The sequence below is a fragment of the Cervus canadensis genome, chromosome 13, assembly GCF_019320065.1.
Source record: "Cervus canadensis isolate Bull #8, Minnesota chromosome 13, ASM1932006v1, whole genome shotgun sequence".
Lineage (NCBI taxonomy): Eukaryota > Metazoa > Chordata > Mammalia > Artiodactyla > Cervidae > Cervus > Cervus canadensis.
The window spans coordinates 50163367-50235455 of record NC_057398.1 but is presented as its reverse complement, the minus strand read 5'-3'; the positions used below and the strand labels follow the sequence as shown (position 1 = coordinate 50235455).

The following is a 72089-nucleotide window of genomic DNA, read 5'->3' as shown; positions in this document are numbered from 1 at the left end:
TGGTGCAACGCCCATGTCATTACCATCCCTATAATTTTTCACTGGCTTTTGGATAAACTTCCATTTTCTTGCTCCAACTTTAATTTGGAGCAACTTTCATTTCAATTTCATTTTTGAGGTACTAAGTCTCAGCAACATTACAGTTTTTAGTTCTCAGATGTTTCATTCATTTCATCATTCATTTATTCATTCCACAAATATTGATTGAAAGTCAGGCTGTGTTTAGTTGCCCAGTTGTGTTGTTCTTTGCCACCCCATGGACTGTAGCCCACTGGGCACCTCTGTCCATGGGGATTCTCCAGGCAAGAATACTATCCCTTCTCCAGGGGATCTTCCTGGCCCAGGAATCAAACGGGGTCTTCTGCATTGGAGACAGATTCTTTCCCAGTTGAGCAAACAGGGAAACAATAGTGGCCAACACATCCATTTTCCCTGTCCTCCAAAGCCAGGGAAACAAATCTATTTTAACCAGAGTGTAAGTGCCACAAGATCAGGAATTGACTATTTTGCTCACTGCTGTATTCCTACTGCTGGTAACAGTGCCTGGCAAGCAATAGATAATCAACAAATAGGTGTTGGATTCAGAAACACTTTTAACAGTGAAGTAAAAGAAGTTGAAGCTTAAGCCCCTTGCTTGCACTGGTCCCTTCCAAGGCTCTGGGAGGGACCCTACTATGTGCTTTTGTGGTTATATGTTTTTATTAAAGCTACCAAAGAAAGATATTTTACCTACTTAAGACCTATTTCTACTCCAACTTGCCCTCCATTACCTTTCCCTCCAGTCAAGGGATATTGGAGTGGCCACAGGCATTTGGGGATTGAGCTAAGAGGAAGCTGTGCTGGGAATACATTTAGTATGGGGGGTAGGGGAAACAGTTCTTTGGTATGCTGTCATTTAAGTGTGAAGTTATGGCTAGCTGTCCTAGTATCGGAACATCTTCGAGGAACACTCCCACCAACCACTTTGAAGACTTGCCCAGCATGTCACAAAGGAGCAGAGTCTGATGTGGTGTCACAAAAACGACCATGCCCTAGGCTCTTGGCACTGGAACTTGTATGTGGTAGAGAAAGAAAGTCTTCCATAAAGAGGGCTTCTAAAATTTTTTCCGGCCCCTCAAAATGTGGATCTGCCCTTGGCTAGATGAAAAGGTGAATCTAAGTTCTCTTAGGTTGAGAAATAATCAGCTCCTTCTTTACTTGTCTTTAGTTCTTATGGACAATAGAGTTAAGTTCGCACCTTATTTTTGGTCCTAGGGAAGACATCAAACCCTGCTAGTAAATGGCTCGTCTTCCTAAATGATGCTCTTGTGAGACTTCTCACTAAAGGGCAGCTAGCTTCCAATCACACCTCTAGAGCTGATATAGCCATCAAGTTCTAATTCCCTATACATAACAGCCAAATAAATATTGTCACCGCCAAGTTCTTTGTACCAGTTGGTTTATAAGCAGAATCATTACACCTTAGCTAATGGTTTTATTATTAGATTTCTGGTGGTGGTCATTCATTTGTTTGTTCATTCATTCATTCAATAAATGTATTGAATCTTTACTATGAGTCAGGCATTGGAGGGTAACACATTAAACAAGACACAGTCCCCTTCTTCAAAGAGCTTTTAGGCTCATGGAGAAGTGAGACATTTAAATAGGCAATGACAATCCAAGATTCGTACTAAGATGGGGGCGGTGATGAGCACAGCATTTTCAAAGCACTTGGGTGGAGCACCTAACTCTGGAGGCGAGTCAGGGAAAAGCTTGGAAAAGCTGAGTCAACCCCTTGGCAGGGATGTGGAAGCTCCGGGTGGGGGTTGGGGGAGGGTGAACTGGATCAAAAGTTCCCAAGTCAGGCTGATCATCACATCACCTGGGGCAGCTTCGAGACGTCCAGGCCCACCCCAGACCTGGTGACTCAGAATTTCAGTGGGGTGAACCTCAGGAATCTGTCTTTTTAACAACACCACAACCTGGCAGTGTTTTTGATCAGACAGATCTGGTGAAGTGAATGATCTTTGGGACGGTAGGGAGGCATAAAGAGGCCTGCAAGGACAGGGAAGGTCCTGTGGTGGAGATTGCATGAGATGGAGGAGCTGAGGATGGAGGCAAGCAGAGGGAACACCAGGCAAGGAAACAAAAGCCTCCTAGATGGACTGCTTGAACAGATCACAGGCCCTTTTAGAAGTCACTCAGGGTAGCTGGCAGTTCGTAAGGCTGCCAGCTAACTCAGACTGTGAAAGCCGTTTCACACCCTGACAGAGGGCACGGAGCCAGGTGTGTTTTGCAGGGAACAGGTGTGTGAGTACCTGTGTATGAGCAGGAAGGAGAAGCCTCAGGCTGCCCTATGACCCTGCAGGGAGACACGCCCTCCCCCAAAGTTTGGCCCTAGTCTCGCCTCCAATTCTTCTAGTTTAAGATAGTTCCTTGTGTCATTTACCTTAAGACAAAACCAAAAACATTACTTAGATTTAATTCATATTTTGGCTTGGCCAAAAATTTCCTTTGGTTTTAAAGTAAAAATAAAAGATACATTTTTCATCTTCACCAAGAACCTTTATGAACAACCTGTTCACCGTTTTGTTCCACTACCTTCTGCCATTTTTCAGGCAACTTCATAATTTCGTCTTCCCAAAACTTTTTATCTCTTTGAGCAAAAAATTGTTCCAGCTGCCTTTTACAGTCTTCCAGGGAATTGAAATTTTTTCCATTAAGAGAATTTTGTAAAGACTGAAATAAATGGAAATCCAAGGGTGCAATGTCTGGTGAACATGGTGGAGGAATCAGAACTTCCCAGCCAAGAAGTAACAGTTTTGCCGGGTCATCAAAGAAATGTGTGATCTTGCGTTATCCTGATGGAAAGTTATGCATTTTCTATTGACAAATTACAGATGCTTTTTGTCTAGTACTGCTTTCAGTTGGTCTAGTTGGGGAGCAGGGTGAAAAGCAAAAGTGGCAGTGGTTCATTTCACTTGCCCCCCAACCTCTTCCATTCCACATTATTGTACAGTATCCACTTTTCATCGCCCATCACAATTTGATTTAAAAACAGAACATTGTCATTTCATTTCAGTAGAGAATTGCATGTGGGAAAAGGGTCAAGGTTTTTTGTGCTTAGATTAAAGTGGAACCCAAACATCGAAGCAACTAACATAACCAAGCTGGTGCAAATGATTCTCACGGCTTGATTTGAATATTTTTAATACGTTGGCTCTCACATGGTATAAAGTTGACTGTTTTCAATTAATATCTTGATTTGATCTCGATCAACTTCAATTGCTCTACCTGACTATGGAGCATCATCCAGAGAAAAATCTCCATATATAATTTTGTAATCTCCATATGAAGCTATGTAAACCACTTCTGACACGTTCAATCAATCACAGCACCTTCTCCATACACTGCACAAATCTTTTTTTGCATTTCAGTTGCATTTTTACCTTCCTTCAAATAATAAAGCATAATATGCCAAAAATGTTGCTTTCTTTCTTCCATCTTCTGTTATTAAAATGGCTACACAAAAATTCACCAATTTTAATTTTTTTTTTAAATGCACACTGATATGAGAGCTGTCACAACACATTCTAACAAAGTTGTTTTGAATGAAGTTAAAGATAACTAAGCTTTTTCTACTAGGAGGCTGCCCAGGTGGCACGAGTGGTAAAGAATCTTCCTGCCAATGCAGGAGACCCAATAGCGTGGGTTCGATCCCTGGGTTGGGAAGATCCCCTGGAGTAGGAAATGGCACCCCACTCCAGTATTCTTGTCTGGAAAATTCCATGGGCAGAAGAGCCTGGCGGGCTACAGTCCATGGGGCTACAAAGAGCCGGACACAACTGAGCACCACCAAGTAAGCGCTACTAGAGCCTCTTACAGAAAAAAACAAACGAACATTTTGGCCAATCCGATACCATAAAATTCATTCTTTTAATATATAATTCAGTGGTTTTTAGTATATTCACAAAGCTGTGCCACCATCACCATTATCTAATTTCAGAACATTTTCACCACTCCTGAAAGAAACTTGAACCCATTAGGAGTCACTTCTCATCCCCCTCTTCCTCTTCCTCTTGCCTCTCTCCCCATCCCCTAGCCATGTCCAGTCTGGTTTCTCTCTATAAATGTGTCTGTATATTCCATATATAAGTGTAGTCATATGATATGTGGCCTTTTCATAGCATGTTTTCAAGGCTCATCCATGTTGAAGTATGTATTGCTACTTCATTCCTTTTGATGTCTCAAGAATATTCCATTGGATAGGTTTTGTTTATCCATTAATCAGTTGCCAGACATTTGGATTGTTTCTATCTTTTGCATGTTAGGAATAATGCAGCTATGAACATTGTGTATCAGTGTTTGTGTAAACAAGGGGTTTTAGTTCTCTTGGGTATATACGTAGGAGCAGAATTTATGGGTCATGTGGTAACTATGTGTTTAACTTTTTGAGGAACTGCCACACTATTTTCCAAAGCAACTGCCCCATTTTATATTCGCATCAGCAGTGTAGCAGTTCTGACTTCTTCACATCCTCCTCAATACTTGTTTTTTACCTTGTTTTCATTATAGCTTCATCCAAAGGTGGAGTGGCACCTCACTGTGTTGATTTGCATCTCTATTATGACCAATGATATTGAGCGTCTTTTCATGTGCTTATCAGCCATGTGTATATTTTCTTTGGAGAAATGTCTATTCAAATCCTGTGCCCATTTTTCAGTTGTCTTTTATTGTCAAGTTGTAAGACTTTCTTATATATTCTAGATACAAATCCCTTATCAGATATATGGCCCATTCTGTGGCTGTCTTTTCACTTTCTTGATGGCATCCTTTTGAAAGACAAAAGTTTTTACTTTTGATGAATTTATCTATTTTTTCTTTTGTTACTTGTGCTTGTGCATATTTAAGAAATCATTGCATAATCCAAGAAAATGAAAACTTGTTTCTATATCTTCTAAGAGTTTTATAGTTTAGCTCTTATATTTAGATTATGATCCACTTTGGATTAATTTTTATATGGTGTGATATAGGGGGTCAACTTCATTCTTTTCATGAGGATATCCAGTTGTCCTATACCATTTGTTCAAAATACTGTTTATTCCCTCTTGAATTTTTGGGATCCGTTTTGAAATCAATTAAACCATATGTGACGGCAAAGGCAATGGTACCCCACTCCAGTACTCTTGCCTGGAAAATCCCATGGACAGAGGAGCCTGGTAGGCTGCCATCTATGGGGTCGCACAGAGTCAGATACGACTGAAGTGACTTAGCAGCAGCAGCAGCAACCATATGTGAAGGTGTATTTCTGGACCCTCAGTTCTATTCCATTGGTCTATATCTCTATTCTTATGCCAGTACTCCATTTTCTTGACCTTTGTAGTAAACTTTGGAAATCAGGAAGTAGGAGTCCTCCAACTTTGTTCTTTTGCAAGATGGTTTTGGCTATTCTGGGTCCCTTGGATTTCCATATGAATTTTAGGACCAGCTTGTTAATTTCTGCAAAAAAGGCAGTTGCAATTTTAATACGGATGTCACAGCAGTCATTTGTCCTTGAAGTAGTTTCATGAGATAACTAACAGGTCAGTGAGGGGCACAGGTATTTATTATCTACTTGACAAAAATTGGAACCAAAACAGTGCATTTAAGAAACTCCTCACTTTGACAATGCTACCTTCAATAGTAGAACGGATACCTCCTAACCCCCATGATGCCTATCTCCTTCTCTGTTGTTCTCTGTTAATCTTCAGATATTTACTTAGCACTTGCTCTGTGCCAGGCACAGTTCTAGGTACTCAAAAATTTAAGAGTCAAGCTTAAGAGAGAACCCCTTGAAGTTTGCAGTCAAACCAATTGTTACTTTTGATACAGAGAGGTGATGTCCAAGCAATTTTCATGCTCTGTACCATACAGAAAATCCCAACTAAATTTTCTTTTAACCTAAAAATTTACCGTTATTTTCCTGATTGCAAAATTAAATGTGCTCACTTCAGATAAGAAAGGGAGTGGGTCTTGAAATTTCTTAAGCTCCTGGGGACTTTGCTAGTCTCCTGGGGTCTAAGTAATCTTATGATTTAAAGGTGAAACATTGTAAAAGTTAAAGAAAAACCAGCTGCATTTTTGCAAGCAAATAGAAGATGATATCAGTTTGTGGCCTGGGATTATATGTGGGAGCCCCCAAAATTACAATTTAAAGCCTTACCCATGGAGTGGACTCACTGCCTGGGAACCTTTCCCAGTTGGAACTCCAGGTTGCTGTCATTTGGGACTTTCCAGTGCTGTTCAAGTCTGGATGTAATTGTTGACCCAATTTGGTGATGTATATACTATTACCTGTCTCTATTGTTTCTATTTCTTTTGGTGCTTCTAATGCAAAGAAATAGAGGAAAACAATAGGATGGAAAAGACTAGAGATCTCTTCAAGAAAATCAGAGATACCAAGGGAACATTTCATGCAAAGATGGGCACAATAAAGGACAGAAATAGTATGGACCTAACAGAAGCAGAAGATATTAAGAAGAGGTGGCAAGAACACACAGAACTATACAAAAAAGATCTTCATGACCCAGATAATCACGATGGTGTGATCATTCACCTAGAGCCAGACATCCTGGAATGTGAAGTCAAGTGGGCCTTAGGAAGCATCACTACAAACAAAGCTAACGGAGGTGATGGAATTCCAGTTGAGCTATTTCAAATCCTGAAAGATGATGCTGTGAAGGTGCTGCACTCAACATGCCAGCAAATTTGGAAAACTCAGCAGTGGCCACAGGACTGGAAAAGGTCAGTTTTCATTCCAATCCTGAAGAAAGGCAATCCCAAAGAATGCTCAAATTACTGCACAATTTCACTCATCTCACATGCTAGTAAAGTAATGCTCAAAATTCTCCAAGCCAGGCTTCAACAGTATGTGAACCGAGAATTTCCAGATGTTCATGCTGGTTTTAGAAAAGGCAGAGGAACTAGAGATCAAATTGCCAACATCCACTGGATCATCGCAAAAGCAAGAGAGTTCCAGAAAAACATCTATTTCTGCTTTATAGACTATGCCAAAGCCTTTGACTGTGTGGATCACAACAAACTGTGGAAAACTTTGAAAGAGATGGGAATACCAGACCACCTGACCTGCCTCTTGAGAAATCTGTATGCAGGTCAGGAAGCAACAGTTAGAACTGGACACGGAACAACAGACTGGTTCCAAATAGGAAAAGGAGTACATCAAGGCTGTATATTGTCACCGTGCTTATTTAACTTCTATGCAGAATACATCATGAGAAATGCCGGGCTGGATGAAGCACAAGCTGGAATCAAGATTGCCAGAACACATATCAATAACCTCAGATATGCAGATGACACCACCCTTATGGCAGAGAGTGAAGAACTAAAGAGCCTCTTGATGAAAGTGAAAGAGGAGAGTGAAAAAGTTGGCTTAAAACTCAACATTCAGAAAACTAGGATCTTGGCATCTGGTCCCATCACTTCATGGTAAATAGATGGGGAAACAGTGGAAACAGTGATAGACTGTTTTTTGGGGGGCTCCAAAATCACTGCAGATGGTGATTGCAGCCATGAAATTAAAAGACACTTATTCCTTGGAAGGAAAGTTATGACCAACCTAGACAACATATTAAAAAGCAGAGACGTTACTTAGCCAACAAAGGTCCTTCTAAGTCAAAGCTATGGTTTTTCCAGCAGTCATGTATGGATGTGAGAGTTGGACTATAAAGAACACTGAGCACCAAAGAATTGATGCTTTTGAACTGTGGTGTTGGAGAAGACTCTTGAGAGTCCCTTGGACTGCAAGGAGATCAAACCAGTCAATCTTAAAGGAAATCAACTCCGAATATTCATTGGAAAGACTGATGCTGAAGCTGAAGCTCCAATACTTTGACGACCTGAGGCAAAGAGCCTACTCATTGGAAAAGACCCTGATGTTGGGAAAGACTGAGGGCAGGAGAAGAAGGGGATGACAGAGGATAAGTTGGCTGGATGGCATCACTGACTCAATGAACATGGGTTTAAGCAAACTCAGAAACAGTGAAGGATACGGAAGCCTGGCGTGCTGCAGTCCATGGGATCATAAAGAGTCAGACACAACTTAGCAACTCAACAGCAATAATCAGCAATTAAAACCTAGTGCAAAGGCCAGAGGACCTCCTCGGGAGCATATGAGGAGACGCTCACCTAGGCCTGGAGGACAGGGAAAGCAGAGGATCAGGTCCAAGACTTAATCACAAGAGTGGCAGAGCACTAAAGATGGTCAAGCTCCCAGCCTGGGTAGGACAGAGCCCCAACCGGGAAAGAATGGAAACTCTATACATGTAATGTGAATATCTGAGTTGATATATCCCCATAAATTTAAATTTTCAGGTTACTTGAACCCTCTGAGCTTGCAGAAATGGCCTGCCTCTCCCTATGAAGGGCTGGCCCTGCCCCCTTGCTTACAGAAGATGCAGGGGACTCTCCCCGGCAGGATACAAACCTGCTGTAGAATCTGCCACTACCTGCCCTCCTGACCACTAAGCCAATACCCAAGGTACAGTCACAGCGTAACATGGACAGAGACAAGCTGGACCTGATGAGGAAGGAAAGGGCTCCTACTCCGAGAAGCAGCCAAACCTCCCAATACATAGCGGGAGCTGCTGGGAGAGGACACAGGGGATTAACTACATCCAGAAGGCCTGGGATCAACAGGGCAACACAGGAAGTTGCAAAAGAGACTGATTTTCAATTTGGGAGCAGTCTTTCAGGACATAGGATTTAATACCCTGGCAAGATTCCAGAGTGACAGTGTGAACAAGCTGCTAAAAAAGAAAACAAAACAAAACAAAAAAACAGTTTTTTCTTTTAACTTTTCATTTTATATTCTAGTGTAGTTGATTAACAATGTTGTGATAGTTTCACTATTCTCCCCTAAACTCTCCTCCCATCCTGGCTGTCAAATACTATTGCGCTGAGTTCCCAGTGTTATACAGTAGGTCCTTGTTGGTTAGCTAGGATGCTTCTTCTTTTTTTTTTTTTCCTTTTTGGTCACATGGCATGGGGGAATCTTAGTTCCCCAACCGGGGATCAAATCCATGCCCCCTGCAGTGGAAGCACAGAGGCTTAACTGCTGGACCACCAGGGCGGTCACTAGGATAGTTCTTGCTACTGCTAAATCACTTCAGTCGTATCCGACTCTGCGCAGCCCCATAGACGGCAGACCATCAGGCTCCCCTGTCCCTGGGATTTTCCAGGCAAGAACACTGGATAGTTCTTAGAAGCATGGAAAAAATGATGGCCCACACTAAGTGAGGTAGAAATGCCAGGATGGCCATGGCAGATGATGGAAGAAGGAAATAAAAAGGCTCAGAGAAGGTGGAACTCTAGAATTGCTATGCTATGTGCAACAGAAAAGCCTGCCAGGTGTCTGTGTCCCACCAGAAGGCCTGGAGCACAGCTCAAAGTGTAAGAAGTGCCCGGTGAGTGGAAGGGGGGTACCAGTGCCATTAAGAGTCTAAGGCCAGGGCTAACGGTGGGAGATGCCGTTACAGAACCAGGCTTACTCATGATAACGGGGATGATAGCCCTGAAACAACAGGGGCCAGATGTGGTATATCACCCTCAGTAACCAGGTGGATGCGATTATCGTAATGAGCAGCAAGGCTGGAGTAGCAGCCAGGGGACCCCGGCCCTCAGAGAGTTGTGGAGCTGTTTGATAGAACACAGCAACGGTAACGGGGCACAAGTGTTCTGCTTGTTCTGGTGATCAGTAATCCAAGGACAGAAGTCCCAATAAAAAGCCATGATCCTTTGCCCAGTTTCCAGAAAGGAACTCGTTTTTTGATCTAGAACTCAGAGGTTGAAAGACAGGTCAGGTCCTCAGTAGGAAGTACCCTGTAACACCATGGTGATGTACCTGGTAGGCATTTCCCAGGTCTTTCCCTAACAGGAACTGGGGCTGCTTATTTGGGTCATCAGATACTGAGAAAAGTGAATACTGTTTCAAGGACAGTTGAGTATGGGGTCCGAGTTGAGATCCTGAAGTATCATCATGAGGCCCCTGTTACAGTGGGTACACATAGGGGCCACTTAGTAAGTGGAGACTGGACCAGGTCTGGCCCTCAGTGTGTCCACTGGACTTGTGGGCCCACTGGGTGTTCCTTTCCCTAGTCCCTGAATATATAATTAGAATGCTCATATCTTGGTTTCTTGGCCTGTGGAATAAAAGTTATTTAGTGAAAAAGTCTTTGAAACTCCCTTTCTTGCACCACTCCTGCCTACAGGAGCCAAGACAGTAAATCGAAAGCAACGGCACATCCCAGAGAGGATGAGAGCAACTTACACAAAGTAATTATGAAAGTACAATAACTCAGCGTCTTAAGGGCTATACAGCTGGGGTCCCCATCACGTCTCCATTTAATCATTAGTCTACACCCTGCAAAAAGTCAGACAGATCCTGGAGGATCACAAGAGATTGCTGTAGTAGAGTAGATCTGTCTGGAGCTGCTGGACGAGCTGTGCTATCTACACTGGAGCAAACTGTCTTATCCTCGGGTCCATAATCTGTGGCCAGTGAACCAATGAACACACTTATTTCCACCCCTGCTGGAAAGAGGATCAGAGCAGTTGGTTCACTTGGAACAGACAACATATACATTTACAATCTTGCTTCGGGGCTATGTTAATGCTCCCACTCTTGGTATAATGTCATCCCAAGAGATCTGGACTGGTTGGATATTGATGACATCATGCTAATCGGAGCCGCTGAGCCAGAAGTGACTAGCACTTTAGAGACCTCTGTAACACATGTATTCCAGAGAGTGGGAGAAAAACCTTGTGAAGATTCAGAGGTGTGGATCTTTTTGGGGGTCCAGTGGCCTGGGGCATGCTGAGATATTCCCTCTCCCCCAAAGTAAAAGATGTATTTTTGGCTCTTGGCTTTCCCACCACGAAGAAGGAAATCCAATACCTGGTAAGCCTCTTTGAGTTTTTTACAGGCAGCATGTTCCAAACCTGGGAATATCACTTCAACCCGTATACTGGGTGACACAAGCCTGTCAACTTTAAGTGCAGCCAGGGGCAGGAAAGTTCTCTGCAGAGTGTCAAGGCTGCCGTGCAGGCAGTCCTGCTGCTTGGGCCATATGATTTGGTAGACCCTGGGTTCCTAGCAGTATCAGTGCTAGAAAAAGACGTCATGTGGAATTCATGACAAGTCCCGATGGGAGAATCACAATGCCAATCCACAGGGTTCTGGAGCAAGGCCATGCCATCTGCAGTAGAGAATTAAATACCTTTCTAGAAAGCTCCTGGCAGGCTACTAGTCCCTAATAGAGACAAAACACCTACCATGGGACAACAAGTGGCCAGGCAGCCAGAACTGCTCCGGCATGAGCTGGGTTTTGCCAGAGCCATTGGAATCATAAGGTCAGGCAGTCCCAGAAGCAGTTCATCGTAAGACAGAAATGCTCCATGCAGTATCAGCCATGGGCAGGATTGATGGGTATCAGTGATCTGCTCAAGTTGGTCACACACACACACATACACACACACAGGCTGCCCATCCCTGCTACATCAGCCCCTCTCTCTCAGCTCATTCCCACGGCTCCATGTAGATCTCTGGAGAGCTAGTGATGACTGGCTAACAAAAGAGGGAAAATCCCTAGTGAGGTTCATGGATGGGTGGTCTTGATATGTGGGTGCAAGCTGAAAATGGATGGTAGCTGTACTACAGTATCATTCAGGGTGATCTCCAAAGACAATGGAAGCAAAAATCCTCTCCATGGCCAGACCTTCAGGCACTAAATCTGTCATCCAATTTGTGTGGAAAAAAATGTGGCTTTGGGGTTTGGAATAAATAAAAACTCATGGGCTGTGGTAAACGGCTTGGTCACTGGCCTTGAAAGAGAAAGAGTTGAAGATTAGGACAAGGAAGTCTGTGGTGGAGACGCTTGGATGGACATTTGGGAGCCGGCATGCAGTGTAAAGGTCGTTGTGTGTGTGAGCTCAGTCGCTCAGTCATGTCCAGCTCTCTGCGGCCCCATGGACTGTAGCCCGCCAGGCTCCTCTGTCCATGGAATTTTCCAGGCAAGAATACTGGAGCGCGTTGCTGTTTCTACTCAAGGATTGGCTAGCACAGTAATGCCTTCTTCTTCAAAGAAGTACTAAACAACCAGGTAAGCAAATGACTCAGCCAGCTGAGTCATATGTATGTCTGTCATATATACTGGGACACTGGCTGCTTGAATAGAGGAAACATATGGAGGGATAGAGACTATTACTGAGCCCAGAAGCTTGGGCTCCCCCTCACCAAAGCTGATCTAGCTACTGAGCTGCACGACCAACAACAGAGCCAGCAACAGAGACCAACTCTGAGTCTTTTTTTGCTCTCATCCCTTGAGGAAACCAACTAGCTACTTTGTGAGAAGTAACAGTTAAATTTTTTAAGTAGAAAAACTAGCAGAAAATATGATATTTATTAAGTCTGAGCAGGACTGACAATTCTCATGGCTTTAAAGCAAGAGAAGTTATCAGTGAAGAAAAGATGAACAGATTTGAATTTTTAAAATTTAAAACTTCTATGCAAATGAGGTGACAACAGACTGGGAAAATTTGCATTAAATTATGACACAAAAATGATTAATATGTTATGACTTTAATATATAACTTACTCATTATATAAGAAAAGTGCTAGGACTCTAATGGATAAATGTAGAATATGACAACTACTATTTATTGAATATTTTTCTATGCTAACATAGATTTATAAAATAAGATGGTACGGGTTGTTTTGTGTATAAAATGTTTTGTAAACTGCTTTTTTCACACAACAGCACAGACTACATTACTAACCAGTCTCTAGAACATAGTTTTCAGTAGTTGCAAAGTATTTTATTGGTGAGGAAATACACTCTATTTTACTGAAAGTTTTCTTTCTTTCTTCTTTTTTTTTTCAATTAATGTTGCAAGAATTAGATATTCCAGTTATGGAATATCTTTACTTTTTCTCCATGCAGAGCCAGTACTGCTACCCAAGTCTTCTAGAGTATTCCAATCGACCAGCATCAGATCCCACATAACATTGTATTAGACCAAGGGGCTCACTTTATAGCAAAAGAGGTACAAGTGCAGACCCATGACTGAATATATACATCATACTATCTAATCAGAGAGAGTGAAGGAGTAGGCTATTGGGGCATCAACTTGGAGGCATGATGAGCATGGCAACAAACTTTCTTAGTCTAGGAACCAAAAGGTAGAAGCATCACCCTCAATGATCCACAAAGCACAAGAGAATTTGAAGCACAAAGAGAATTTGTGCTTCCTGTCTCTGCATTGCTGGACTCTGCCGGGTTAGAGATCCTGAGTATAAAAGAAGAAATGCTTCTACTGGGGGACATAAAAAATTCTCCCTGAACTATAAGCTATGGCTGCCACTCAGGGAGTTTGGTTTTTTGATGCCAAATGACAGCACGCAAGAAGAGGAGTCACTGTCTTGGCAGGGGTGACCGACACTGATCAGTGGAGAAGGTTGGATGGCTATTACACATTTGGGGCAAAAAGAAAGAACACATGTGGCATGCAGGAGATCCATTTGGGTGACCCTTGCTACTCCCCCACCCAATTTTCATATGGGCAAATCCAGAAGTTCTGCCTGAGAAGGGAATGGTCACAGGGAACATATTCCTCAGAGACAAGGGTCTGGGTCACCCACCAGGTCAACCACCTAGACCAGCAGAAGTGGCATTTGTGCATGACTGGAGTCTAGAATGGATAACAGGGGGAAGGAGAGAAAATACATTTCAACTGCTGCCCCAAGGTGGTCTGCCATGTCAGGGGCTGTAGTTTATTCCCTTAACCTTCCTATTGTAAGTTTCCTCTTGGAAAGATGCCCCCTGGAATTCTGGAGGAGCTGCTCCCCAAACATCTACAAAGCAGTAGATCTAGCAGAGAAGGGTTGGATTATCATGGATGCTATAATGCACTGCCCATGATCCCCATCAGAGCTGATGACCTTATTCGCCCTATTGGGAGTGTGGCCAGCAGACAGGCCTCAGCTGTCAGCTATGCCCTGGAACTGCCTCTGCTGAGGAGAGTCACATGGTCCCTTCCCTACAGTTGCCCACCAAAGGGCAGTTCAATCCAACAACTGGTTGAGTCAGGGAAAGACTATCCTAGCCCCTTATCCTAACCCACCCCAGCTCTGAGAAAGGCCTGCAGGCTTCAGAACTCCACGTGAGGTTGGCTGACAGCATTGTTGAGACACATAAACCCTGCTTCTTCCACTCTCTGATGTAGGACTTGACCCCAAGGGCGTTCTTTAATAAGCTTGCTGCAGACCAGTTTGTCAAGAAGCAAGAGTTAGAACTGCACATGGAACAGCAGACTGGTTCAAAATTGAGAAAGGTGGGCGTGAAGGCTGCATGTTGTCACCCTGCTTACTGAACTTGTATGCAGAGTACACTACGCGAAACGCTGAGCTGGATGAATCACAAGCTGGAATCAGGATTGCCGGGAGAAATATCAAATATGCAGATGACACCACCCTTCTGGCAGAAAGCAAAGAGGAACTAAAGAACCTCTTGATGAAAGTGAAAGAGGAGAGTGAAAAAACTGACTTAAAACTCAACATTCAAAAAACGAAGATCATGGCATCCGGTCCCATCACTTCTTGGCAAATAGATGGGAAAACGAGGGAAACAGTGACAGATTTTATTTTCTTGGGCTCCAAAATCACTGCAGATGGTGATTGCAGCCATGAAATTAAAAGACGTTTGCTCCTTGGAAGGAAAGCTATGACAAACTTTGATAGCGTATTCCAAAAGCAGAGACTTTACTTTGCCAACAAAGGTCTGTCTAGTCAAAGCTATGATTTTTCCAGTAGTCATGTATGGATGTGAGAATTGAACCATAAAGAAGGCTGAGCACTGAGGAACTGATGCTTTTGAACTGTGGTGTTGGAAAAGGCTCTTGAGAGTCCCTTGGACTGCAAGGAGATCCAACCAGTCCATCCTAAAGGAGATCAGTCCTGGGTGTTCATTGGAAGGACTGATGCTGAAGCTGAAACTCCAATACTTTGGCCACCTGATGCGAAGAGCCAATTGATTGGATAAGACCCTGATGTTGGGAAAGATTGAAGGCAGGAGAAGGAGATGACAGAGGATGAGATGGTTTGATGATCACCAACTCAATAGACATGAATTTGAACAAGCTCTGGGAGATAGTGAAGGACAGGGAAGCCTGGAATGCTGCAGTCCATAGGGTCGCAAAGAGTAGGACAGGACTTAGCAATTGAACAACAACAATAAGACCAATCTCCAGTTCCAAGGCTGCCTCCAAGACTGCCTCCAGGGAACCCAACCTGTGACACTGATATCTGAGCAGACTTGAAAAGAAGAAAAATGGAGATCATTGTGACTAGTCCAAAAGCCCTGAAGACAGGACTCTCTGTGGTAATGAAACAGCAAAAAGACCAAAGTGGCTATGGTGGAGTGCATGAATGGGAGGATAGTGAAAGATGAGATCAGAGTGATTGTAAGAAACCAGATCATGGAGGATCTTGAGAGCCTTCATTGGGATTTGACTTTCTACTCCAAAGTGGGCACCACTGCAAGGATTTGATAATAAAAGTGCCATACTCTAACTTAAAATGTGAAAGAATCATTCAGGCTGCTGTTTTGAGAAAAGAGTGGTGGGGGACTTCACTGGTGGTCCAGTGGCTGGGACTCCATGCTCCCAATGCAGGAGTCCCCAGTTCGATCCTTGGTCAAGGAACCAGATCCCACATGCCAACTAAAGATCCCACAGGCCGCAATGAAAATGAAAGATCATGCAAGCAGCAATGAAGACCCGGTGCAGCCATATAAATTTTTAAAAAGTGGTGGAGAGTAAGGATGGTCACAGGGCAACTAGTTAGGAGTCTATTTCAATAACTTAGACCAGGCTAGTAGAGACGGTGATAAAAATTGATCTGATTTCAGATGTGTTCTGTAGGTAGAGTCAACAGGTTTTCTAAGATAGGATGTAGGAAGGGGACAAGGAAAGAAAAAAAAAGTTAAGGATGACTCTAAGTTTTTGTTCTGAACAACCTGAAGAGCAGAATGGAGGCAGGGAGAGGAGCAAACTGGGGAGTGAAAATAAAGATGTTAATTTTATTTTACGTATTCATTTTGAGATGACTATTAGACACCCAAAGATATTGTGTCATCAGTCGGAAAAATCAGCCAGTATGTCAGGGGAGAGATCAGGAAGGGAGAAATACTTTAGAATCATTAGCATACAGATATTACTGAAACTGAATGAAACCATCAGGTGAGATGAAGGGGCATAAGTGGAGAAGACCAAGGACTGAGTCGTGGGTGCTCCATCCTTAACAGGGCAGGGAAAAGGGAAGATCCAGCCAAGGAGATGGAGGAGTAACCAATGTGAAGCAGTAGGAAGATCAAGAGTGTACAGGGTCCTGGAAGCTAAGAGAAAAATGTATGTCCAAGAAGGAGGGGCCGACTGTGTCAAATTATGCCCAAAGGGTAAATATGACAGCTATGAATTAATCTTTGAATTTAGTCAATGTTGGTAACTTTGACAAAATCAGTTTCACTGAAGTGGTGGGGGCAAGAAATGGGTGGGAATGAATTTCAAAGAGAGTGCAGATAGACTACTCCTTTAAGGAGTTTTGTTACCAAGAAAAGTAAAAAAATGGTGAGGAGTAGCACAGGAAATAGTTAGGAGAAGGTACTATTATTATTGTGCCCATTTTACAGATGACAAAACTGAGGTTTAAAGCAGTTGAGGAAATTACTTAGATTCATTCAGCTAGTAAGTTGTGATCTGAGCACAGACCTGTGTGATAGAAGCTTCAGTTCAGTTCGGTTCAGTCGCTCAGTCGTGTCCGACTCTTTGATAAAAGCTTACTTATTCTTAATAGGGTTGATCAATATTCTTATAGATAAGCATATAATCACATCTCTGATTATTTCCTTAAAATAAATTTCTAGGGGTAGAAATCCTGGGTCAAAAGGTAGGTACCTGTGCATAGCTTTGAATCTGCATTGCCAAAGCCCTGAAAAAAAATATTATGGATGGTTACATTTTCATCAGCAGCCTATGAAGTCTGTTTCCCTGTATTACTGTCGACACTGGATCCTATCTTTTTTCTCTTCCTCAGTGGTAGAGGTAAGAATAATAATATCTTATTTTGCATATGTATGATTACCAGTTAGAATTGACCATGTTCTACAAGTCTGTTTCCCAGCACCTTCTTGGCTTCTGCTGAGGTTTATTATTCTCAGAACTGGTCACCCTCATCTGACCACTCTCATCATGAATAGTCATCCTTTGTGGCAACATGTCCAGTTTAGAATGTAAACTGCACAGAGAAAATAGAATTAAAAGTTAATAATAGCTTAGAAATTAACTCTTGGGTGGTTTTTTTTTTGATATCTGAGAGACTCTGGAAGAGCTAAAATATTAGGAAAAGTTGGAGGGCAAGGTGGGACTGTGTGCTAACAGGACCCTATGCTGCTAAGTTGCTTCAGTCGTGTCCGACTCTGTGTGACCCCATGGACGGCAGCCCACCAGGCTCCCCATCCCTGGGATCCTCCAGGCAGGAATACTGGAGTGGGTTGCCATTTCCTTCTCCCAACAGGACTCTATAGATGACCCTTTATGTCATATGTGACTATGACATGAGAGTACCCAGTGCCAAAGAATCCCCCAGAGGGTGCATGGGTGGAAGAAGGGAGATTCCCTTGTAAAATATACTTTGTAGCCCATAGTTTCCAAGTCAGCCACTTTTTTTTTTCAATAGAGTTTTTTTCCCCAAAAGCTTTTCTGTTCTTCCTTTGATCTTCAATCTGGAAAGACAGCTGATAAACTGTCTGTTGCACGTTTAAGAGAAGTATAGATATTTAGTCATGCCAGCAATACTAGTTGTAAAAAGATTAGGAAATAAAAACAAGCAGAAAGAAAAACAATTAAACCAATAGAAATTCCTCCCATCGTTCTCTCAGATAATTATCATTTACATTTTCCTGATTTTTGTTTGCAGATAGTTTTATTAAAATTTTACATAATATATTTATGTAAGCTGTTATTTTCAATGAATGAAACCTGAACATCTTTCTAGCTTTCTAGTTGTCAATAAATGTTGATATATTGTCATTTTTAATGAGTTAATTTTTATAAAATTCTGTTATGTGGATAATTGTGACCAATTAATCTCTTATTTTGAGGCTTTTAGGTTATTTCTCGGTTTTTTTAATATTATAACAAGATCCATAATCTTACACATACATATCTGTACACTCATCCACTATTACTTTAGTGAGAAATCAAAGAAGGGTTACCAGGTCAAAGAGCATGCACATTTTTAGGATTTTCAAGATGTATTTCTAATTGTCCAAACATTTCCCAAACCACTTTATCTCCACAACAGAGTTCTAGCTCATAAATGAACACTGGTTTTCACTAAACAATGTTCCTGCTGAAATAATCAGAAGGAAGTCACAAGTTTTCTTTGGAAAGATAGTTCCCCAGGCAAGGATGTTACATAAGAAAGATGAAGTGAAAACAAGAGATAAAGGAAGAGGGCATCTATTAACATCTAGAAAGTTGAGAAGCAGCTCTGTCCTCAAGGGGGACCTGAGCTTCCAGAAGCTTCCATCTGGCCTTGACTCTGGTTAATGGCAGCAGCAGTCCCCGGGCTCTTGTTTGCACCTGTCTACATTTGCTCCTGTCTCCTTCCAACACTCTTGTTAACACTTATCCAGTGCCAACTCCTTGTGCAGGTGGTTCTCATTGGCTTGTTGTTGCTTTGGAAAGGAGATAATACCTTCTAAGTTCCCCTCCAGCACACAAAATTCCTGCTGACTGACAGAAGACGTGATGACATCGGAAGATGATGCCACGAATCACACATCAAAGATGGATGTGTGTGGACATGTGGCTGGCACAGACACCAAGAGAACTTGGTGTCCTCTTAGGAAGACCTGAATCATAAACAACAGAAGAATCCTCTGCAAGAATACCAATCACCACCCTCACTCCACACCCTGGTCTGTTAACCCAACAGGCACAAAACCAAGCTCATTATTATTTCCCCCTCTTGTCTTCACGCACTGGCATTGCCACCACGTAGAAGCCTGTGCAGCAAGTAGAAGTCACTCATGACTTCTCCCTCACCTTGACCTCCACATCTAAGCTGCCAATTGTTTGCAGTCATTCCATCCTCAGAGCATCTCTTTCCCTTCTCTCCATCCTCATAGCCCTGGGTAAAACTGCCATGCCTCTTGCCTATGAGAAGGTGGCAGTGTCCTGAATGGTCTCTCCATGAAAGTTCAAAAGGCTTGTCATGGCTCCACACAGGCTGCAGAGTAACATTTCCACTCCTGACAGCCCTTCCAAACTCTGACCCCTTCCTTGCTCTTCAGCGTCACCCCTGCCCCTTCCTTTCCTGAGTCACACATGTCTGAACCCCCACCCCCACCCAGGTAGCCTCTTTCTTGCACTTTTGTTTCAGTGTTTTTCCCTCACTGTCCTCACTCTCTTGCTCAGTCTGCTGAAGTCCTTCTCATCCTTAAAGATTCGATGCAAACATTAATTCTCTGTAGCTTTCTCCAGGCAGAATTAATTATCCTCTCTTGGTGTTCCCATGGTGTTTTGTCTGTACTGCTGGGGAAACATTCATCATGATATTAGCTGCCTCTTAATGGACTAGAAGTTCACTGAGGACATGGAGTATTTCTCATTCATCTTTGGAGTCCCAGAACCTAGCCTAATGCCAGGAATAGCGTAGGTGCTTAGTAAATATTGGTTGAGTTGGATGCAGTCAGAAATACTCAGGTCACCTGACTCTTATCCAGGGCCTTTTATACTATTCCAAAGCAAAGGCTTGCGTGACTAGAATAGGCTAATCTCTCAACTCTCCAGCAGCCATTTCTATCAATATTACCTGTTAAAATTCCACTGGAAATGAAATCTTTTGTGTATGATACTATCTCTAGCTAAATTACCATTATCCCTGAGAGAGAGGCATTTTTACCAAAATTAACTCTATTAAAATTTTCACACTGGAAGAGAACTTAGAAGTTATTAGTTTTTCTTTCCCAACAACTAGCCTACAAGAGAAACCTGCAGGTTCTGGCACTAGATACGTGCTGACAGAAACAGTAGAAGACACATTGAAAGCAGGGGGTGAAGGGGTCGGTAAAGGCCAGTCCTGCGTGAGGTACTGTGAAGGGAGGCACAGGGCAGTAAGAGAACACGTATGTTGTGGCGGGGATGTCCACAGGGGAAAAGAATTGTGTAGTGGGAGGGCGGAGGCAGCAAAGAAAAATTCCCCCAACTTCTCAGTTTGGTCAAAGGTCTTCCCTGTATATAGTACTGATCCCTAGTTCTGATATCCAAACATCTCTGGTAAACCTTTTTTTTTTGCTAGAGTGCCAGAAAATTCTTGGGTAATTTTCCAATTTTAATTCACCTTCATCTTAAAAATAAATACGTGCCTCATGGCATTTTTAAGAGGGGTGGGTGTTTGATGAGATGAAATGAGTGACAATAGGGTGTCACAACTCCAGAAAGGTTTCGTATCGCTAGTTTAGTTTCCCAGTGAGTAGGAGTTTGATGAACTGAAAAAATGAAATGGCTTCCAAATCACTCTGCCCTACTATGCTGGTTTGCAAACACATAACCTTCCTACACTGCTTGAAAAGCTTCAGCCCGGGGGTGAATGAACCTTGCAAAGTTAGCGCTTGGCATTCACCTGGCACTTTGAAAAAGGCCGTGAAAGGAAACATCACCAGTGTATTGATAGCTGCATGACCCCGAGGGAAGGGAAGCCCAGCCAAGGCGCTCTGGACAGGCATCCAGGTCAGAGCACAAAGCCTTCCTGGGAATTCTCAGGACTGCGGCAGGCTGGAGCCCTGGCCTCACATTTCACTCCAAAGGAGGCCATCACCTAAATGGGTTGAGATGCTCTTTTCTGCTTCTCTGTATTCAGAGGTTCAAACGCCCAGGAAAAGAGAGAAAAGGACAGATCAGCCTAATTAGCATCTGTTTACTCTTGGGCTTCACTCTGAAGCAAGCATTGGGTGGTATCTGTCAGGACCCGAGGAGTCTAGAAGCTGCTTCCTATGTTTGAAGGCATTCATGACTTAATCCACATTTTTTTTTTAAGCTCTGGATTATGTAGGAATCCTCTATGTGATTGTTACCTCAGATTAATATTTCAAATTGTAATCTTACTATGCCTTGGAGATGGCTCAGATGCTAAAGAATCTGCCCACAATGCAGGAGACCTGGGTTCGATCGCTGGGTGGGGAAGATCCCCTGGAGGAGGGAATGGCAACCCACTCCAATATTCTTGTCTGGAGAATTCCATGGACAGAGGCTACAGTCCATGGGGTCACAAAGAGGCAGACGTGACTGAGCAACTAAAATAATAAATATGCCTCAAAAAAGAGTTTGAGGAGCCTGTTAGGCCAGGATCCGTGTCTTTTAGAGGGAGGTGTAGAGACTCCTTCACAGGTGCCCTGCTGTGGCCTAGATGATTTTGTCACCTTTCCTCACACCCAGGGACTGAGTGCCTCTCCCTCTTTGCTTTTTCAAAACTCTTCAGAGCTACTAAGGAATAGGGTGAGGATAATGTACACCAGGGCTCAACATTTAAAAAGTTTTATTTTTTTTTTCTGTTTTGGCCACGCCACGTGGCGTGCAGGATCTTAGTTCCCTGACCATGGATTGAACCTGTGTCTCCTACAGTGGAAGCACAGAGTCTTAGCCACTGGACCACCAGAGAAGTCCCACTATCAACATTTTAAAATACTGATTTATTTGGCTGTGCTCGGTCTTAATTGCAATGCTCGAAATCTTCAACCTTCGCTGTAGCACACAGGAACTTTAGTTGCAGCATGTGAACTCTTATTTGTGGCATGTGGGAATCTAGGTCCCTGACCAGGGGTCGAACCCGGGCCTTCTGCATTGGGAGTGCAGAGTCTTAGCCACTGGACCAACCCGGGAAGTCCACCGCTGTCAACATTTTTGAAGAAAAGGAACTCTTTCAGGTGAAATCTTTACCCAACCTCAGTAAAGAAAATAAGAGGGTTGAGGTCCTCTGGCTAACCTGGGACACGGGCCTGGTTGACCTCACCCTCTCCGCCCCTGGGAAGCAAACCTGTCCCAAGTTTCAGAATCCTGCCATCACCCAAATCACAGTTTCTCAATCTCCAAGGGAAATGTCATCTGGCACTTCCACGGCTGCTTTAAAACGTTACAAAAGACCTGGTGGCGTCCCCCTGGGAGGGGCAGTCACCTGCATCTGGAGTGTAAGCCGGCGGGTGTGGCGGGAGGAAAGGACCGCTGCCCGCTCTGCTGGGGGGTTCTCGCCCTCCCATCCTGCTTGCTGTCCACACCACGCAGGGCACCTGGTGGAGAAAAGGTGTTAGGAAGAAGCAGAGGCTGCCAGAGGGCAGAAAGGGCATGACACATGTTGACTTAGGTCAGCCCTCAGGTAGCTCTCCCCTCCCAGCTGACTCAGGACGCCTCCCACCATGCTGCCTGCTTGCTGAGGCCTGTCTCGACAACTGGCATTGGATGGTTGTGACTAGTCAGTTTTCCCCCAGGAGTTAATGATCACACAGCTGAGGCAGACCTGCCACCTCTCGGAGTCCTCCCAGAAGCTCCAGCTCAGGCAGTCTCCTTGTCTGAACACCCCTGGCAAGTGGGGCCACCCCAGCAGCTTCCAGGCTGATTCAGTTTAGTAATCCACAACAGCTGTTACTCCGGGGCTTTCTGGAGAAGCAAAAGGAAGGGGCTCTGCCTCAATGAGCAGAGGGAGCTGCTTCGGTGTTAGAATCCAAACGAAATGAGATTTGCTCTCCGGAATCTGTAAACTCTGTTCCCCAGGACCAGGAAAGCATGAAGTCAGGCCTGAGCTTTCAAGGGGCTGGTTTCAAGTGCCCACAGGCTTCGGCAAAGAAGGAAAAGCCATTGGCCCCCTGCTCCTAATTCCCTCACCCATCAGGCCGAGTGGGTTCACCACGTTCCTGGCACAGTTCCAGACAAGCTCACTAAGCCACCTGTCCCCTGAAAACCTACCCGACCAGGAGGACATGTGACAGGAGTGATTCTGCTTGTGGTGCCAGCGACAGATCGCGACACCGCCTGCCTTGATCGAAGGCATGAGACCCTTGGGTGAGGGGAGCAGACTAGCCCCCACTAGGAGCAGGCTAGGCTTTGTCCCTGAGGGGCACACTTCCCCGGAGCCAGAGCCCAACACTCAGCTCCATGGACTCACACTAATTCTGTCCTGAGAGGCAGCTTAGGGAAGAACAGTGGAGATTCCAGAATCAGGAGCCTGATTGTCTGAGCTCAAGGCTCAGCCTCTGTAAAGACGATAATGATCATACCTGCTTCCTAGAATCATAGCCAAGAATGAGCTAACATATGTAATGAGACAGGGCTCAGCTCACAGTAGGTGCAGCGTAAGCATGAACTGCCTTTATCTCGACACCCAGATTTGCCTCAGCTTCCTCCTTGGCCCACTGGGGCCACACTCCAGCCATGATTTCTTGCAGGCGCTGAAAACATGGGGCTCCATCTGGCTCTCTTAACCCTATCCCAGCCCCACTGCATCTCCAGGGCTCTATAGTGTGACATTTGTCCTGGAAGAGATCCCACCTCCCTGCTCCAGGACTTGCTGGCAGACAGATCCACTTGTGATCCAGTTGGATGAGTCATTTTTCACCTCTTGTCCTAAGCTGTGAATGAAAACAGTCCCATATCCTAGAATTCCACATGTGCATTTTTCCTGGGATTATGAGTGGCCGTTGTGAGCGGTGAGTACACGGACCACAGAGGCCCCAGCAGGCACTCACCCAGTGGATGGCTGGAGCTTGCTGAGTTAAGTAAGCAACATGCTGGAAATCTGGGAGTCATCAACTCAGCTTTTGCTACTCGGTCTCATCCTTTTCAGCCTGTTACTTCTATGTTCTGCCTTCAATAGGGATAAGCTATCTCCGAGATTGTCGTAAGAGACACTAATGAAAATGATAACCAAGTGCCTCTCTAACCAGAAAGTTCAGGGCGCATACATGCTTTATGCAAGGACATTCAGTCTTTTTCTCCTCCCTTTTCAACCTGAGCCACAGAATCAATCATGTTTTTCCAAGTGCAGTGTCACCAGGCCAAGATGTGAATCCATTCTCTGGGCGCTGCCCTCAGCTGGGGAGGGGCCCCTGCCCTTTGGAGCCTGGTGTCTGGGGCTAGGGCTGGCTTTCCAAGGTTAAGTGCCCATCCCTTCCTGGGATTCCAGCCCAGATACCAGGGTTGCATATTTCTCTAGTTTCAGAGGAAGCTTTGTTCAGGGGTTGAGTCGCTACAATGGCATTGGTCATCTATCTCCATTCTACATCCTCAGATGTAAACTTAACTATTATCTGTTGAGAACCTATTGTACTCAGGCACTATTCTAAATGCACTCACCAGCATTATCTTGCTTGCTCCTCAGAGCCCCTTGGTGAGGTAGGTGTGGTGTTACCACTCCTATTTCACCTAAGGAAGTAGACATGTTGGGGGGGTAGTTACACAAGTCAGCAAAGCAACACAGAAAGCAAGGGTCAGGGCCAGTGCACGTTATGACTTCCCATGTTTCCTTTATCAGTTGTCCTGCATTCAGATGGTTCCAGAGTAAGAGAAAATCAAGCTGCAGTTGGAGAGCATGCTAATTAGATAGCTCAAGGTAGTGGGGCCTTCTGCCCAGGTCCTGGTGAGGATGTGCTGAGTGTGGCCTCTGGGAACCATCTGCCTTGGGGGATGAGGGTGGAGGGAAATTTTCCCTCCTCCTCCTTCTTGTCCTGGAGGCCAGTGCACAGACCTGCAGGCAGTCAGAACACTTTCTACAAGCTTCAGATCTGAAATACAAAGCATCCAGGCTGTCAACCCCATAGCAGGGCCCCCAGTGGCCTGTGTTTCGTTCAGTGTTGTCGGCAATCCCCATTTCGGCTGAGTCATCCAGGCTTCTGAGAGTTGCCCACTTGCTACAGAGCCTTTCTGCAGCTTGTTTATGGTGACCCCTTCATAGAGTCCCATCTCATAGTGAAGGCAAGCGATGGGTGCAAACGAAAACCAGAGCACAGGAGATGACCCTTCCCATGTTTCTCTTAGTTCTCTACAAAGAGATGAAAAGGTTGATTACTAGCCTCTCCATCAAAGGGAACCAAGATATAAAGCAAAGTGGAGCCGCCTATAGATCTATTGATATTTTAACTTATAGTAAAGGTCGGGGGTGGGGGGTGTTCTGACAGTTTTGCTTGGAGACTGGGGCAGAGGCTTCAGGTTCCTGCATACTAGCTGTTCTCCTCTTCTCCCTTAATTATAAAACTCCAAGTTTATTTGCGGCAGCAGTGTGCCCAGCTACAGTCCACATTTCCAAACTTTCCTGACCAATTAGATAAAAGAGGATGTTAGTGTACAATTTCCAGAAAGTCTGCTTAGATTCAGATGGGCCAGAAATCCTTTTGTTGTCCATTGGCCTTCTCCTTCTGTCCTGCTGCCTAGATGCAGATGTGATGGCTGACATACCACAGTCCTCTTGGACCATGAGGAGACCTGGGACCATGAAGTGACCTTGGAAAGTGCAAAGGATGGTGCTGAAGAAAGTCAGAGTATCTTGGGGTTCCTGGTAATGTTGGGACTGGTAACTGTCCAGGACTGAATTCCTCTGGACTTCTTTCTCAGGAGAAAATGAACACTAGTTTTCTGTTGCATAAAGTCCAACTTAATTCTAACTGATGGATCCGATTTAATAGAATTTCTAGCTAGTCAAGGGCCCTGAGCCCCGTCTGCCCCATCTACCTCCTAAACACACATACCTTAGTCTGCCTTATACGATGATGAATCTCAGTGGCTTAGTGTGCTTCAGTCGCTTAGCTTCAGTTGTGCTGATTCTGCGACCCGAAGGGAAGTAGTCCACCAGGCTCCTCTGTCCATGAGATTATCCAGGCAAGAATACTGGACTGGGTTGCCACTTCCTTCTCCAGGGGCTCTTCCCAACTCAGGAATCGAACCCACATGGCCTGCATCACAGGCAGATTCTTTACCACTGAACCACCTGAGAAGCCTGATAAATCACAGAGTATGTGGCTGTCTATAAAAGCTGAGGTAAGGAGACTTTGGGGCTTGAATTCAATCCTTTACTATATAAATTTGTATTAAATATCTACCATGCACCAGGTACTGAGCTAAAATACAGGGTCTCTGTTGTTTAGTCACTAAGTCGTGTCCAACTCTTTGCAACCTCGTGGACTGTAGCCCGCCAGGCTCCTCTGTCCGTGGAATTTTCCAGACAAGAATACTGGAGTGGGTTGTCATTTACCCACCTCAGGGATCTTCCTGACCCAGGGATCGAATCCACATAGCCAGCGCTGAGGCAGATTCTTTACTGCTGAGCCACCAGGGAAGCAACATGGCCTCCACTCTCAGGAATTTAATCAGGCAATTTAAATAGTGTACTTTGAGGAAGCCCTATAACAGAGAGGTGATCCCTCATCTAACCTTGGGAAAGGCTTCCCAGGGAAAACTGGGGCCTTGTAGGGCTAGTGGAAACCAGTTAGGAGTAAAGGTAGTCAAATAAGAAGCTTTCTGTAGCTGGTATGCAATCCCTTTTAATGGACTACATTTGTCTTTCCAAACAGGCCGTGACCCAGCAGCTGATTCTTGCTAAGCTTGCAACGATCTTGCGATGATCAATACTGACAGCCACTCCATTACTGGACTGACAGTTTAAAAGGTAGTTTATCATTTTCCTTCTTTTTCTTTTACCACAGTCTTTTCTCCCTTCTAGGGCCTAGGGGGAAAAATGCATGTGGATCAGAAATCTGATCCTTTACTGAGAGGAGATTTGGGTGAAGGTCAGATTCTGGTTGTATCCAGATCAACTTGCACGTTCACTGTGTGCTCTTAGCCCTTGGCCTAAGAGCGGTGGTGCCAGGCAGGAGAGCTTCCCAAGTGATCCAGGGTCTCCAGGGATCAGTTTGATCGTCACTCCCGGACCTGGTCTTATCAGGCCAGTTCTAAGTCTGCTGCTTCTGCCTTTAACAGAAGTTCAAAGTTCTTGTTTACATTGAAGCTGAGACTGAATTGGTCTTAAGTAGGAGAAATAACTCAAGCCAGCTTAAGCACAAAAGGGTAAGTCATTGAATGAGTGAAGTTTTCTTTTTACGTCCCCTGCGGGAGATCAGCTGGGTCTTAGGAAAACCCCTAACACTGGGGCCTAGAAGGTGTTGGGGTATCTATCTGTCCGTGTCGCCTCTCTATGGAAGAAGTGGAAGTGTTAGTCACTCAGTTGTGTCCTACTCTTTGCGACCCCATGGACAATAGCCCACCTGGCTCCTCTATCCTGGGAAATCCTGGGGATTTCCCCAGGCAAGAATACTGAGTGGGTTGCCATTCCCTTCTCCAGGGGATCTTCCCTACCCAGGGATCAAACCCAGGTCTCCTGCATTGCAGGCAGATTCTTTACCATCTGAGCCACTCACCTCTCTATGACTATGTCCATTTCTATCCTCTTACTCTATAGTAGACTTTTTATGCTCTCCAGTTCACATGGTTAAAAAAAATAAAAAACACACTCCAGTATTCGTGCCTGGAAAATTCCATGGACAGAGGAGCCTGGGGTCGCAAAGAGTTGGACATAACTGAGCACATGCGCGCGTGCGCACACACACACACACACACACACTCACGATTATTTGTCAGCTTGACTATTTTTCTTTGATTCTGCATTTTCTCACTTCTCTGATTAAATCTATTCATTCTTTGAGACTTGAGGAAGGCCTAGGAGACTATGTTTTTTTCTACAAACAAGAAGCAGACAAGGACATGGTAAGTGGGTCTCTCTCTGCTCTCTGCCATGTGAAGATATAAGGAGAAGACAGCCATTCACAAACCAGGAAGAGAGCCCTCACCAGACACTGGATCTGCTGAAGACCTGATCTTGGACTTTTCAGCCTCCAGAATTGTGAGAAATAAACATTATTTAAAGAGAAGGGGAAAAAAAATTAAAGTAATAAGAAATACCCAAAAGGCCTTGCCTTAGCTCCTGGTATTTCACATGTTCAAGAGATCAGCCCAGATTGACTCTTTTAGTCTCAATTCTAAATCCCGTGGCAGTGATGTAGAATTATCACTTCTAATATTAATTGCCCAGCATGGCTTAGAAGCACATCCTAGGATGAGAACCAGGGAAGGGGGCCACAGACAGAGCTGCAGAGCCTCCATGTGGAGCACAGGCAGTGTTGGTGAGGAAGCACACAGCCCAGCAGATATCAACTCCAGTCTCTGCAGGGCAGCCTTGGGGTCCCAGAACCTACTTTTCTTCTGTAAGTCCTCTCTGATCCAAGCAGTCAGGACCTGATCTCTCAGACAAATGTCTGTACCCTGGTTAGAATATGAGCTCTATAAGGGCAGATGTTTCAATCTGTCCTGTTCACTTAATCCCAGAAATTAGAATAATGCTTGGCACCTTGGGAGGCACTCAAGCACATGGGACATTGAATAATAAAATTAACATCTCCATTCCTGGAAGGGGAAGGCGGACAGGATGACAGCCAGCGAGGGGCATGCACAGGAGAGAGGATCAGAACAGAACCTCTGAAAGTGGCCCTGATGCATATTTGGAGGCACTGACCTACCCAGTTTCTGGGCTCTGGATGTGGTTATGAAGCAGCACACAAGTCCTGATCTCTGATAAGGTAAACACCATTTGCTGGATGCCAAGCCTGTGTTCTCAGCATTGACAGGCCTAGGTTTACGATTTCTTTGGTCCTGTGATTCCTGGCTACCTTTAAGCCTCTCTGAGGCTTAAAATAAATAGTTTATTAGTACAGACCACCAGGTTATTGAGATCAAACTATTTAACATATTAAATACTGCCTTGTACGTACTACATGCAAGCAGTTCTATAAATATTTATTGACTCTTGCAAAACATGGTGTTGGGTTTTGTGTTGTTTCGTGGTGGGTAAATTGGGACTAGGGCAGAACTGTAGCTATGTAATTTACTATAGGCCTTGGGTTCTTAGAGGAGATGGAATTGACTGGTGTAATTAGCATTTCTCACACAAGAATAGCCCTGCCTTCACCTGATTCCTTTTGTGGAAATGCCGTTCTTTCTGAATGAAGGCAAAGCTTTGGTCCATCAGCAGGAGCCCTAAACACAGCATGGGCCATTTGAGGGGGATGATGGTGTTTGTCTTGCCCCGCAGATTGCTTCCTACCCACAGTTGGGCAGAGGGCAGAAAGAAGCTAATGGCTCCTATGGAGCAAGTCCCTGGCCTCATTCACTGTCTCCTCCCCACCTGGCTTCTGGTCCCAGGTTTCTCAAGCACAGTTCAGCCTCTCTGAATCTCCCTCTGCTATCCCGATCCAGCCACCTCCATCCCTCAGATTCCCTTCAGACCTGCCTTCCCCCCTCCCCTCCTTCCACAGCCTCGCTGCCTCTTCTGCTTTGGTTTCAATGCCCTGCTCCCAACTCTCCCAGGGCTCGCCACCCCCACCCCCACCCCCTCATCCTACACTGACCTGAGAAAGCATGTGTCCCAGGCCCTGCTCCCCCAGAGACTCCCCCCCGACCCTCCCTCCCTCCTTCCCTCAGTTTGGCCTCACAGGGCAGCCAGTTTGTGTTTGAGAATCCCTCTCCTCCGGATGTTCCATTATCCACCTCCAGCCATTAGAGACACAGTGACAATCTGAACCCAATGGAGAACACCAGAGAAATTTTTAACAGAGAAAAAAAAGAACAGATAATTTCAAAAGGACATTAAGCTCTATTCAGGGACACAATCTCCAATCAACAAAATGAAAGGCAAGCGGTGGCCCCACGGGGACCGACTGAAAGGCAGCCGGTTGGTGAGAGTGTTCTGGATTCAGCTTCTCACACACGGGGCCTCCCTCCCTCCCCCCAGCGACAGCCCCCTCCCCGGCAGCCAGCCCCGCCCGCCCTGGGGGATGATCAGGTCTGGACTCCACAAGCTACAGGGCCTGGGGCCTCCCTGCGAGTGGGGCTTCCTCCCTGACAGGACTCACAAAGGCTCCCTCACCAGGGGTAACAGCAGGACCGCACTTGGCTGACAGAATCCTTTGGCAGAAAAATGCTGTCTGAGTCAGCCCTCAGAAATAATTAACCCTCAGGATGTTTCCTGGAGCACCGAAGTGGGTTGAATGTTGAAGATACAGGGAGTGATGAAGCATTTGTCTTCTGAAGGTGAGGGAGGGAATGCTTGGGCAGTCAGAGCCCTCCCAGTTAGCTAGAACCTGTTCTCAGGGCCTCAAGACTGCTCTGAGAGGCAGGCAGAAGGCCCTTCTTTCCTTAAGAGACTCTTCCTGGAGGCCTGTTTCCATTTAGGGGCTTTTCATAACATGTGAGTCAGGCAGTAAACAAATAAGAAGAGCCGCTCTTTGTTGCTAAGTATGGTACCAAGTGCTCAGAGAAAATACAAGTGAAATCTGTATCTTGACCAAGCCTTGGGAAATTCACCACCTGGGTAGAGAAGTGAGACAGGAACAAAAGAATGAAATTGATAGTCTGTTGGTCATGCATTCATACATTCAGTGTAAAAGGAGAAAAGGCATTTTTCTTGAGCCTAAGCAGATTATTTTACACATGTAGACCAGGAGCCCAAAGACTTGCTAAGATAATAATGTTGCCCATGATTTATATTGATTCTTCCTTCTAAGAGGACTTCAGAGCTCCCTGCCAATGTCTCAGTGAGACTTGGTCAGATTCTCCTCTTTCATTTCCCTCCTTAACAAGGGCAAAATTTCTCATCCTCACTTAACAACCAGGAAAGTTAAGACACAGGCCACAGGTTGGCCTGCCTTGCAACCAGCCCCAGGTCTACACAGACTCAAAGGTGCAGACACTGGCATCTCCATCGTCACGCACACAATAAATTCATTAAGAACGGCAGACGTCACACTGGGGCTTACCATCAACACAGATAACACTGATGTACTGTATTATGATGCCATGGGAGATAGCTCTGGTGTCAACTAACATTTTTATAAAAAGTCAAATAGCAAATAGTAAATATTTTAGGCTTTGTTGGCCAAATACTAACTCTATTGCATATTCTTTTTTCAACACACTAAAAATGTGTTAAAATACACATAACATAAAATTCAACATCTTTCTCAAGGGGCAAAGATACTCTCCTCAAAAAATAATGTTGGGAAAACTGGATATCCCTATGCAAAAGAATGAAGTTGTATCCTTACCTTACACATATACAAAAATGAACTAAAAATGGATTAAAAGCCTAAACATAAGACCCAAAACTATAAAATCCTTAAAAGAAAACATAAGGGACGACTTCTTGACATTGGACTTGAAATGATTTCTTGGTTATAATGCCAAAAGTAGAAGCAATAAAAGCAACGGTATACAAATGGGATGACATCAAACGTAAAAACTTATACATCAAAGAACACATCAACAGATTAAAAAGGCAACCTATGAAGTGGGAGAAAATATTTGCAAGTCACATTCCTGATAAAGGGTTAGTATCCAGGATATATAAAGAACTGCTAGAATTCAACAACAAAAAATCAAATAACCCAATTAAAAATAGGCAAAGGACTTGAATAGACATTTCTCTAAAGATGATATACAAGTGGCCAACAAATATATGAAAAAAATACTTGACTTCACCAATTATCAAAGAAATGGAAATAAAAACCACAATGAGATACCACCTCACATTCATTAGAATATTGTTGCTGTTTAATAGCTAAGTCGTGTCCAATTCTTTGGCCACCTCATGGACCATAGCCTGCCAGGTTCTTCTGTCCATGGGATTTCCCAGGCAAGAATACTGAGTGGGCTGCCATTTCCTTCTCCAGGGATCGAACCCACATCTCCTGCACTGCAGGTGGATTCTTTGCCGCTGAACCACCAGGGAAGTGGTTCGCTATTTGTTCACTATTCACTATTTGAATAGTGGTTCCACTATTCAAAAAAACCTGCAGGGGCTTCCCTGGTGGCTCAGAGGTAAAGAATCCATCTGCAGGAGAAGACATGGGTTAGATCCCCGATCTGGGAAGATCCCACATGCCACGGAGCAACTAAGCCCATTCGCTGCAACTCTTGAGCTGGTGTGAAATTAAGTCATGAATTGCCTTCAAACATAGGAGGCAGCTTCTAGGCTCTTCTGGTTCAGAAACACACCACCCAATGCTTCTTTGGAGTCAAATCCAAGAGTAAACAGATGCTAATAAGGCTGATTTGTCCTATTGCTGTTTTTAAAACAGTTTAAAAGCTTAAAATAGACCCAGAAATCTCATTTTTGGATATGAAAGTTGTTAACCGCTCAGTTGTGTCCGACTCTTTGCAACCCCATGGACTATAGCCCACCAGGCTCCTTTGTCCAAAAAAATTGAAGTAGGATTTCAAAGGGATATTTGCACACCCATGTGGATAGCAGCACTATTCACAAAAGCCAAGAAATGGAAGCTTAAAATGGTTAAGATAGTAAATTGTATGTTATATCTTTTTACCACAATTTTTTAAAAAATAGTTTAAAGGACCTGCCAGAAAACATTTTTTAACTAGCTTGACCCATTTAAGTGTACAATTTAGTGTGCATGTGCACATGTGTAACAACCCTTTAAGAATGTAAAAAGCTGTTCCCAGTGTGCAAACTTTATATATAAAACAGGCTGTAACTAAGTTTGACCCATAGGACATAGTTTGCTGACCCTCCATGCAGGATCAATACACATAAGACCCAGATTTGGTAAAATGTAAAGGCTTTAAATGGCAACCCACTCCAGTATTCTTGCCTGGAAAATCCCATGGACGGAGGAGCCTGGTGGGCTACAGTCCACGGGGTCGCAAAGAGTCGGACACGACTGAGCGACTTAACTAACTAGCTAACTAACTAAAGGCTTTAAAGCAGGACAAAGGAAAATCATCATATACATGAGACAATAGTGTGGTTGTTAAGACTGGTGCCTTAGTCAGACTTATAGCCACATCCTGGGTATATAATGTGGGTCAGATGGTAAGGAACCTGCCTCAAGGCAGGAGACCAGAGTTCAATCCCTGGGTCAGGAAGATCCTCTAGAGAAGGAAATGGCAGCCCACTCCAGTACTCTTGCCTGGGAAATCCCGTGGACAGAAGAGCCTGGCAGGCTACAGTCCATGGGGTCGCAAAGAGTCAGACATGACTGAGAGACTTTCACTGGGTATATAGCCTTTAGACAAGTTACTTAGCCTCCCTATCCCCAGTTAGCTCCTCAGTAAATTGGGGTGATAACTGAACCTTCCTTGTAGAGTTGTTGCGAGGACTAAATGAGATAACACATCATAAGCACTTGGCAAAGTGCTGGCCACACAGGAAGATCATGGTAAACTTGGGCCTCTATACATATTTAAAGAAAAGGAATTGTGAGAAAGACATCTGGTTAATCACACTATCAAGGTTGGAGCCATTGGAATTCCAAGATGAGGCAAGGGTCAAATCTTTTTGCTCAGCCTGGGAAGTCTCTGGATGCATGTGGGCTACAAAAACCGACTGCAGGTCGTATTGTCACTGACCAGGGCTTCTGGCCTCCTTAATCCACAGAAATTGATAAGAAGCCAGACAAGAAATTCAGGAAAGGCTTTATTGGGGTCCCTGTTGCAGCAGGAGGGAGCAAAAACAAATAACAGTTTCCTTTGCTTGCTCCCTGAGTGGGGGCAAGCTGGTTCCTTGTATGAGGCGTGCCTAGGGGTCAGTCCGGAGGGGTGACTTAGGTGGTTTGCTCACTCTTTCGGTGGTGTTGAGTGCAGGCGACATGTGCAGCACTCTTCCTTCACTCCCAACATCTTGCTTTTTTGTTCCCAGCTCTTCAGAAATGGCACTTGGGTTTTTGGTCTTTTTATATCTTGTGGTCCAAGATAGATTTGCCCTCACTGCTCATGCAAACAGTTATTTTTAGTTCCTCATAATTTCTTTGTATTTTGTTGCTCAAGGAGACGTGTGTCCAGGTACAAGTAGAGCAGCAAAGGGTCCCAGGTCTCAGGTCTCAGGTCCCAGCCTGTCTGTCTGGTCCCATTGCCCTGGGGCTCTTGGGTGGGTAGCCAGGACCCCTTGAGTTCATCGATGGTGCAGTTTGAACCCTGCCCATTTGGCCCCCTGCTTCCCCAGCCCCTTGGCCTCAAACTTTAAGGCCAGGGAGAAACTGCCCCTACCAGAGAGCATTTCCCTTCCAGGCAGAAGTGGAGGCAACGAGATGGAACCAGTGATGAGTGGCGTCACAAGAAAGAGAGCTTGGGGCTCCATGGGTGAGGCCAAAACCTCAGAGGCCAAGCCGTCCACACACAACCCTGAGGGCTGCTTTTCTTTGCTCCAGTGGGTGTGACAGTTGGCCAGGGGGCTAGGAACAGAGATTGATCTGTGCACACACTGGCTTCTTAGCAGGCATCAGAGAAATTGAGGACAGGGTTGAGAATTCTGGCACACCCCTCAAAACAGCCTCCCTGCCCCATCAGCAGCCTTTACTGGAGGCCCACTGCGTGGACCCTGGGGGAACCAGCGGGAGGTTAAATGCGAAACCAAGTCGGGCTGGGCCCCCAGCTGTAGACGGTTCACGTTGACCCACACGCTCACCCTGCCCAACCAGCAGCAGCCTCTCCTCAGGGGTCACTGGGGCCCTGCCTTAAAGGGCAGCAGCCGGCCAGGTGGTGGGCGGGGATCCTTTACGTTAGCAGAAAAACAACCACAGATCAGATTTCAAGGCTTTGGGGTTCCACCTCCTACTTCCAGTCTTTTCTAAATAGCTGCAGGAACAGGAACCCCAGAGGGGAGGTGGCCACAGGACTTCAGCACAAAGGGCAGGAACCTCTCCAAGCCGCACCCAGCCCCACCCAGCTCCCTCTGCCGAGGCCTGGGAGCAGCCCTGACTTTCCTCAGTCGGGGAGACAGAGGAGTCTGTAGGAGCCTCCAGGCGCTCTGAGGAGCAAGCCTGGATGGTTCTGACTCCAAGGACAAAGCACCTGCAAAATCCACACCAGAAACTCAACCAAGAAGAACAAAAAGGGCAAACAAAATCAATTCCCCCTGCCCCTCCAGAAGACAGAATTTTCATAAGCCAAAGCATAGGTGTTCAGAGACCTTTATCCTGTGCGAAAATTCCACCCTCTTTAGGAGTCTTCTTCTCCTTTCCCTTTCCTCCTAAAAAAAAGAGAGAGAGAGAAAGAGATAAGTCCCTCCCCATTCTTGCTGAAACACTTCTGAATTGAATTTGAGTTGAAAGTCGCTCAGTCGTGTCCTACTCTTTGCTTGCGACCCCATGGACTATACAGTCCATGGAATTCTCCAGGCCAGAATACTGGAGTGGGTAGCCTTTCCCTTCTCCAGGGGATCTTCCCAACCCAGATATTGAACCCAGATCTCCCGCATTGCAGGCGGATTCTTTACCAGATGAGCCACAGGTATCAGCAATAAATGGCTTATGAATTACTTCTGCCATTGTGAGCTAGTTTCAAAACTCTTGTTAGGATAACAACAAGGAACTACTGTAAAGCACAGGGACCTATATTCAATATCTTGTAATAGCCGACAATGGAAAAGCATCTGAAAAAGAATATTATATATATTTATATATAGGTTTAAAAAACAGAATCACTTTGCTGTACACTTGAAACTAATACACCATTATAAATCAATTATACTTCAAAATAAAATAAATGGAAAATCATTCAGCAAATAAGAAAAAACTGGAGTTAGGATGAGAAATGTATATTCAATAAGATTGTAATAACTAGACTTATCTTGGCGATCATTTCATAATGTAAAACATATTGGATCACTATGTTGTGTGCCTGAAACTGATAAAACATGGTGGGTCAGTTATAAATCAATAATAAAAAATTTTTGATTAAAAAAAAGACATGGGCCTTTAGAGACTAAAGGTCACAAACCTCACAAACAGTGCCCTCTTTAACCCCGAGCACTGCATGTGAGGGTAGGGGGAGCATTGAGGCACGTTCAGACTGGGGCTGTGCCTGAGATCAAAGTGTCACTTGCACTTTTCATTGCAGTTACCACCCCCAGGACCCCTCCACGGGTTAGTCGTTCCTCAAGCAGTGGTATCACCAGCAGCCTTTCAGTTGGCATCTGTAGTCACGCTGACCTGGGGGTACTCAGGCTTTATGAGATTCTGGAACCAGGCATCAAACCCCTTAGGGCTGGAGCCCCACCCTAAGCACACTCAGTTCAGCAGAAAGCAGCCGAAGCTAATAAAGGAAGATGTATTTTAGAGGTCGTGGCCCAAAGTTGGCTCCATTCAACTGCAGCTCCAGCTCTGACCAAGGCTGAGATAAAAATTTATATTATTTTGCATTTTAAACAATCTGCTAGTCTTTTAAAGAGTACTGATTGATGAGCAGCAATTAACAACTCAGTATTCAGTTGTAAATTGCCAATAAATGCTAATATTTCAAGTGTGCATTTTTTTCCTTCTTCATTTTCTCCTCTGTGCTCTTTGTCTCTGTTTTTAAACCAACATATATTTATTGACTTTCTTTAGACAAAGTGGGCTAGGAGCCACAGGGCATAAACATACACCAGCCAAGTGTTTGCATTTGTTATTGTTGTTCAGTTGCTATGTCGTGCCTGACTCTTTGCGACCCCATGGACTGCAGCATGCCAAGTTTCGCTGTCCTTCACTATCTTCTGGAGTTTGCTCAAACTCATGTTCACTGAGTGATGTCATACAACCACCTTATCTTCTGTCACCCCCTTCTCCTGCCCTCAGTTTTTCCCAGCATTAATGTCTTTTCCAGTGAGTCAGCTCTTCACATCAAGTGGCCAAAGTATTGGCGCTTCAGCTTCAGCATCAGTCCTTCCAATGAATATTCAGGGTTGATTTCCTTTAGGATTGGCTGGTTTGATCTCTTTGCTGTCCAAGGAACTCTCAAGAGTTTTCTCCAACACAACAATTTGAAAGCATCAATTGTTCAGCACTCAGCCTTCTTTAAGGTCCAACTCTCATATCTGTACATGACTACTGGAAAAATCATATGGACTTTTGTTGGCAAAGTGATATTTCTGTTTTTGAATGTACTGTCTAGGTTTGTCATAGCCTTTCTTCTGAAGAGCAAGAATCTTTTAATTTCATGGCTGCAGTCACCGTCCACAGTGATTTTGGAGCCCAAGAAAATAAAATCTGTCACTGTTTCCACTTTTTCCCCATCTATTTGCCATGAAGTTATGGGACTGTATCTCAAAAAGATACACCAGCCAAGTGTTTGCATTTGAGAGATTCCTAGTCTGGCTAGGGTAGTAACACTGTACACATAGGGAAAAAAACCAAATGGCCGAAGTGCCGTGTGATGCATGCTGGCTCTGAAAAGGCAAGCTTCACACATGATGTTCAGGGAGTTTGCTTTTCAGTTGCTTGAGGGTTGTCAACGACTTCTGTTTCCAAGGAAAAGCTTTCCTTTACATCAGTGGTTCCCAAACTTGAAAGTCTATGCATTAGTGACACGAATTCTGTGAAAAAGGTGTTCTATTGGCCAAAAACATTTGGGAGACATGCAGATTTCTTTTTTTGCAATTGAGATGCAACTGATATATAATGTTGTATAAGGTCCCCTCACTGCTGACCCCAAGAACTTCTAACCCTGTTTAGAAGGCAAAAAAAAAGTTCATCCCTCATTCTCTCTATGAACTTTCCCCTCCAAGCTCAGCCCATATGATCCCTCTTTGCCCATACTGCCAAAAGCACTTCCGTGTCACCAGTTTAGCACCCGACCACTTTCATGTGTTTCCTCTTTGTACAGTTCCATACCTCATACCACTCAACTCATGCAGAATATATAGCAAATGCTCACTAATAAGGAATTACCTTCTTATTAAATACACTTCAGTGTCATGGATAAAAGCAGACTCTAGACTCAGGGGCCAGAGTTCAGAAACTCGCGCTGGCTTATTAACTGTGTAACCTTGGGAAAGTTACTTAACCTCTCTGGATTTTTTCTTTTTTTTTTTTTTTCAGTATCTCATGAGGTTGCTGTGAACATTAGACTAAAGTGCCCAGCACACAGTCAACATTTAATCAACGTTAGCTATTTTTGTTACTAGTCCTAAGTGTGTTCTGCACTTGGTCACCAAGCGAAGGAGAGAGCCTGGCCAGTGCATGGAGGGCTAGATTTCAAGGGCAGCTCATAACACTGGCCCCAAACACAGTGATATTGTTTATCTCTGCTAAGATCTTGAAGTGCTTTAAAATCTCAACTTATCAATTTTCATAGGAGTTTCTTGCCATAAGTTGGAATCCAATATAATCAACCTCGGGAGGGGTTAATGACCTGCTCAAGGTTACTTGCCAGGGTCAACCACAGGCTAGAAATAGAAATTGGCTCCACGATCACCTCTTTGTCTCACTAGCTTCCTCCCAGTGTGGTTTTGGCAAAAATACATAGGAGTGATGTAGCAACTGGAGTGAAGGTCAAAGAACATCATCTGTGTTTAGCCCAGCCTTGATGATGCTTTTGTTCCTTCATCCTCCCACAAGCAGGCTGATATATCCAGCAGCCTCCTGTCCCTTTCTAAGCACTCAAAATAGTATTCCCTGACCTCCATTCACCAGGATAAGCCAGGGGAAGGAAGAGAGGGAGCGCTGGAAATGCCGCTGGAAGGGCTGACAGGCAGAAAGCGGCTCCCTGACCTCAGACCTTTCGGCATCAACACCTCCTTCTCATCACCTTGGCTGCCTCCCGCCATCTCAGCAGTCACACTAGCTCCTTGGAAGGACCCTGCAATGCCCTCGCTGCTGCCATAAGCAGGGAAAGTTCTCAGCGGCCTCAATATCCTGTGGCCGAGTTGGCGACAGCCCTATTTATGACTGCAAAAGCAGTTAGGCTCAGAAAAAAGCAAAACAGAAAAGTCAGAAAACCATGTAACAAAGTCACTGCAGAAACTCATCCGGGATATGTGTAAATGTGTGTGTGTGTTTTCCAGCCTCTCTCTGCCCTCCCTCTCCGGATAGTCAGAGCTCCTTGCTTTTACGATTCTAACAGCTAATAATTTATGGAGTGCATGCCTGCTCAGTTGTGTCCAACGCTTTGCCAGCCCATGGACTGTAGCCCGCCAGGCACCTCTGTCCATGGGATTTCCCAGGCAAGAATACTGGAGTGGATTGCCATTTCCTTCTCCAGGGGATCTTCCTGACCCAGGGATTAAACCTGTCTCTCTTGCATCTCCTGCATTGGCAGGCAGGTTCTTTACTACTGCACCACCTGGGTCCCTAATTTATGGAGTACCATACTGCATTCAGAGTCTCCCATGATCACCTGGATTGTTACCACTCCAGGGAGATTATTGCCTAAATTGTCGGGATTGAATGGGCACGTAAGTCATAGGTGACCAGTAAGAGACAGTGACCTAAGGTGGTACTCTGAGCTTCATCAGGGGTTGGGAGAAGTGGTCTGAGGAGGTGACAGAGGACAATAGAAGAGTCTGGTCTGCCTAATTTACCGGTAGCAGTGATAAGGAAGCAGGTGGGAGGGATGCCAGGAAGGTAGAAAACTATAAACAGTGAATTCCTGACCAAGCTATCAGGCAGCCTCTGTTGTAACAACACGTGCCTGGAGTGGCTTCCTGATAACCCAAACTTGGGCTCTGGGAGAGCAAGATGTATAAAGAGGTCGGAGTGCAGTCTAGCCTAAGACTAAGGCCATGAACACCTCGGATTCTGTTCTTTATCACCAGCTTATTATTTGGAGTGCCAGATATTACCTGGGGACCAGTCAGTCACTTCCTTCATAGGAACCTTTTGTTCAGGATTTTTGCTTGCAGGTCTTTGTGTCTGCTTTTTATTGCTCGTTACACAGAGAATTTCAAGAAATAACTTCCTCTGGGTCTCTGCCCTCCAGCAGCTTACAAAATATGGCAGAATATATACGACATGGACACAGTGCTGCTGTTGTGGGGGAATGTACTAGAATGCTTTTCTGGAATCATTTTTGCAAAAGTATGTACCCCTAGAACAGTGCTCAAAAGTCTCTTTTTAACATTTCTAGTTAATAGTCACATCAAATGGTAAAAGCTGTTTGTTTGCTTTTATATACATTTTAAATACCTTCCTATATACCTCATTTCATCTGATTGTGGATACCATCAACGGAAGATGCACTTTTATTTTTGTATACCAGAAACGAAGAAAAAAACTTCTACTGATTGAAAAATGCACCCTGATTTCAGAGATATCAATGTGTGAAAAAAATGTGCATCTTAGACCTGATACAATATTAGTCTTAAAGAAACCTCATTTTTATCAGCTTCTTGCCATAAGTCAGAGAAAAGCACCTCACTCTCTGTGCAAACCCAGTGCGAGGCCAGCCTGCTTTATGGTTAATCTCACCAAAGAAAAACCAGGAGGAAGGAAAGGAAGGGGGAAAGATGAACTTAATATTTCTATGGATGAGATACTAGATGGATAAGCATGTCTATTCATCTCACCTCTGCTTTCTGGGTCTGCCAAATAATTGAGCTCAGCATTAATGGAAAGGGATCTGACAAAAGGAAAGGAGGTGCCTTCTAGACTTGTTTTGTGCAAAAAGATTTGCCTCTACCCAAGGCGGCGTGTGGGCTGTGCTACGGGAATGGTTCCGGCAGTGGAGCCGGATAAAAGCTTTGTGGTGAAGGCATTTGATCAGAGCTTGAAGGTAAAAGCATCTCAAGACTGAAAATGCAGGAAGTCAGGAAGACATGCGGCATGGCTGGGCGCTTGTTGCCACCTCGTTAGTGACAGCAGACAGTGAGCAGCAAAGCTGCAGAAAGGAAGGCAGCAGGCTTCAAAGCAGCACACAAAGGGTTAAGGATTTTGGACCTTTTTAGGCTGGCTGTGGGCCACCATAAGGTCTATGAGCTTGGGAATAATTGATACAAAATAGCATTTCAGGGGTGAAAAACAGCATTTCAGGGGGAAAAAACCCAGAATTTTAGATGACAAATTTGTAGTTCTGTATATGGTTAAATTCATTGGGAAAAGGTAAAAGTTGAAAGGACCAATGAAAATTTTAAAAGTCGCCTTTTTTAAAATTTATTTTTTACTGACGTGTGGTTGACTCACAGTGTTGTATTAATTTCTACTGCACAGCAAAGTGACTCAGTTACACACATATATACATTTGAAAAAAAATTCTTTTCCACTATGGTTTATCCCAGGACATTGAGAACAGTTCTCTGTGCTATACAGTTAAACCTTGTTGTTTATCCATTCTGTATGTAATAGTTTGTATCCATTAATCCCGAATCCCCAGCCATTTCTCTCCCACCCCACCTGCCCCTTGGCAACTACGAGTCTGTTCTCTGTGGGTCTGTTTCTGAAAACTAACATTTATTGAGTGCACTATTGACAGAAACAGGAAATTAAAGGAAAGAGCTGTTTTGAGACAGCAGTGGTAGAGATAATTGAGTTGGAGGATGAATTTGAGATAATGGAAGATCTAGCCACAAAGTAAATTGGAGACACAGAAATGACTCTGGGGAAAGAAAGGATTTTAATCACATTTGGGAATCCTTTTCATAGAGGTGCAGGTTGAGTCAGGGTGTTCTGAAGTCATGGGAAAAGGTTAGAATTTAGACACTTCCCAACTTAGAAATGAGGAGCTCCAAAAGAACACAGGAAGTGGGTTTTAATTCCAGGAGGCTTTGTCCCCTAGAGTCAAACACATAAACGTTGGTTGGAGTTCCACATGTGTCCACAGGTGCCTAAATTACTCATAAGTTGGTTAAAATACACAATATTGGGGGAGGGGAAGAAAAAAGCAAAGGTAATATTTAAAAGGGAGGCACTTTAGGATCTTAATTAAGAAATTGTTTTTTGCAGAAATAGACTCAGACATAGAAAATAAACTTATGGTTATCAATGGGAAAGGGGGAAAGAGGAATAAATTAGGGGTATGGAATTAGCAAATACAAACTACTACATATAAAATAGGTAAACAACAGGTCCTACTGTATAGCGCAAGGAACTATATTCATTATCTTGTAATAACTTATAATGGAAAAGAATCTGAGAAAGAATATATATATATATATATAATATATATATATATATATCTGAGTCACTTTGCTATATATCAGAAACACAACACTGGAAATGAACTATAATTCAATTTTTTAATTGTTTTTTAAATTAGAAAATATTTGAAATATTCAGAGTACAAATAATAATATAATACAGACATCTTACCCACCTCCCAAATATTTCAAAAGTCAATTTTTGATATATTTGCTCAGATTCTTTTTTAACATTTCTCCTAAAGAAAAACCAGACAGATACAACTGAGATCATCCTCACTCCTTCTCTTCTTCCCTGGAGACAAGCACTTTTCTCCTATTGCTCTGAAGCCCTTCTAATTATTTCTATACTTTTATGACATAGGGAGAGAGAGCCAAAAATATTATGTTAGATGTTTTATTTATATACATGATATAATAACATACATGTCCTTTTGCAATTTTCATTTCATTCAACACTCATACTATGTTTTGGAAATTTATCCATAATTACATATAATTATGAGTATATATGTGATTCATATTTATGATTTATGTATAATTATATATATAATAATGGAATACATTCATTAAACCTTTGTGTAGTGAGCCATTAATATGAATATGTCATGAATTATTTCTCCATTTTTTTTCTAGTTTTAACTATTATAAACAATGCTGTAATGGACATCCAAGTGTGTGTTCCAGGTATATGTTGCGCATGTGCCCAAGACTTTCTGAGGGGTATATATTTAGAAGTAGAATCCTAGGTTGTAGAATATTAATATAAACATTTCTAGCAGATTTGGCCAAACTGCTTTCTAAGTATATGTATTAAACTACACAGCATCAAACACTCGGTATTCAGTTCAGTTCAGATCAGTTCAGTCGCTCAGTTGTGTCCGACTCTTTGCGACCCTGTGAACTGCAGCACGCCAGGCCTCCCTGTCCCATCACCAACTCCCGGAGTCCACCCAAACCCACGTATATTGAGTTGGTGATGCCATCCAACCATCTCATCCTCCGTCATCCCCTTCTCCTCCTGCCCCCAATCTTTCCCAGCATCAGAGTCTTTTCCAATGAGTCAGCTCTTCGCATCAGGTGGCCAAAGTATTGGAGTTTCAGCTTCAACATCAGTCCTTCCAATGAACACCCAGGACTGATCTCCTTTAGGATTGTCTGGTTGGGTCTCCTTGCAGTCCAAGGGACTCTCAAGAGTCTTCTCCAACATCACAGTTCAAAAGCATCAATTCTTCTGTGCTCAGCTTTCTTTATAGTCCAACTCTCACATCCATACATGACTACTGGAAAAACCATAGCCTTGACTAGACAGGCCTTTGTTGACAAAGTAATACTCATATTACCAGACTTAAAAAAATTTTGCTCATCTAACTGGCATAAATTGGTGTCTTGTTCTCTAATTTGCATTTTCCTGATCACCAAAGAGTGTAGGCATTGGTCATCCAAGTGTCCCCTTCCGGGAGTGGAATTGCTTGTTCTAACATACGCCCTTTTTTTCTATGAGGTTGACGATTTTTTTAAAACTGCTTTGTAGTCCTTTGTGTACTTAGGATAAGAATCCTTTTTCAGATGCATGTGTTCTAAATATCTTCTCCAGTCTATGTCTTGTCTTTTAACACTATTTGCAGTATCTTTAATTTTTTAATTATGAAAATGTCCAATCACCCACAAAAATTAAAAGAACATACTCAACCATTAAAAGGGTTTTGTGTCCTTCATTGTCAATCTTTTTTTCTTTCTTATATTTCTACTAACATTTTTTAAACTTTTTATGTTGCATTGGGATATAGTGGATTAGTAAACAACGCTGTGATAGTTTCAGATCATAGCAAACAGACTCAGCCATATATATATATATGTACCCATTCTACCCCAAACTCCTCTCCCATCCAGGCTGCCACATAACTTTGAGCAGAGATCCATGTGCTATACAGCAGGCCCTTGTTGGTTATCCATTTAATATGTTTCTGCTAACATATTTCATAGCAAATCCCAGATGGTATGTCATTTCACTACTACATACTTCAGTAAGCATCTACACAACTATGGATATTTTCCTTGTTTAAAAAAATGTATTTATTTTTATTTCTTGCGCCATGTGGCCTGTAGGATCTTAGTTCCCCAACCAGAGATTAAATCTGGACCCCCTGCATTGGAAACTTGGAGTCTTAACCCCCAGACTGCCAAGGCAGTCTTATGGACATTTTCTTATGTTGTCATCATGCCATGATATGATACCTATCAAAATTAACAATTATTCTTTCATATCACCTAATAGATGCTGATTTTGGATACATGGAAGTTTTTAATTGGGCCTCAATTTTTCCACTGCAAGACACAGATGTACCATTGGCTGGCCTGGGGTTATGATAGCCGTCCTTCCTGGGTGAGAATGACCCATGAGGGGCTCCATGCTGACCGATGGCAGGTCCTTCAGGGGCAAGCAGGCCTTTGCACACCGGGAGGAGACTTGAGCACTGTCAGTCTGTACTCTGGCAGCTGCTCACAAAGCTGTGGTGACTTGAGCCACTTTCTCTGACACCTCTGTTAGAAAACAGCCATCGACCTCAGAGAAGGTGGGCTGCCTGCCGCTAGTATTTCCCGATGCTCCTCTGTGAGGCTGCTGTGATTTCACACATAACTTCTTCATATCCCTGAGCGGAGAGGGGAGCCAGAGAAAGCCGCTCAGAGTCAGGACAGTTTGGGGGATGAGCTGGGTTAATTCCTCTGCCATGTTCTCGGAATAAAGAAAACAGACGTTCACTGGGGAAAGAAAGGGCATGAATACAACCACTAGAACAGTGTGTTCTGTGAATCTCTTTACTCAGAGAAAAAGAGTCTATGGATTTCTCTCTATACTGCTCAACACAGCAAAGGACCCCGAGTCGCTGGAATTAATGGGAAGACTGGAACAGCTCTGGATAAGACACCAGTGAGGTAATGTCTGGTTTTTGTTAAATATCCCAAATAGATTACTCACTCTTGCTAGATAAAAGGTAAAGACATTGTCATGTATAAACACAAACCCTGCTGAAAACAGGACCCCTGTGGGTTCCTGGGCTGGGGAGCCTCCAGGCTGCCCCAAGACTAGTGATGGTGGCATCACAGGTCAACCTGTACTCACAGGAAAACTAGTCAGCTCTGTGATCTTTGCACAGAAACTCTTATTCTCTAAGACCCTAGACCACCAGCAAGAGCTGGGATGTCCCTATCAGATGAAGCCAGAAAGAAGGGCCATGTGGAAAGGTCCTTTCTCCTTGTCTTCGATAGAAGAGAACTACTCAGGCCAAAAAGGCTCCACTCAGCTCCTCTGAGCCCCTGGGAGCAATTCCTAGAGGATTCTGTGCCTGGAACAATTCCTTCCAATTAAGGTACTTTACGGGCTTCCCTGGTGGCCCAGTCACTAAAGAATTCACCTGCAATGCAGGAGACTGTCTGCAATGTAGGAGACAAGGGTTTGATCCCTGGATTGAGAAGATTCCCTGGTGAAGGAAATGGCAACCCACTCCAATATTCTTGCCTGGGAAATTCCATGGAATACAGAGGAGCCTGGCAGGCTACAATCCATGAGGTCACAAGAGTCAGACAAGACTTAGCAACTAAACCACCACCAAGGTACTTTACAGTTTACAAAGAATTTCCACGTGCAGTGTTTCAACATATCCTCACAAGAACCTTGCAGGAGAAGCAGATTACACTGCAACCCCGTAGGCTAACTGATAGATTAAGTGACCTGGCAGGACCTCCAACCCAGAATGTGGACACCAAGCTCCGGGTTCGTTTTCTGCATCCACGCAGAGGGCTGGATGACTGCTCCTAGGTAGTCATTCTGTAAATCCTTGACCTTACAGCGTGGGGTTGTCAGAGGTGTGGGAGAGGCTGAGAAGAGAGCCAGGCATCACTTTCTGGTTCCTGGGGTCCAGCTTAGGCATTTCTTCATGTCACCACACCACCCCCATCACCCTGCCAGGGTACCATCTCTCTCCTCCCCCGTGCCACAGGCTGCCATGCGGAGAAGAGACAGCTCAGGGAGCTAAGAGTTGCCCAATGCTGGTCTCTGAGGCAGAGCTTCTGTTCTGGAAAAGAGACTAATGGATTGCCAGGGAAATAGACCGATTTCCCCAAGGATTCTTGCTTCAGCCAAGTCATCCCACACACTCTGTGGTAGGGGACTTGAGATTTCATTTCACAACTTCCTGGCAGATATCAGGGCAGCGGATGGTAATCCCGTTAGAGTTGGCCAGTCTCCCAATCAGGCCAGAATGCTCGATCTGCTGCAGACTTCCTCCTCCCCCACACGGCTGCCAGGCCAGCCGGGGCCGCAGTCTTGGTGGCAAGCTCTGACACCTCGCCAAGAAGTCTCTCCAGGACATGTGAAGGCAGCTCATGATGATGAGAGAAGCGCACTATAATATTATAACAGCGAGGCTCCCATACTCCCCGCACTACCAACCCCCAATCCGGCCTCTCCCCTCAGTGAAGGGTTGTGAATGCTCCCCACCCACCTTCATTTACAAGCCTGTGTCCTATGCATCCTGCCTCACAAGAAGCCCTGAGGCACAGGCAAGCTCCTTGAAGCTAGAAGTTTCTCTAGGATCCCGAGGGACCATTCTGCACAGGAGAATGTGTGTGCTCAACCTATTGTATCATATCATCCAGGAAACTCTGCGTCTGAGCAGTTCAGCTCTTCTCGCTATGCTTCTTTATCGTTCCCAGATCCTCCTGAGGAAATCACCAGCCTCCCATGGGATCACAGGCTTTAATAACCAGGAACTAAACAGCATGGAAATGCGACGAATCACATGGAGGTAAAACAGGAGCAGAGCAATATCTGCTATTATTAGAGTCAGACAGCCTTCTCCATCACCTTCCAGTTACCCAGGATTTCGGCCGGTATAAAGTGGGGAGGGGTGGTAGAGAGAATACTTTCTGGTACATAGGAGATTCAAATGTTGGTTTTTCTGAGGTTGGAAGGGAAGATATTATTATCTCCACTCTGCAAAGGAACAAACCAAGGCCATAATTATTCAAGATACATACATATATGTGTATATATATATATACATACATATATATTGTAATGAAATATGAGGAAGAGAAAGTTAAAAAAAAAATCTCATTTAAAAAAGCATTAAAAAATTTCCTTGCTTGGGAATAAACCTAACCAAGGAGTGAAAGACCTATATGCTGAGAACTATAAAACATCTATAAAGGAAATCAAAGATGATTCAAAAAAATGGAAAGATTTCACATGCTCTTGGATTGGATGAATTTAATACAGTTAAAAATAGCTAAAGTGTGAAACAGATCGCCAGCCCAGGTTGGATGCATGAGACAAGTGCTTAGGGCTGGTGCACTGGGAAGACCCAGAGGGATGGGATGGGGAGGGAGGTAGGAGGGGGGATCAGGATGGGGAACACATCTAAATCCATGGCTGATTTATGTTGATGTATGGCAAAACCACTACAATATTGTAAAGTAATCAGCCTCCAACTAATAAAAATAAATTGAAAAGAAAAAAAGAAACAAAAGAAAAATAGCTATACTACCCAAAGCAATCTACAGATTTAATGTGATCTCTATCAAATTACCCATCACATTTTTCATAGAAGTAGAATAAATAATCCTAAAATTTATAAGGAACCATGGAAGACCCAAAATTGTCAAAGGAGTCCTGGGGAAAAAGAACAATCCTGGAGGCATAACCCTTTCAGACTTCAAACAATACTACAAAGCAACAGTAATCAAAACAGTGGTACTGGCACAAAGACAGACATATAGATCAACGGAATAGAATAAAGAGCCCAGAAATAAATCCTCACACCTATGGTAAATTCTTCTTTGACAAAGGAGGCAAGAATATACAATAGAGAAGACAGTCTCTTCAACAAGCGCTGCTGGGAAAGCTGGACAGCTGCATGTAAATTAAAGAAGTTAGAACACTGCCTCACAACACATACAAAAATAAAGTCAAAATGGCTTAAAGACTTAAATATGACATGATACCATAAAATTCCTAGAACAGGACATAGGCAAAACATTCTCTGACATAAACTATAGTAGCGTTTTCTTAGGTCAGTCTCCCAAGGCAATAGAAATAAAAGCAATAAGAAATAAATGGGACCTAATCAAACTTATAAGATTCTGCAGAGCAAAGGAAGCCATAAACAAAAACAAAAAGACAACCTAAAACTAGGAGAAAACACTTGCGAATGATGCAACTGACAATTGGGCTTAATTTCCAGAATAGAAAAATAGATCATATAACTCAATAGCAAAAGAACAAAAAGCCCAACCAAAAAATGACCAGAGAAATAGACATTTCTCCAAAGAAGACATTCAGATGGCCAATAGGCACATGAAAATATGCTCAACATTGCTAATTATTAGAGAAATGTAAATCAAAACTACAATGAAGTATCACCTCACACTGGTCAGAATGGCCATTATCAAAAAATACATCTACAAACAATAAATGCTGGACAGGATGTAGAGAAAAGGGAACTTTCTTACACTGTGTGGAATTTAAACTGGTGCAGTCACTGTGGAAAACAGTATGGAGTTTCCTTAAAAAACTATAAACAGAGTTACCATATGATCCTTCAACCCCACTCCTGGTCATATATTCAGAAAAGATGAAAGCTCTAATTCAAAAAGACACATGCATCCCACTATTCATAGTAGCACTATACCCAGTAGCCAAGACATGGTAGCAACTTAACAGTACATTGACAGATGAATGGAAAAAGGTGTAGCATATATGTACACAATGGAATATTAGCCCAAAAAGAATGAAACAACACCACTTGCAACACATGAATGGACCTAGAGATTACAATACTAAGTGAAGTAAGTCAGACAGAGGAAGACAAAAATCATATGATATTACTTATATGTGGATCTAAGAAAAAAATAGTCAAATTAACTTACAAAACAAAAATAAACTCACTGACATAGAAAATGAACTTATGCTATCAAAGGGGAAGAGGGAGTGATAAATTGGGAGTATGGGATTAACAGGTGCACATGACCATACATAAAATAGATAAACAACGAGGATTTACTGTATAGCATAGGGAACTACATTCAATATCTCATAAGAAACTATAATGGAAAAGAATAAAAGAAAATATATATACATATATATACACATATATATGTATAACTGAATTGCTTTGCTATATACCTAAAACTAACACAATATTGTAAGTCAACTATAATTCTATTTTAAAAATATTTAAAAGATGCTCAACATCCCTCATTATTAGAGAAATGCAAATCTAAACTACAATGAGATATCACCCCACACCGATCAGAATGACCATCATCAAAAAGTCTACAAACAATAAATGCTGGAGAGGGTGTGGAGAAAAGGGAACCCTCTTGCACTGCTGGTGGGAATATAAATTGATACAGTCACTATGGAAGACAGTATGGAGATTCCTTAAAAAACTAGGAATAAAACCACCATATGACCCAGCAATCCCACTCCTAGGCAAATACCCTGAGGAAACGAAAACTGAAAATGACATGGGTATCCCATTGCTCACTGCAGCACTATTTACAATAGCTAGAACATGGATGCAACCTAGATGTCCATCAACAGATGAGTGGATAAAGAAGTTGTGGTACATATACACAATGGAATATTACTCAGTCATAAAGAGGAATGCATTTGAGTCAGTTCTAATGAGGTGGATGAACCTAGAGCCTATTATACAGACTGAAGTAAGTCAGAAAGAGAAAGATAAATATTGTATACTAATGCATATATACGGAATCTAGAAAGATGGTACCAAAGAATTTATTTGTGGGGCAGCAGTGGAGAAACAGACATAGAGAACAGACTTATGGACATGGGGAGAGGCGAGGAGAGGGTGAGATGTATTGAGAGAGTAACATGGAAATTTACATTATCGTATGTAAAATAGACAGCCAATGGGAATTTGCTGTGTGGCTCAGGAAACTCAAACAAGGTCTCTGTATCAACCTAGAGCGGTGGGCTAGGGAGGGAGATGGGACGGAGGTTTAAGAGGGAGGGGATATATGTATACCTATGGCTGATCCATGTTGAGGTTTGACAGAAAACAACAAAATTCTGTAAAGCAATTAACCTTCAATTAAAGAATAAACAAATTTGAAAACAAAAGGAAAAAAAATATTTATATGGTAGTGGTCCCTAGACTCAAAAGAACTTTCCTGGCCACACATGTTCATATTCCAGACTCCTGGGATATAAACCTGACCCCTTCCTTTTTCTTAAATCCTTCATCCAATTAACCCTCTTGATGCTCCAGCTTTAAACTATCTCAGATATGTACCACCCTCACTACCCCTGGCACAGTTCTAAGCACTTTAAATCTAGCAACGAATTTATCCTCATAAAACACTAAAGTGGGTATCATTATTATTCTCATTCTACTGATGAGAAAACTGGTGCACAAACGGGTGAAGTAATGTGTCCAAAGTCACATACTTGCAAAGTGGCAGAGCAGGAATCTGGGGGGTCTGGCTCCTGAATCTCAGCTCTTGACCACTGCGTTACGTCAGCTCCGCTCACTTTGTTCTCCGTGCCCGCCTATCTCAGACATTAGTCACTGAGCCCCTTGAAGGCAAGCATCGGCTTTTTACTCTTATCCCCGAGCCCTAAGCACAACGTCTGATGCACAGTACGTGATCAACAACTGTCTACTGAACAAGCAGTGGGTAACTGGCAAGGAGAGAAGCTAGAGAAAGGCCATCCGGTTTAAACTTAAAATCTCGGAGCTCAAATTGGTCATGAATTCTTTCCTCTGCTTTTATTCAAAATATTAAATGGCCCCAGAACGGGTCATGATCCCACCAGAGTCCACCTCTGACGGACTTGAGGGAGCAGCCCTCCCAAAGGCAGCAGCACCAGCACCCTAAGACCCTCTGGGGGCGCCCAGGCCCTCTGCCTGAGATCTGACGTCAGTCTCCCAGGACTGCACTTCTGGGCTTAGAATCAATAGGCTCCCCACAACAAACTGGAAATCTGACTCGCAGCTTCTATGCTGATGTGCTGAGGTGGAATCAAACGGGGAGGGCTTCCCAGAACGTCCGAGTGAATCAGCTGCTCCGTTTGGGATGAATCCAGAACATGTGCCCACAAAGGGTAGCACGTTGCAAATTGAGATCTAAAATGAACCATCTGGTCTGGAGAAACGGCCAACTGGAGGGATGGGGGCCTGGAAACCTCCCAGAGAGCAAACTTATCTGGGGGAAATGATGAGTCAGTTCTGCCCAGAAACAAAAGCCTTCGACAAAGCCCTTTGCAATAGGTCCCACGGCATCTCTTCTTAGAGGAGCCAGAATTGGGTAACTCCATCTAAAGGTTATCTTTGGAGTCAAGGTTCTAAGATGTCTGGTCCTGGGGTCCTTATGGATCCGGTTACCATAGCATAGGATGCAGAGAATCACTTCACAGCCAGACGGATGTGTTAGGCAAGAGGTGACAGGAAGTCCTGGACTGGTCAGGGACCAGCCTTTTCCCCTAAAATTGAGGCAGCTTAGCCTTGATCCTGGAGGACAACTTTCTTCTGTGTCTTTTTCTCCCAGCCATAGTCACTGTTGCCTGTAAAAAAAGTAAAAAGCAAGCCAATTACCAGGTCTAATTATCTCCCTTCATTCTCCTCTTGGCAAGAGCTGCTAAGGCTCTTGCCAAAACTCTGCTTCACCAACACCCTGATCCAAAAAGCCCCAAGTTAGCAAGAGAAGGCTCTGCCAGCGCAGAGCAGCTGTAAGGCTTCCCAACACCAAGACAGGGCGCAGGAGTTCAAAGCTGCTCTCTCCCAGGAGCCCCCTCGGCCTCCGCATCTGGACAGAAAGGAGGTGGCGGCGCCGGCCACCGGGAACCACACCAGAGCATGACGCGGCGGCCACCAACAGCCACTTGCCCTGTCTGCCGCCCCGCCACCCCAGAAAGCAAGGAAGCTTTTTAAAGGCCTGTTTGTGCTTGCAGTGGGAGCTGCCAGGTCATGGTGAGCTTCATGGCCACTTCTGTCCAGGCTTGCTTAGAGCTGAGCCTGGGCCTCCCAGCTGAGCTCAACTGGGAGGTGGGCCAGGGGCTCTCGAGGGGATGCTGGGAAGCTCTCCAGGCACCTTGCCAGTGCCTGTGTGCACATCCTTGCACTTCCCAAGTAGCTGTCCTGCCTCTGCCCAGGGGTGAGTCCGAGACCTGCTAGCCTCCTGCTGCCTGGAGCGAGGGCTCATTCACTCCTGGAAGATGCCTGGAGCCGTGGGGCTCTCTCTGACTCATGCAATAGCGAGCCAGTCTCCAAAACCCCAGTCAGCAGGGAGACGCTAAATCAGGTGGCCATCTACTCGGCCTCCAACCCCGCAGCCCCAAGGGAAGAAGGGCCAGGTGCAGTTCACGGGGCAGTTATGAAACCTAAGAAGCTGGAATGGCTTTGGGCTGGGGCTTTGAGAACAGGCAGGTATTGTGTGGTCAGGTGCAGAGGGGGTATAGAATACCCATCAGTTCACATACAAACGCCATCCCAGTCTTGTGCAGAGGGAGGAAGGGCCTTCCAGGAGCCTGAGTGGATTCCAACCAGAATGGAAAAAGGAAGGCTGTGTCCATGAGGGGGTTGGTGACCCACACCCAGAAGAAAGGAGGCCCAGAAGCCAATATGGACCTGTTTCCCAGCCCTCACCCCAATGCCTACAACAATTTTGAAGATCCCAGCATATATGCCTGAGACATTTCCGGGGATACGGAAGTTCCATCGGTCAGTGATCAAAGAATCTTTTCCTAACAGCCTTGGACAGGGGTTAGTTTCTCCACATGCCATCATGCTGGCCATCAGCAAATATTTACTGTCTGCATGGTCAAAGACCAGTGGCGGCCCTCCTGGTCCCTGCCTCCTGAAGACAGACCATAAAGGGCAACAAAGCTTAGCAGGAGCTTGAGCAACCAAAGATGGCTTGCAACAGGTCAGACACAAGAGACATGGAACACCTCATCTTTGTGCTGAAGCCAAAGCTTTGCATGTTTTACCATTTTCCTCTTTCACAGCGGCTGGAAGCCTGGGAAAGGTGAGAAGGGAATAAGAGCAGGAGAGAAATTGAGCAAGAACAAATGGCGCATGGAGAGAGTGATAATAGAGTGAGAGGTGGGGGCGGGGAGCCGTGGGGCAGCAGCTCCCAGGTCTAAGTGGGGAAGAAGCCAGGCAGACACCTGTTCAGACAAGATTTCCCCCGGGGCTGGGCTTATCTTCTCCATCTGTCCTCCCACAGTCAACCAGTATGCTGGACTTGGTAGGTTTCCCTTTCTCCCTTGACTTACTGATGAAGACTATAGTTATCAACGCCCTGGTTCCTGCAGCCTCAGGCAGCCACATAAAGCTCCCAGGCCAGTCCCTCACCCTGTGGCCTCTAAAAAGATAAAATCCAGAGACAGGGTGTGGGAGGACCCTTCTCACCATGTTTCCCATTGTCAGTGGCCATTCCAATGCCCTTTTCCCAATGGGTCATCTCTGTTACTAATGTCACCACATTTTGAGCACCCCAGCCTCCCCCTGGAGAAGGGCTCTGTCTGCTCCCTAATTGTTTGTGCCTTCATTGACACTTTCTCTGTATCCTAAAGCCTGCCTATTCCGTGTCATAATCTGACCTTTACTTCTTAAAAGAATTTTATTTATTTTTGGCTGTGCTGGGTCTTCATTTCTGCGTGGGCTTCTCTCTAGTTTCAGGGAGCAGGGGCCACTCTTGGTTGCGGTGCTTGGGCTCCTCATTGCGATGACTCTTCTTGTGGCAGAACATGTGGCCTCTAGGGCGTACAGGCTTCAGTAGCTGTGGTACACGGGCTCAGCAGTTGTGGTTCCTGGACTCTAGAGCGCAGGCTCAGTAGTTGTGGCACATGGGCTTGGCTGCCCCACGGCATGTGGGATCTTCCCAGATCAGGGATCAAAGCCGTGTCTCCCGCACCGGCAGGTGGATTCTTTACCACTGAGCCACCAGGGACGTCCCCTGACCTTTATTTTTTATATCCAGCTTTTCCTGATTCCATCCCCAATTAACCTGTCCCTTTTCTGCTCAGAATTTTGTGACTTGAATGTAAACGCTCCTTGCTAATTCTGGTTGTGCACACAGCCACAGCCTGCTTAGTGCTGTGTCTACTCCCCACCCCCCCAAACGCCAGGGAGTATCAGGTAGACACTTAAGACATATTGACTGACTCATTGGAATGACTGGCTGAGGACATGACAGTTGTGATCAATCAAGAGTCCACAGTCACCATTTCCCAGGCCACCCTGAGAGTTTCCACAGCAGAGCCTGCTGCGGAGTGGAGATGTCATCCGATTTCTTAATTAATGCAAACACTGTTCATCTGAATGCCCTAGGGCACAGTTTTTTTTTTTTCTTTTTTTAATTGGAAAAAAATGAGAACATTTTAAAAATGATAAAAATAACATTTACCAGCTTAGGAATAAATGAAGCTTTATTTCTAGACCTTTGGTTCCAGCAGCAGTCCCGCCCTCCCCACCACCAGCCCCAGTCACCCTCTACAGGTTGGTTGTCCCCTTTTCCCACCTTTCCCACCATGCTTCTTTGGGTGATGAACAGAATTCCTGCCAGTGACTACTAATTGGGTTAATGGAGGGACTGTGTAATTGTTCTCTTCGCAGCCCAACCCACCACACTGGCTGCTTTCCGACTACCTGCCTCTCATCTGTTCCAGGATCACTAATTTGCAACAACAACTTCCATTGTCGTCCACATCTGGGACTCTGGGGTTTTAAGTGAATCTCCCTAAGGCAGAGAACAGAAGATGCTGCTATTTCACTGTGTCTCATCTACAATAGGACCATTCTCTGGGGTTTCTGGGCAGTGAGGGGCTGCCCGAGTGAAGGGGAAATCTGAGCAGTGATGGGACCCAGGCCAGAGCGCAGCGTGCTGAGGGAGGAGAGCAGACGGGGGTAAAATTCTGACCTTTTCTTCCCAGCTACTTGGGTTTGCATTTCATTTTAATCAGTTTCAGATGAAACTGACAAGCCAGGATCCTCGGGAATCCTGGTGCCCCTGCCATTGCCCTCTGGCCTCCGGGGCATCGGTTGGGCAGCATCTGTCCTGGCCTGACCCAGCTTCCCCCAGAGGAGGCAGCATAGAGGGTGGCCTTTCCAATCCCCACAACTCAATGGCAGCCTATTCTCTCCGTCAGCACGGCTGGACAAGACAAGGCTTTATCCCCCTGTTGTTTTTTGAGGTATGTTCATTCTACTTGAAATCTGTTCCACCTTAAAGGGATCATTGGCTCAGTGGTAAAGAATCTGCCTGCCAATGTAGAAGATGTGGTTCCCATCTGAATTGGGAGCATCTGTTGGAGGAGGAAATTATAACCCACTCCAGAATTCTTGCCTGAAAAACCCCATGGACAGAGGAGTGTGGTGAGTTCCAGTCCATGGGGTCACAAGGAGTCAGCATGACTGAGTGACGAAGCACAACACAACAACGACAAAAGGATCGTGACCTGCCCAGACTATGGCAAGGTTAGCATTTTTAGAACAGGGCGTAACTAGGACACCGAGGGACAGCCTCCGGGCACTCTGTCACGTGCCTGGGGGGGCGGGTTTGTTGGTGGACGTGGCACGAGGGTGCTAGCACAACCTTTGGTCTCTGAGCCCCCTTGAGCTGGGCTCTGGAAATGGGCTTTGTTTCTTGGGGTGACTTCTATCTCTACCTGCCTTCCATCTCGGCCTGTGTCCCTCCCTCCCTCCCTCCCCCACCCTGACCCCCAGGCTCAAGGTGCCCCTCACTGTTCCTAGGCAGCTCTGGGCTTCTGATCCACAGAATTGGGCAGTGTGGGCTGTGGGTCCTGGGAGTCAGTTCCGGGCTTCACACAGTCACACTCTTGTCTTTACCTCCAGACCACACTCCCCATCCCCAAACACCTGGGAGGAGGGGATGCTGAGGCCTGCTTGAATCCCCATAAATGCTTGTTTCTGCCTCCAGTCTTGATCATTTATAAACTCGCCTTATTCCTACACCCTGCTCCGCTCACATTAGCATTTAAGCTGCTCAGGCACATCTTTGTTTTCTCTGTAGAATACCTGGTAGGGTGACTGACAGAAGAGGTGCTCAATAAGTAATTAATGAATCAAACTGGGTTGGAAGTTCCGGACAGTTAAGTAAGAGCTGAGGCTCTTTCTGGAAAGGAAAAGTTGAGACTGAGCAAACGATAAACAAAACGCACCAATACCTGTCTCAGCTAAGGCAGGGTTATGCACTCCGTTGGGATCTTGAAAAGGCTGAAGTCGGCTCTCAGGGATCCGTCTCTGCAGGACTGTCTGCTCACCACTGCCCTCCGCTGGACACCTGGCCAAAGCAGCCCGGCCCGTGGGGACATTCTCGGGTTTCCTTTCCTCCCCACGCTGGATCCAGCTCCTGGGCAAACCGGTTTCTCTGTTGGCTTCTCTTACCAGGTTTGTTTCACTCTAACTGTGCTGCACTGAATTCATGAGACCTGGGAAGGCACAAGAGAACTGTGACTTCTTTGAGTCCTGGCGTATGGAGGGTTCCACAAATGCTTAATGCATGAAATCAACATAATGACCTTTAGTTCCCGACATGCCAGCAGCACTGTGGACTTATCATGATTGCAAATATAAGAATCCACTTAAGAACCTACTCCTACAACGGTCTACACACCCTATGCTGCCAGCTTTTAGGAGACAACCTAGAAGAACAAAGAGGGACAAAAAGCTTCTGGGAAAGAATTAAAAAACAATCAGTCATTTCTATCTTGACAACAACAACAGACCTTCCTCCTTAGGGGAAAAAGGGAAGAAGGGGAGAGTAAACATGGGTACCACTAAATCTTGTGGAAAGACCTCTCTCTTGCACTAAATCTTGTGGAATGACTTCTGTCTCCCGCACTGTGCCACATTTCTGTCTTTAATTATAGGTATGGGTGAATTTGCCTTATTATCTCTACCCCTGACCTCTTTAGCTTATAAGCATTTTGCCCACACACACTCACACTGACCCTTAAAAGTTATTGAATTCCTGGCAGTCAAATATGGTGTATGAGTGGCTAATAATTTGCCAAATTGCAATAGTAAAATAAGTTAAAAAGGACACATCACATTTATGGCTTATAAATTGCTTCCATTTGCTGAAAAATTGTTTTCGTCTCCCGAAATTGAACTCTGGAGTTAGCCCAAGGCCTGGCAGGCATTTGGAGATATGAATCTGAAGCTCACAGAAGAACCTGGACTAAGTAGCATAGAGGTGGAAATGAAAACCCAAATATTGCCCAGGAAGAACTCAGAGGGTGAAATCAAAGTATGATACCTCAGGACCCAGTGCTGAGGGGCCAAGGGAGTGGAGGAGGCTAGGACAGAGCAGGAGAGGGAAAAGCCAAAGAGGTAGGAGGAGCAAGGAAGGATGGAGTCAAAAAAACCAAGGAGCTGGGAAATTTCAAGGATAAAGGAGTGGCATATGGCCTCAGATGCAGTTGAATAATCTGGTCAAGAAAGGACTGAGGGCCTTCCCTGGTGGTCCAGGGGCTAAGACTCCATACTCCCAACGCAGGGGGCCCAGTTTCCATCCCTGATCAGGGAAAGAGATGCCACATGCCGCACCTAAGACCCAGTGCAATGAAATAAAGAAATAAATATATATTAATATATTTTAAAAATTTAAAAAAGAAAGGATTGAGAGTTGTCTTCTGGACTGGGCAATATGAAGGTCACTAGTGACCCTGAGAGCAGTTAGTGACCTTGTGAAAACAACTTCATTTGAGGGTTGAGGTGGGGACAGAATGGAAGGCACTGTGGTGGGAATGGGATTGAAAGGGAAGCAAGGACATGGAAACAATCATAGGAGGTAACCAACTTAGGCAAAAGAATAAAGGCTTTCAGTTTTGACCATGCACAGGCTGGACTTCACCGATTCAGCTTCCCTTCAACCACTAGTGACATGTTCTAAAAATAAAAATTAATCATACCACGTCCTGTTGTGATTAATATCTGCCGGCTCTCCACTTGCTGAACAATGGAGAGCAAAGTCCAGGGCCGATCTGTTTAGTATAATTTATTTTCTGTAATTGTATTTATTTATTTTTGTCTGTACTGAGTCTTCCTTGCTCTGCGACGGCTTTCTCAAGTTCTGGCAAGCGGGGGATTACTCCGTTTTGTTGTGGTGCTTGGGGCTTCTAATTGTGGGGGCCTCTCTTGTTTCAGTGCACAGGCTCTAGGGCGCAGTCTCAGTAGTTGTGGCTCATGGGCTTAGTGGCTCAGCAACATGTGAGATCTTCCCGGGACCAGGGATAGAAGCTTCTGCATTGGCAGGCGGAGTCTTTACCACCGAGCCGTCAGGGAAGCTTTACAACTGATGTTTTACTATACATAAAATATACTTCAACTTGATTAGAGAAAAATACCCTTCTACCTCACTCCATAGCCTGGAGAACAAAGTTCAAATTTCTTCCGGCTTAAGTGATATGATTTCTTCCCTTGATTCTTCCCCTATGCCCCCAAATACATGCTTGCGTGCTAAGTCGCTTCGGTCCTATCTGACTCTTTGCAACTCTATGGCTATTCTGTCAGTGGGAGTCTGCAGGTAAGAACACTGAAGTGGGTTGCCATGCCCTCCTCCAGGGGATGCCCACCACATTAAATACACTACGGATCTAAAATGGGCCTCGACGTCCTGCCCTGCCCACCTGTTCAACACCCATCATGTTTTTCAAGATTCAACTTGTGCCATCCCTGTTAGCGTCCTCTAGACACAGAGGTCTGTCATATAAAGCTTTCCATTGCACTCTTCCGTTTATGTCTCCCCTTTCTTTTACTAAGCTGTAGGCGAGACAGATCCTGCGCTTATCACTAACCGGCTCTATCTTTGCTGAAGAAACCTGGGCTTTACCGTTGTAGTCCAGCCCGAAGGACAGCGGGACAGATCCTCCTCCAGTCCTATAAGGGGCGCTGTGGCAACCTCCATCGTCTCTCCCTCTCGCCACCTCTCCGGACCCTCTCCCAGACTCACACGCTTGGGGCTCCGCCTCGTAGGCAACATCTCTCCTTCCCATTGGGCAAGAACTAGCCGGGCTGGCCAATGGAGCGAGGCGTTGGTGCGAGGCGGCGCCACCATCTTTGAGCCTCTGGGCCCCTGTCTTGGTAGGCGGCTGAGGGAGTTAGGGAGGTAGGTGGGCCGCGCCGCGCCGCCTCCGGTCCACAGCCGTTCCTGTTTCTGTCCTGCCGCGGTCCCACGATGCCGCAGTACCAGACTTGGGAGGAGTTCAGTCGCGCAGCGGAGAAACTCTACCTCGCCGACCCAATGAAGGTAAATCGCAGGCGGAGCTAGTGTCTGTCCCAGCTCCTGGTCAGGATGTCTTCTCTGCCGTCCGCTCGGCCTCCGGAGCTTCTGCAGTATCTTAGGAGGTGCTGTGTGTAAAGAGAGACGGATTCCGCGCGAAGTCTAATTGTTCTTTTCCTCTCTTCTCTTAATAAGGGCCCTGTGAAGCCTGAAACCAGCAAAATCAGGGTCAAGTCAGGGCTCTTAGAAGCTTTCCCCCGCCTACAATCCCTGAACTTCCATATCGTTGGTTTACGTGTCTCTAAGGGCAGGGCTCCTCCCCCTGCAGCTTCGGCTTCCTGTGGCGTTTCAGTTCAGTTCAGTCGCTCAGTCCTATCCGACTCTTTGCGACCCCATGGACTGCACCACGCCAAGCTTCCCTGTCCATCACCAACTCCCGGAGTAAACTCATGTCCATCGAGTCGGTGATGCCATCTAACCATCTCATCCTTTGTCGTCCCCTTCTCCCGCCTTCAATCTTTCCCAGCATCAGGGTCTTTTCGAATGAGTCAGTTCTTCGCATCAGGTGGCCAAAGTATTGGAGTTGCAGCTTCAGCATCAGTCCTTCCAATGAATATTCAGGACTGATTTCCTTTAGGATGGACTGGTTGGATCTCCTTGCAGTCCAAGGGATTCTCAAGAGTCTTCACCAACACCACAGCTCAAAAGCATCAAAGACCCCAATTTGGAAGCATCTACCTCCCGCAGATTACTGGTTCTTAATATTTTGGAGGTCAGTGCCCTTTGAGAGCAGGAGAATGCACTTAACACATAAATGTTTGTAAACAGTTTTAGGGGGTCTGTGAATCTCTGTGGGCTTCACTGGAGTCTCAGACGGTAAAGAATCTCCCTGCAATGCAGACCTGGGTTTGATCCCTGGGCCAGGTAGATCCCTTGGAGAAGGGAATGGCAACCCACTCCAGTATTCTTGCCTGGAGAATTCCATGGACAGAGGAGGCTGGCGGGACTGGTCTAGAGTCCATGGGGTCACAAAGAGTCGGACACAAAGTGAGTGACTAACACACACACCTGTAATTCATTCATGGCCCCCACAAAATTATAATGTAACCTCTGACATCGACTTATCATAATTTTTGGGGGGCCATGAATGAAATACAGGCATCCATGTGTGTGTGTGTGTTAGTAAGCAAAGAAGTTGCAAGGACAAGAATTTAGCATTTGGGTCTTCATTTTCCTTCCTCTTGGTTTTTATTGTCAACTAAATATTATTTGAAATATTTAAAAGTCCTGCTAGCTTTTTAGACCTAGATAAGTAACAAGAAGCCAAAAACCTTAGTTCCATTCTTTGCAATAAAGTGATGTAATAGTAATAAATGATAAAATGAATTAGATACTTGTGAAATTGAGTACTTTGTTTATGACACAGTTTCTGGCTCCTCCATTTGGTTGATTTTGTTCATAGGACGATTTGTTTCTTAAAGCAGTGTACCATGAGGACTATGCAGGACTTTTGTAGAAGTACCCACAGTGTAAACTAAAAATACTTGGAAAGATAGTAAAGAATAAACAAATCCGCAGTAAGAGTAATAACCCTATAAGAATGTGGCCATAGTTATAGGGAAAATGAAAATAAAATGATTATTATTGAGCGTTGCTATGAACAAAGCATGTGTAGAATAGACAGGAGAGGGAGAACCTATGAGTTCTTTTCAGAAAATTCCAGTGGCCTAAAAACTTGTGCCTTCTCATGGTAACCTTCCATTGGTTTTTAACTGATTTTTTTGATAGGTCGGTGAGGGGATGAGTGGGAAGAGAGCTTGGCTGACAGTTGTATTGAATACCTTCCATGTGACAGACATTATATATATATACTTATCTGTATAATTTATTTATACAATTGAAGACAATCCCTTGAGGTAGTTGAATGAACAGTCTTAGATACATTAAATGATTTGCCTGGTGATCTCTAAGAGATTAGGCTAAAATTTGAACCCACATCTCTAAACACTGTGTTCATGCTGTTTCTACTAGTCCATACTGCTGAAACTAAAGAAGAAAAGAAATTTTGTCAGAACTCTTTGGGATCTGTTTTACAGAATTGTCTTCTCTTCCTCTTGATCGTATTTATCACCTTTTACCATTGTCTGTTGCATCCGCTCTTACGTGAAAATGATGATATTGCTAGACCATGTAATAACCTCTTTGTCTGCCTGCTTTTAAAATTCCTTGTTCACTCTCACATATACCACAGCTATTTCAGACACAAAAATTGAATTATCAGTTTCCTGTTTTAAAACTGGTTCTTCACTGGTTGCTGGTAAAAGTCCCACCTTCCAGGCCCCAGTCTGACCCTCTCTCCAGTCTTGTTGGCTTTGTCTCCCACCATTTCCACCATCCTCAGCCCTCGCTAGCCTCAGAAAGCTACAGGATGCATCATATCTTCATTTAGACTGCTGCTTCAGCCTTTCTCCTAACTTCTTCCCTAAAAGTAAGAAAGAAAAAAAAGCATTTCTGAAGCTATTTCCATAAATTCTTTTTACACTTTCCTTGTTTTCTCTTTTAGCATTTTACCTGTATATGTCTTTCTAGGACTTAATTCATGTTGTCTTATGTTTTGATTATTTAAGTTGGTTGAATTCAAAGTTACTAAGAAAGCAAGAACCTTGATTTCTTTTCCTTCTCAGTGGCATCTGACATGGCAACTTAGGCGCTTTCTAATTTACCAATAAAAAGGGGGTTGGGGCTTCCCAGGTGGTGCTAGTGGTAAAGAACTCACCTGCCAATATAGCAGACTTATCGGGTTCCAGATCCCCTGGAGGAGGGCATGGCAGCCCACTCCAGTATCCTTGCCTGGAGAATCCCGTGGACATAGTAGCCTGGGAGACTACAGTCCAGGGATCGCAAAGTTTTTTAACTCATTTCTCCTAATGAAGCCACTGAGTATTCTTTTAAGCAGGAGTTAAAACTTTACATTGTTGTCATGCTTAGTACATTTTTAAGTTGGTTTCCTTTTGTTTCCAGAGGACTGAATTTTTTTACTATGTAAAACTGAACTTACTAGCTCAATAAGTAGAATCTTATTAGGTAGTCTAAAGATACTTACACCTACTTAAGTGCTTGGTAAGTTCCCTTTCCTCCCTCACCAAGACAAATCTCAGGATGATATGACCTTTTTAAATTTGCAAACCCAGGGGAGTAGAAGGCATAATGAGAAAAGCTGTAGAAAAAGCTCTAATAGCCCTTTTTATTTAGTTTCCAGAATTATCTTGAGGGTCCTGTGCTACATTGGAGCCATTTTAAATATATGTTCCTGTTTTGGCTGGTAGAACTTAGCAATTTTTAAAACAGCTAGCTAAAGCTAAACTAGAGTGATTTATTATATTTTTGGTTAATAAGAGACTTGTCTCTGCTGCAGTACACTGTTTTGAATCCAACATTTAAAGAAATATAATGTTCATGGAGGTTGTGAACTCTATTGGGAACTGTCTTCTTTTTTTTGGGCGGGGGGGAGCTGTCTTCTTTTATTGGAATATACTAATATCTAAATCATTTTCTTGGCTTCCTGACTGTAGAACACCCAATAGCAAAAAGTGCTGTGTATTATGGCACTCAATGTAGGAGTTATTCTAGATGTGGAAAGTTGTGTCTCATGTCGTGCCATCATGAGAAAGAGACGATTTTGCTGAGTAATTAGTCTGAGTCCACCTCTTGAGAGCCATGGGAAAATGGAAAGTATGAACTGCAACTGCAGTGCTCTTTCCTGGGAAATGGATTTGAACTTCACTAGTCATTTCTGCTCCTTTCCCCCTCTTTTTTTTCCCTATCAGTCCTCTGTGGCTAGATGTGTGGGTATTGGGGGGGAGAAGAAAACCTTCTCCTTTACTCTCTTAGGTTTCATAAGAGGGGCTCTGCAAATTAAACTGACAAAAGACAGGTTAATAAATAGAAAGAATTACACTTAGCATAGAAGTTCACAAAGAGGAGGAATTTGGGACCTATATACCATCTTAAGGGTGGGAAAGTATGGGAGAGAGGTTGGGCAGAGGAAAAGAGGTGTGGGGCTTCTAGGAGGGAGTAAGTTCTGAGAAGGTGACTAGGGAATGTATGGGCAATATTAGAGTTGTTTGCTAAGGTTTTTAGGGAACAAACCTTCTTCTCTTTTCCTAGGGAGAAGAAACACCTTTACAATGGGAAACTTACGTTATCTTTACAAAGCTTACTTTATATCCTGCTTTCGATCAGAAAGGGCCGAGAACTAATTGCCTTCAGCTCAAAACTTTCCTTTAGCTGAAGTGGTATACTTTTGAGGTAGCATGCTGTGAATACCCTTCAGTACGTAGTCTTACTGGCAAGAAATGCCAAACCGCCTTAAGAGTCTTACAGACATTCTCTGAATAAGGGTGTGCCTTGGGAATTTTCAGTACATCTTTTCAAAGTGGCTGAAAATAAAATACCTGACTTTCTTTTAAGTCTTAAAATACTGTAGCAGTAGGAATGAACAAAGTGCTGTTTTCCCTCATTTCAGTAATGATGAGTTTACAGTAAAGGTGCCTTTAGATATTTTGGCTATTAATTCTAAAAGGATCTATTTTAGCTCACTTGAAGACTAAATTATTTATGAGAAATGTCTTCTGACTTCACTGTTTCTAAATATGTATTTTTATTTCAGGCCCGTGTGGTTCTCAAATATAGGCATTCTGATGGGAGTTTGTGTATTAAAGTAACAGATGATTTAGTTGTAAGTATACATTTTTATTTGTTGCATACTTTCAGATTTGTTTGAGTTAGTCATTTGTTTGAAATTATTTACATAGAATTTAGGCAGGTCACCCATTAGAATGCTTATTTTGTGTTTCATTCCCAAGTCAAGAGCCTTGTTCTTGAAGCTACTTTTATAGGCACTTGGAAACATAATTCAACTCGCTTCGTTAATACAGTTTGTCAAGTATAGTTTAATAACAGCCGAACAAGAAGAACATAGAGACCAAACATAGATACAGGGGGTAAAGGTTTCCTTGTAGATGTGTGAGAAGTAAGTGGTATTTGAATACAAGTTATAGGTTCTGTAGTTATATTTCTCTTGTTTCCTGTCTGCTCGTTCTTCTCGCTTCCTCACACCCCATTTATTTCTTACCCCTCTGCCATGTGGTTTCTACATGAAGTCTTTCCCTGAAACTGCTCTCAGCGAGGGCTCAGCAGCAGCCCCTTCATTTTCAAACCCAGTACTCTCAGCAGTTCATATCTTGCTTGACCTCCTGGCTGCTTTTAATATTTTTAATATTTATTTGGCTGCACCAGGTCTTCGTTGAGACATGCAAGATCCTTAATTGCAGCATTCGGATTCTTAGTTGCAGCATGTGGGATCTAGTTCCCTGACCAGGGGTTGAACCTGGGCCCCCTGCATTGGGAGCGCAGAGTCTTAGCCACTGGACCACCGTGGAAGTCCCCACTCCTGGCTGCTTTTGATACAGAAAACCACTTCTTGTAGAAATTATTTTGGCATCTTTGGCTCCATTTTATCTTGTTTTTCTTTTTCTCTGTTTATTTCATTCTTTGCTAGTTATTTTGCTGACTTGCCCCCATTGATATTGGTTTCTCCAGGATTCTGTCCTTGATGTCTTCTTACCACTTCTGGATCAGTGCATTAAGTCCAGTACTGCCTGTGTGTGTCTGTTTCCAGTTTTGTACTGTTAGCTCATATTTTTCTTTTGGCTTCCTGACTAGGTCTCAGTTGAGCATCCTTCCTTCTCTACTTCATAAGGTTAGCCTGTCTAGAATGGAAGTCCTCATCCCTTATCAAACTGGTTCCTCCTGCCTCCTGTCTTTAATTACACTGTCATCTACCTGCTCAGAACCTGGGAATAATCTTTGGTCCCTTCCTTTCCTTTATTCTCAGATTTACTATTCCTTCATTTGAGAAACTTGTATTTTGATTCTCTGATAAGTTCCATATGCTTTGCTGGGCATTTGTGAATTACTGATTCAATCTCTCATCTCATTTCCTGTCATGAACCCTTCATCCTCATTGCTAACCTCTTAAGGCCTCGTTGTCACTTGCCTGGGCTGGTATCTCTGTGTCCCTGCTTCCAGTTCATCCTTCAGTTGTCCCATACTACTGTCCCGCCAGAGTGATTTCTAAAAATGCAAATTGGATTCTAACTACCCTGCTTAACAATCTTTAGTGGCTTCTCATCACTCATAATGTAAACTCCACCCTCACATCCCCTCTAATCTCTGTCTTTTTTTGTGTTACTTAAGGGCTCCTTTAATATGCCATGCAGTCTTAGGCCTCTGAGCTTTTGAACAAGTCTGTCTCCATCTTTGCAGTACTGAATCCCACCCCTGCCCCAGTGTGACAAGCCAACTGCTTATATTTCAAAACCCATCTCAGAAGGACTGCTTCATTTCTTGTTTTTATTTCTGCCTCTTTTTGTGCTGTTTCACAATTTTTTTTTTAATCACATTTGACTTTAATAGGTTGTGGGCTTCAAAATAATAAGAATAGATGAGTTATAGTCATACCTGTATTTGTAGTGACTAGTCCTGACCCAAAGGGCACTTAGCAAACATTTCTTTTAATGGATTAACTCTTTTAAAAATCTCATAGTGACTTTTAAAATGACTTTTGGTCATATCTTTTACTGTGTTTGTATTCAGGATTCCATTATGAGGTTGCATGAAGTCAGATCTTTTTAAATTAATGTCATATCTTTGCAGGACCTATTAAGTTTGGTGAAATGTGAAAAAGGAGTAAATTGAGCTGTTGTGTGCTAAACCTAGGTTGAGGAGATTTGAATCCTAGCTTAGTAATCTAACAGCATTTTAGTCTTGGGGAAGATCAGGCCAAAAGTTTGGCTTTGGGGGCCTTAATTTTCTCATCTGTGAAGTGCCATAGTAATAGTCTGCTTACAGCTCAGTTGGTAAAGAATCTGCCTGCAACGCAGGAGACCCGGGTTCGATCCTGGGTTGGGAAGATCCCCTGGAGAAGGAAATGGCAACCCACTCCAGTGTTCTTGCCTGGAGAATCCCATGGACAGAGGAGTCTGGTAGGTCCATGGGGTCACAAAGAGTCAGACACGACTTAGCAACTAAACCACCACCAACACCTACCTAATTGGGTTGTTGTGCAAAATGAAATATGTGGAAGCACTTAGCACTAGTGCCTGCCACTTAGTAGGTTCAATAAATGTATACTTGAATCCTGAGCATTCACATTGAGAAAAATGTTACTTGTGATTGTCACAGAGTGGATAGATAGATATATCTACTATCTATTGGTATGTTCTGCTTCAGTAATAGAGGAAAATGCAGAATTGAATTCAATACAAAAGACTTTACCTCCAAATGATGACTTTTGGCCTCTGGTAATGATTAAATATAGTTAAAGATCCATGGTAAGCAATACTGGAAAGAACTTTAACATTAATGATTTCCATGATAAGATCTAAGTATGAAGGATACTTTTTGTTCCCTTTCTTAAAACTACTGAGAATTAGTCCTTATCTAGAAGGGACCAAAGATACAATCAAATCCATCATACTAAACAACAAATGTGTGAACCAACTCCAATGAAAAAATCTATTTTCTAATGATTTTTAAAGAAAAGTTTGTATACTTCCCTCAATAATTCATTTTAATAGCTCAGAAAACTCTTCTTAGACTTTATTATTATTGTCTTATAGCTTTGACTTTTTTATAGTCCCATTTATGCATCTATTGTTTCTAATTCCATGACTGATTTATAATTGTTTTCTACGAAGCTCTTTCTGTGTCAAACTGTAGAGAGAAGGTATATGTTCTTCTATAGTACATACGCTAAAATTGAAACTCTGGAGATGATTATGGCCGCTTTATAAGATTGTTAGATTTGTACAGTGTGTGAATTTTTCTAAGTAAGTGGTTTAAGGTCTGTATGAATTCAAATCAGTTGCGCATTGTCAACCGCAAATTGGCACTTGCCATCTACCTCTACAAGGATTAAGTCATGTACTGCTGCAGCTGCTGACCTCCAACACCCCTTGAATGAGCCCAGGATGGAGAGCAGAAATGAGGCACACTCTGCTCCCAGAAACCTGGCAGGACAGGTCTTCAGATAATTATATATTCTCAGGAGCTGATTTTCTGAGCCCAATTCTTATATCTCCTTGTATCTAGAAAAGCACTAAAATCTTTCATGGTGATGACTGTTTCTCATGACGAGCAGAAGCGTCACGAGACCAGCAGAAACTTTCTAAGAAATAAACATGCTTGATTGCATGTCCTCCCCCTTCACCAGAATTACATGTATACTGTCCTTCTCCTTTGTCTTTGGAACAGTCTCTCAGAGCAGTTTGAGGTGCTGTCTCCTGGGCTGCAGTCCTCGTATTGCCCCAGATAAAACTTTTAACTCACGACTCTGATGTTGTGTGGTTTTTTAAGTTGACAGCACCATCAGGTTGAACTCCAAATCACTTGAAGTTGATGAATATTACTGCAGGATCACAAAGTTCCCATTGCTTAAAACTCATATGAATCCATAAGATGGGCTGAAGAAAAATGGATTTGTGTTACAAAACGAGACTGCCATCTTAAGTTTGATAATTTTGAAGATTCTAGATGAAGAATTGAATGTAAAGCAAGGAAGAGTTTGGATTGGTTTAAAAGTTATAAATAATACCAGAAATCAAGGTTGAACAAATTTATCTAGCTTGATGTAGGTACCAACCAGCAGTAAGCAGGAATTCCTGATTTTTAAAAGATGATCATTAACCATACACTTCCCATTTCATAAACAGAGAAAGAGATCCTAAAATGTATATGCTTTTCCCACTATAACTATAGAATCACTTATAACCAGATCCCAGGGAGAAAATACCTGATTCCAACCTTTAGTTTTTGTCATCAGACCATGACAGAATATGATTACATTAGTCTACTGGTCATTTTTGAGATGCCTCAAATAGGGTTCATTTTGTTTTTTGTCCATAGCAGTGGCATTTTAAATATTATAAAATACTAAACTTAAGGAATGTAATTGTGGGAACCTGGAAACTTGAATTATCTCCGGAGGAAGTAAAGCAAAACAGTGGTAGGAAAGACTCAGATTTTTACCCAAGAATATGTTTGCTACATCGTTAGTAATCTAGTTTTACATAGTTAATGTGTGCTTTTAAAATTCCTGACAGTGTTTGGTGTATAGAACAGACCAAGCTCAAGATGTAAAGAAGATTGAGAAATTCCACAGTCAACTAATGCGACTTATGGTGGCCAAGGAATCCCGCAGTGTTGCCATGGAAACGGACTGAATGGTTTGAAATGAAGACTGTTATGTTCTTAGGAAGTAAATATCTTTTGAATTTGAAAGAGTATTGGGAGAGAAAATACTTTATGTAACTAAGTGGGCTATTCAGAAGCCAAGAGATCATTTTTTTGTACTTTGTTTTTTAATGTTTACTTTAGAGAGCCAGGAATGTAAATGCTTTCAGTTAGGAAGCCTTTATTTATTTTTTGGAGATTGAACAAAAAATGCATCTATCTTGGAAACTTTTTGTAGATTATTTGGTGTTAAGCAAAATAAATAATTACTTGCTGTTAAGTTTGTATCAGTAACTTGAAAATGAGATTAAGAAAAGCCAGTTCTTCCTTAAATTTAGTTAATCTGTGTTTAAAAGAAAATTGAATATAATTGTTTTGCTAAATTGATGCATAAATTTTGTGCTGTTGATGACCAGCAAATATAAAATAAGGTAACTGGAATTAACTGTGCACAGCAATATAGCTGATTATATATAGTAGTATAGTCTCAATTATATCTAAAAATAATTATGAAAACAGGTATGCTTTACCTTAAACTTTACAAATTTAAGCTATATTTTTAAATATAAGGGGTTCATATTATCATTAACTTGTTGAGCAAAGACTTACTTTGAATCTAATTTTCAGTGCTCTGAAACATCTGCAGTTACTTTAAATGCATGAACAGAATGATCACTAATGGATTGAAATCACCATATTACAGAATACTTGCCACATATTTGCCATCTATCTTTTCTCAGAAGGGCTAAAGATTATTTGAACTGTTAAATTTTTGCATACCTCTATGATACCCCAGCCCGTTTCTCTCTTTACTTAACCTAGGTATTAAGCATGACTGTCACAACTGTTTCCTTTAAACCAGAAATATGATATTATTTGACATTTATCTTATATTTGCAATTAATTTTACCAACCTAAATATAATGTTATATGTTGATTCCCACATTAAAATATTTTTTATTTGGAATTTGTTGTGCTGACCAGCATTTCAACATGCAAGGTTCCATTAACTGTATGAATTTTGGCATGTTTCAGAGAGGTCAGTAAATAAAATATTACATAAATGTGTATTATGTCTCTTTAAGTTTATAACTTCTTAAGAATAATTGATTTCTTGACTGGGATATTCTACGTTAGTTTAGACTAAAGTGAGCCTATTATGCTGTATGTATGTTTTATTTGTTTCTTCATACTTTTATTACTCAGCTTTCTCCGTTATAGCATTTGGTTTTTTTTCCCCCCACTGTTTCTCACAGTTGTATTACAAAAGAACCATGCTAGCTTTTTTCAGTCTCCTATTGATAGACATTTGGTTGTTTCCAAGGCTTTTGCTGTTAGGATGCTGCACTGAATATACACATGAGTAGTATATGTGTACATTTGATTTCTAGAAATAAAATTGGTGAGTCAAAGGGTATATGTATTTCTAATTTTAATAGATACTGTCAAATTGCTTTACGCGGAGATTGTCCCATTTTGCATGCCCAACGGAATGCAGGAGAATGCTGTTTCTTCACAACATTGCTGCACAAAAATACAAATTCCAGGTTTTTTGCATTCTGATGTGTGAAACACTGTTGTTGTTCAGTCGCTAAGTTGTGTCCAGCTTTTGCCACCCCGTGGACTGTAGCCCACCAAGCTCCTCTGTCCATGGTATCTCCCAGGCAAGAATGCTAGAGTGAGTTGCCATTTCTGTCTCCAGGGCATTTTGTTTTCTTGAGTAAGAAAAGTAATGTCAGGGACTTCTCTGGTGGTCCAGTGGTCAGCAGTCCATCTTGTACTGCAAGGAATGTGGATACGATCCCTGGCCAGGGACTAGGATCCCACATGCTGCAGGGCAGCTGAGCCTGTGAGCCACCGCTGGAGAGTCTGCACTGAGATGAAAGATCCTGCATGGCTCGAAGAAAATCAAAGCTGTGTGCCACAACCAAGGCCCAGCACAGCCAAATACTTAGAAAAGAAAAGCAACATCAGATAATGTAGGGGTTTTTTGGGTTTTGACTGTCCCCCCCCCACCCCATAATAGGATAACTGGAAGGTTTTTTGGCCTTTGTTTTTCTCATTTAAATCATCTACTTTTTAACACTACTCTATGAAGATAAGGTGGAAGGGGAGGGACATAGGTTTGAGTTCTTTGAATCCTTGTAACTTGTAGCAGTGATTAAGAGCAGATGTTCCAAGGCAGACTGTGTTGCAATCTTGGCTCCACTACTTCTACTTCCTAGTTCAGTGGTTTTTGAGAGGGTATTTCTCCAAGCCTCTGTTTTCTTCTCTGGAAATTGGGCTGAAAGTATTCATAGGGCTTTGAGGATTAAGTGGCATAATCTACTTTAAATTCTTGGCACATTGCCTGGAACATAGTAAAAGCTCAACAAATGGTAGCTATTATTACTGTTATTGTTATGGTTGTTATTTTTCAGTGGAATTGGTATAAGTAGCCAGCTCTTAAGTTTTCTCATTTTAATTGAATAGTTTATAAGTTAACATCTGCCTTTTCTACTAAGCTATGTCTACTATCAAATGTTGTTTTTGGCAGATGGGAAGTGAAACAAGATTGTCTCCATGGAGAGTGTTTTTATGTGGTGGGAGAAACTGAAATCTTAAATCTAAAACATGTTCATTTGTACCTACACAAAATTATTAAGAGAACTAATTGGTGGTGAAGATATTAAATCTCTCAAAGACCGTATAATAATAAAACTGCAAATTATATATTCTAAAAGTCACAGTGCTGTATACTCTTGACTTTTTTCTTTTATCAGGAGATAGTTCTGGATACTATAATCACACTTTTCATGGACTAATTTTTTTTTTTTTTAATCATTCCACATGGCTTATGGGATCTTAGTTCCCTGCCCAGGGATCAAACGCAGGGCCCTGGCAGTGTGAGCCTCAAGTCCTAACCACAGAATGCCAGGGGATTTCCCAGGGACTGATTTTTAGCAAACTGTTTTATGATGTATTTAATCAAATGTTACTGACCCTAAGGTAATCCAAATGCAGTTATCATAGTTATTAACATTCTAGGTACAATTAACAGTTCAAATAATTTCATTTTGTTCTCTTCTTAGGGAGACCCACTCTCCTTGGAGCACATAGCATTGTTGGAGCATTAAGCATTGTTGGCTACATGTGTTCTCTGTTATAAAGGGCTGGCTTTTCCCTTCTCCCTAGCCTGTCAACGTTTTGTCTTAAAAATGTAAAATCTGTTAGTCACAGCTCTAGGCTGTGTTGGCAGCATTTGATAGTTGATATCTTCTGTTACCCTTAGAAAAATCTAACACTAGCAACAGTATGATGGTAATAGTCTTGAAAGTACAGCTGACCCTTGAACATCAAGAGTTTGAACTGCATGGGTCCACTTATATGCCAGTTCTTTTCACAGATACGTAATACAGTAATATACAATCTGCAGTTGGTTGAAATTAAGTTCTGGAGGGCTGGCTACAAAGTTAAAATAGGATTTTCTACTGCAAGGAGTGTCAGCACTCCTAAC

General features: G+C 43.6%; 1 protein-coding gene and 1 long non-coding RNA gene across 5 annotated transcripts; one reads left to right on the top strand and one right to left on the bottom strand.

Moving 5' to 3' along the window:
* Nucleotides 1-46383: 46383 nt before the first annotated feature.
* On the bottom strand, nt 46384-59166 carry LOC122452167. 4 transcript variants are annotated; one of them, XR_006272612.1, is made up of 4 exons: nt 59030-59166; nt 56241-56504; nt 50499-51614; nt 46384-47018 (listed from the first exon to the last, which is right to left on the bottom strand). It is a non-coding gene; the product is annotated as an uncharacterized LOC122452167 (long non-coding RNA). The 4 variants fall into 4 exon arrangements; XR_006272609.1 differs by lacking the exon at nt 46384-47018 and having other exon boundaries at nt 50119-51614; XR_006272610.1 differs by lacking the exons at nt 46384-47018; nt 59030-59166 and adding an exon at nt 57990-59019 and having other exon boundaries at nt 50119-51614.
* Nucleotides 59121-70008, top strand: SRP9 (signal recognition particle 9). The gene is made up of 3 exons (XM_043485601.1): nt 59121-59326; nt 63969-64037; nt 68464-70008. The coding sequence occupies exons 1-3, from the start codon at nt 59255-59257 to the stop codon at nt 68581-68583; spliced, it is 261 nt and encodes an 86-aa protein (XP_043341536.1). The 5' UTR covers nt 59121-59254; the 3' UTR covers nt 68584-70008.
* The last annotated feature ends 2081 nt before the right edge of the window (nt 70009-72089 follow it).

Excerpts from the sequence above, each read along its gene's own strand:
- SRP9 (XM_043485601.1), top strand. The coding sequence starts at position 59,255 with ATGCCGCAGTACCAGACTTGGGAGGAGTTCAGTCGCGCAGCGGAGAAA. Across the intron at positions 59,327-63,968 it reads ACCTCGCCGACCCAATGAAG|GCCCGTGTGGTTCTCAAATA; the intron begins GTAAATCGCAGG and ends TTTTTATTTCAG. Across the intron at positions 64,038-68,463 it reads AAGTAACAGATGATTTAGTT|TGTTTGGTGTATAGAACAGA; the intron begins GTAAGTATACAT and ends AATTCCTGACAG.